The sequence below is a fragment of the Oncorhynchus masou genome, chromosome 24 (assembly GCF_036934945.1).
Source record: "Oncorhynchus masou masou isolate Uvic2021 chromosome 24, UVic_Omas_1.1, whole genome shotgun sequence".
Taxonomy (NCBI): domain Eukaryota; kingdom Metazoa; phylum Chordata; class Actinopteri; order Salmoniformes; family Salmonidae; genus Oncorhynchus; species Oncorhynchus masou.
The window spans coordinates 27,391,885-27,463,973 of record NC_088235.1 but is presented as its reverse complement, the minus strand read 5'-3'; the positions used below and the strand labels follow the sequence as shown (position 1 = coordinate 27,463,973).

General features: G+C 44.1%; 2 protein-coding genes and 1 pseudogene across 3 annotated transcripts; 1 reads left to right on the top strand and 2 right to left on the bottom strand.

The window, feature by feature from the left end:
• The first annotated feature begins 16,725 nt into the window (after positions 1 to 16,725).
• LOC135511362 (testis-expressed protein 2-like) lies at positions 16,726 to 37,500 on the top strand (annotated as a pseudogene).
• Positions 37,474 to 41,020, bottom strand: LOC135511972 (RING finger protein 151-like). The gene is made up of 5 exons (XM_064933518.1): positions 40,916 to 41,020; positions 40,255 to 40,400; positions 39,802 to 39,898; positions 39,270 to 39,499; positions 37,474 to 37,958 (listed from the first exon to the last, which is right to left on the bottom strand). Exons 1-5 carry the CDS (start codon positions 40,916 to 40,918, stop codon positions 37,700 to 37,702), a joined length of 735 nt encoding a protein of 244 aa, XP_064789590.1. The 5' UTR covers positions 40,919 to 41,020; the 3' UTR covers positions 37,474 to 37,699.
• A 13,699-nt stretch (positions 41,021 to 54,719) lies between these two features.
• LOC135511967 (NADPH oxidase organizer 1-like) lies at positions 54,720 to 63,642 on the bottom strand. Of its 2 annotated transcripts, none has more exons than XM_064933508.1 (8): positions 63,510 to 63,642; positions 63,285 to 63,365; positions 62,969 to 63,041; positions 62,559 to 62,742; positions 62,120 to 62,313; positions 61,816 to 61,929; positions 58,194 to 58,311; positions 54,720 to 56,054 (listed from the first exon to the last, which is right to left on the bottom strand). In XM_064933508.1, exons 1-8 carry the CDS (start codon positions 63,582 to 63,584, stop codon positions 55,298 to 55,300), a joined length of 1,596 nt encoding a protein of 531 aa, XP_064789580.1. In that variant the 5' UTR covers positions 63,585 to 63,642; the 3' UTR covers positions 54,720 to 55,297. The 2 variants fall into 2 exon arrangements, with proteins under 2 accessions (XP_064789580.1, XP_064789581.1); XM_064933509.1 differs by having other exon boundaries at positions 62,559 to 62,736.
• Between the last annotated feature and the right edge of the window lie 8,447 nt (positions 63,643 to 72,089).

Sequence of the window (72,089 nt, the reverse complement as noted above, 5' to 3'; positions counted from 1 at the left end):
GTTTCCAGGTATTTTTAATGGCAGTAAGCAGACAACAGAGTGCTGAACTCTCCCATGGGGACGGCATTGTCTGTGTGTGTGTCTGTGTGCGTGTTTGTGCGTGTGTGTGTGTGTATGGAGTATGCTGGTCCATAGGTCCCATGTACACTCATCTGCTGTCTCACTGCTAGCGTCGGTGACTTTGCATTTGTGTGTCCCTGTCCTGAATGACACCCATTGGACAAAATCAGCTGTGGTGTGTACTGTATAAGGTACAGTATAAACAATTCAAGTTCACTTTCCTGTTTTTATGGTGTGTAGCTCTAACTGATTAGGTTATTTCAACCTTCTCTGAAAATGTTACATCTGTATCAAACATTGACCTCATCCCCCACTTTACCCGAAGTGTTAGTTTCAAATACTCTTAGATACATCATCTATATGCAGTGTTAGATTTTCAAGGATTGTGGTTTCAGATGAGTGCATGACAAGTCTCTGCTCTCTGATCAAGCTCATTACCTCAGCTTCAGCAGTGTCCTCAAATCACCTTCTACTCATATCCTGTATAAACAACTCTGCTTTGAAAAAGACAGGGAGTTACATTCTAATGACTGGCCCAGAGAGTACAACGTAAACAACTGCACTTTATTCCCGTGCATACAGTATTTGGTGTATTTGACTACTAAGCAAAAATAGATTGACATAATGTCTTATAGAGTTTCAGTTAGTGTCAGGGTAATTTCCTATGGCTAAAATATCACTGATCTCAGTGTGAAGAGCTACATGTCAGGACACAGCATGGCACAACTGGTCGTCTATGTACGTATGCCTCAACAGAATACACTGTTCAAACCAGTTTGTGGCTTACCTAAGTATGTGGAGACACATACTTCTCTGAGGCAGCCAAAACACTGCTTTGGGTCGGGCTGGCCTGCACTGCCCAGGATTGTGAAGTGATGTCTGGTCTCTTCAGCTCTACCCTGATTACACGTTTCTGCTGCCCAGTCATCTATCGTTCAGATCGTCCCATATGTGTGTGTGTGTGTGTGTGTTTGCTATGGCCTGATAAAAGGACAAACTGCTGAGAAGATGTCTATGAGAGCCCTAACACAACAACATGTCATTAGAGTAAAGGTGCAGTCATGCTTTTGATCGATGGCTTCTGCTAGGAAACACGATAATGACAACTGCCAGGTCCGACTGTTTAACCCTAATGTAGGTGACATCATATGTTGGTTTTCAAAGGGCATTGTGAGGGATATATAGGCCAAATGTATGCCATTGTTATATGTCGTAGTCCAGAGTGTGTCTATATATATACTGTGTATATATATATATATATACACACTAGACATTATGGACAGTATGTGGATAAAATGTTTAGTATACTATATCTGTAGAATACGTAGGATAGAACAGTATATATTGAATACAGAAATAGTCGAATAGGGTGGCATTGACTAGAATTCATATAAATCTGTTATGTTTTAACCGTCTCCAGTAAACTCTCAAACATTGAGTTATGCAATGAATGCTCACTACAAGGAGCAATATTTAGAAAGAAAGAAAATGTTAAAACTTGTTTGTGGTGAAATCCACAAAAACACATCAGCTCCCTCAAGACACACAGTAGACTAGTAACTGGTTCAGACATGAGCGAGTATGTGACTCATGAGAGGGCGCTGTGTGTCTATGTATGTGTCAGTTGTGCTAGTAGAGTAATGATACCCCTCTCAGCCTAGCTGGGCTGCAGGGCCACTCCTCTCCCTCAAAGGGTCCGTGCCAACTGCTAAGGCCCACAGAATGACTTCCTGCTGGGGCAGAGAGAGAGACCAACCCTGGTCCTCTTGTACATCATGAAATACCTAACAATTATATTCTAGTCAGATCCATCCTAATCAACTATTGCTGTGCATACTATTCTATCCACGCATTCTTGAGATATATTATATATTCTATCCACATACTGTCCATAATGTCTATACATCCCGTCACGTACTGTACATATTTATTCTCTGGACTGTTGGAGCTAGGAACACAAGCATTTCACAACATCCGCAATAACATCTGCTAAGTATGTGTATGCAACCAATAAACTTTGATTTGACAAAGAAGCTCACTGTCAAAATGTTGATACAGCTACAGTCTTAGTTCCACCAGTCTACACCTTGCCAATTCAGGCCAGCATTTTCCTTGCTCTAAAAGACTCATGTCAACGACTGGGTATACCACCCCGATGCCCTGAGCCGGGGTGCTCTCAGTGGCTCATACACAGAGACATCGCCCCACCTGCTGGACATGAACTGCAAAAGTCTATAGTCTAAATTCTGACTGATTTTTCCAGTTCTGAGTAAATATGAAGGAGACAATGTAAGAGGGGCAATGGTTTCTAGTAAACTATAGTAATTTATTGTTTTATCAGTATAACAGAATCATGCCTGTGTAGTAGGTCTTTGGGTAAGTTAGATGTGACAGCAAGCCTGTGTAGGTCTTTGGGTAAGTTAGATGTGACAGCAAGCCTGCGTAAGTCTTTGGGTAAGTTAGATGTGACAGCAAGCCTGCGTAAGTCTTTGGGTAAGTCAGATGTGACAGCAAGCCTGTGTAGGTCTTTGGGTAAGTTAGATGTGACAGCAAGCCTGTGTAGGTCTTTGGGTAAGTTAGATGTGACAGCAAGCCTGCGTAAGTCTTTGGGTAAGTTAGATGTGACAGCAAGCCTGTGTAGGTCTTTGGGTAAGTTAGATGTGACAGCAAGCCTGCGTAAGTCTTTGGGTAAGTCAGATGTGACAGCAAGCCTGTGTAGGTCTTTGGGTAAGTTAGATGTGACAGCAAGCATGTGTAAGTCTTTGGGTAAGTTAGATGTGACAGCAAGCCTGTGTAGGTCTTTGGGTAAGTTAGATGTGACAGCAAGCCTGCGTAAGTCTTTGGGTAAGTTAGATGTGACAGCAAGCCTGTGTAGGTCTTTGGGTAAGTTAGATGTGACAGCAAGCCTGCGTAAGTCTTTGGGTAAGTTAGATGTGACAGCAAGCCTGCGTAAGTCTTTGGGTAAGTCAGATGTGACAGCAAGCCTGCGTAAGTCTTTGGGTAAGTCAGATGTGACAGCAAGCCTGTGTAAGTCTTTGGGTAAGTCAGATGTGACAGCAAGTCTGTGTAGTAGGTCTTTGGGTAAGTTAGATATGACAGCAAGCCTGTGTAGGTCTTTGGGTAAGGTAGATGTGACAGCAAGCCTGTGTAGGTCTTTGGGTAAGTTAGATGTGACGGCAAGCCTGTGTAGGTCTTTGGGTAAGTTAGATGTGACAGCAAGTCTGTGTAGTAGGTCTTTGGGTAAGTTAGATATGACAGCAAGCCTGTGTAGGTCTTTGGGTAAGGTAGATGTGACAGCAAGCCTGCGTAAGTCTTTGGGTAAGTCAGATGTGACAGCAAGCCTGTGTAGGTCTTTGGGTAAGTTAGATGTGACAGCAAGCCTGCGTAAGTCTTTGGGTAAGTCAGATGTGACAGCAAGCCTGTGTAGGTCTTTGGGTAAGTGAGATGTGACAGCAAGCCTGTGTACGTCTTTGGGTAAGTTAGATGTGACAGCAAGCCTGTGTAAGTCTTTGGGTAAGTTAGATGTGACAGCAAGCCTGTGTAAGTCTTTGGGTAAGTTAGATGTGACAGCAAGCCTGTGTAAGTCTTTGGGTAAGTTAGATGTGACAGCAAGCCTGTGTAGTAGGTCTTTGGGTAAGTTAGATATGACAGCAAGCCTGTGTAGTAGGTCTTTGGGTAAGTTAGATATGACAGCAAGCCTGTGTAGTAGGTCTTTGGGTAAGTTAGATGTGACAGTTAAAACATTACTTTTGATATCATGGATTGACAGTCCTTGCATCCGTAGGTCTGTCTATGAATCTGAGAGTGGTTACATTTCTCCAGGCCCATCCGTCAGCTTTTTACCAAAACAGAGGCAAGACGACCGTTTTGTTATTGTTTAATCTGGGATTTGCAGTATAAACAGCTGCATATTATCAATATATCAAAGTGTTACAAAGAAAAGTTAAACAATAGGCCTATAGAAAATTCAGCAAACACTCTAAAAAGAAAGGGTACCTGGAGTATCCTTTAGGGGTTCTTCGAATTGAAACTGTGGGGGGGAACCCCTATAAGGTCCTCGAAGAACCCCTTTTAATGGATCCTCAAAGAACCTTTTGAAGAACCCCTTTTCATGGATCCTCAAAGAACCTTTTGAAGAACCTTTTGGGGTACATTTTTGAACTACCCCCCTCCCCTGTTATTATTATCAATCATATACATAACAATAACAATACACTATTTTAGTTATCAGTGTTTTTAGTGGCGAAGCAGGTAGCCTAGTGGCTAGAGTGTTGGGCTAGTAACCGAAAGGTTGCTAGATCATATCCCCCAGCTGACAAAGTAAAAATCTGTTGTTTTGCCCCTGAACAAGGCAGTTAACCCACTGTTCCAAGGCCGCCACTGTAAATAAGAATTTGTTCTTAACTGACTTGCCAAGTGAAATGAAAAAATCTAAATATGAGGTTAACTCCCAGCAGAATCCCAAGTCCCATAACATATATAATATATTCTCTGGCATGTTGATGTTCTCTGGATCCATAGCCAGAATGATTTTGGGATGCATGGTGATCAAACAGGTTTCCAGTTATATTGATCTGAGGTGTAGGGAGGGTGAAAACTGTGAATCCCAAAAATAGTAATTATACAGATGTTTAACAAAACATGTACACCACCGTATTCATACCTTGGTGTCAGGACCCGGTTACGAACCTGGGTCTCCGGAGTGAGAAACAGTCACTTAACCAACTGAGCCACAAATAGTCAGCAGAACCCAGAAGATGAGGCAGACACAGCAGTACTTAAGACGGTGTATTTAATAAAGTAAAAAGGAGAAGTCCTTAAATACAAAAATGGCAAATCCAAAAGGTGGTAGGAATAGCACAAAAAAGCCTCAAGAGATACTCAAAAACAAAAACAGAATTCCACAAGAGCATCCACCGGAATCGACAAGAATACACAGAACACTAGGGCTGGGTGCTAACATACAAACACAGAGCACAGAACTGAGGGAAACTAAGGGTTTAAATACAATCAGGGGAAACGAGGCACAGGTGCAAATAATAATGGGGAACAAGGGAAAAAACATAAGGTCAAAAAGCACAATGGGGGCATCTAGTGACCAAAACCCGGAACAACCCTGGCCAAATCCTGACAGAATCCCCCCCCTAGGAACGGCTCCTGACGTTCCTACCAGCTCTCTCAGGGTGGAGGGCCCTGAACTGACAAATGAGGTCAGGGTCCAGGATGTCTTTGGCAGGAACCCAGGAGCGCTCCTCGGGACCGTAGCCTTCCCAGTCCACCAGATACTGCCAGGACCCTGCCAGGTCAAGCTTAGTGAAAACAACTGCTTCCTGGAGCAGCTCGAAGGCTGTGGCCATAAGGGGTAGCGGGTAACGGTTACGGACGGTTATGGCATTGAGTCCCCGGTAGTCGATGCAAGGACGTAATCCACCGTCTTTCTTGGCCACAAAGAAAAACCCTGCTCCCGCCGGGGAGGTGGATGGACGCATGAGGCCTGCTTCCAGAGCGTCCTTGATGTAGGTATCCATAGCAGCTCGTTCGGGTGGAGATAGGGAAAAGATCCGACCCCTGGGGGGGCAAGTGCCCGGAAACAGGTCGATGGGGCAATCGTAAGGTCTATGGGGTGGTAGCATGGTGGCCCTCTGTTTGCTAAACACCAGTTTGAGGTCATGGTAACACTCGGGAACTCGGGTCAGGTTGATGGATTCTAAAGACTCGGGAGTAGAACTCGGGGAATTCTGGAAAATACAAGTAGCTTGGCACGTAGGACCCCACTGCTTGATAGTGCCCACAGACCAGTCGATGTGAGGGTTATGGCTGTGAAGCCAGGGGTATCCAAGGACGAGAGGGAACTCGGAACAGGAGATCAAATGAAAGTTCATCAATTCCTGGTGTTGTGAAACTGAAAGTCACAAGGAGGTAGTGACATGAGTGACAAGTCCAGATCCCAAAGGGCTTCCATCCAATGTAGTGACCCTCATGGGTTCACTTAGAGGTTCAGAGGAACGCCATTCTCCTTCGCCCAGACACCATCCATGAAGTTACCTGCGGCTCCAGAGTCTACCAAGGCTTGAAGGTGAAGCTTGTGGTTGTCCCAGGAGAGGGTGACTGGAATGAGCAGACGCGAGTTGGACGGATGGGAGGAGGTTATGTTTCCCGTTACAGTTCCCCCAGTCTGTACGGGACAGAGCGTTTCCCTGGAGCCCGGGACACGTGGAACGGAAATGGCCCGGTTTGCCGCAATATAGACAGCGTCGCTCCTCATCCGGCGGTCTCTCTCAGCCTGGGAGATGCGTCCAATCTGCATGGGTTCCGATGGAGCCAGCGAGGATAAAGGTGGGGACTCGGAGCTGGGACTGATAGGGGCTAGAGGTCTACGGTTGAGTTCTCTCTCTCTCAGACGCTGGTCAATGCGTGAGGCCAACTTGATCAGGGACTCGAGATTGTCCGGTGGTTCCCGAGTGGCCAGTTCATCTTGGATAGTGTCGGAAAGGCCTTTCAGAAAGCACACCGTGAGCGCCTCGTTGTTCCAGCCACTTGCTGCTGCCACCGTGCGGAACTGGATGGCATAGTCCGTCACGCTGCGCCAACCTTGGTGGAGAGTCAGGAGCTGTTTGGCTGAGTCAGAACCACTGCTTGGGCCTTGAAACACTCGTTTGAATTCCTCAGCAAAGGCAGAGTAGCTGGCACAGCAGGAACTATGGGCATCCCACACAGCAGTAGCCCAGGCCAGGGCTTTTTCCGACAGCAGGGTGATGATATAAGCGATCTTAGACCGGTCGGTGGGAAACGACGAGGGTTGTAGCTCAAAGGAGAGAGAACATTGGGTGAGAAACCCTTTACAAGCACTTGGATCACCTGAGAACCGTTGGGGAGGTGGAAGACGAGGTTCAGCCAGGGGGTTAACTGCCATGGGTACGTGAATCTGAGGTACTGGGACGGGAACTGTTGCCGGGGTAAGACGATCAGATATTTGCTTAATGGAAGTCAGCATCTCCGACAGAAGATGACAATGTCTAGCCATTAAGGCCTCTTGCTGAACCAGGGCGGCTTCGTGGCGTTGGACAGTCTCCTGGTGGTGGGACAGCATGGCAAAAAGGTCCTGGGAACTGGCTGCCTCTGGGTTCATTTTTGGCTCTGTGTTTCTGTCAGGACCCGGTTACGAACCTGGGTCTCCGGAGTGAGAAACAGTCACTTAACCAACTGAGCCACGAATAGTCAGCAGAACCCAGAAGATGAGGCAGACACAGCAGTACTTAAGATGGTGTATTTAATAAAGTAAAAAGGAGAAGTCCTTAAATACAAAAATGGCAAATCCAAAAGGTGGTAGGAATAGCACAAAAAAGCCTCAAGAGATACTCAAAAACAAAAACAGAATTCCACAAGAGCATCCACCGGAATCGACAAGAATACACAGAACACTAGGGCTGGGTGCTAACATACAAACACAGAGCACAGAACTGAGGGAAACTAAGGGTTTAAATACAATCAGGGGAAACGAGGCACAGGTGCAAATAATAATGGGGAACAAGGGAAAAAACATAAGGTCAAAAAGCACAATGGGGGCATCTAGTGACCAAAACCCGGAACAACCCTGGCCAAATCCTGACACTTGGTTTTTGTAGTAAATGTGAATTTAATAAACTGTTTTGATAATGGATTTCGTACACATACCTTGTCCATAATGTAGAGGCCTATGGAATGTTCATTGAAGAGGTAAGGGAGGAGGACGCTAAATGTGATCTACAGTGCCTTGCGAAAGTATTCGGCCCCCTTAAACTTTGCGACCTTTTGCCACATTTCAGGCTTCAAACAAAAAAAATAAAAAACTGTATTTTTTGTGAAGAATCAACAACAAGTGGGACACAATCATGAAGTGGAACGACATTTATTGGTTATTTCAAACTTTTTTAACAAATCAAAAACTGAAAAATTGGGCGTGCAAAATTATTCAGCCCCCTTAAGTTAATAATTTGTAGCGCCACCTTTTGCTGCGATTACAGCTGTAAGTCGCTTGGGGTATGTCTATCAGTTTTGCACATCGAGAGACTGAAATTTTTTCCCCATTCCTCCTTGCAAAACAGCTCGAGCTCAGTGAGGTTGGATGGAGAGCATTTGTGAACAGTAGTTTTCAGTTCTTTCCACAGATTCTCGATTGGATTCAGGTCTGGACTTTGACTTGGCCATTCTAACACCTGGATATGTTTATTTTTGAACCATTCCATTGTAGATTTTGCTTTATGTTTTGGATCATTGTCTTGTTGGAAGACAAATCTCCGTCCCAGTCTCAGGTCTTTTGCAGACTCCATCAGGTTTTCTTCCAGAATGGTCCTGTATTTGGCTCCGTCCATCTTCCCATCAATTTTAACCATCTTCCCTGTCCCTGCTGAAGAAAAGCAGGCCCAAACCATGATGCTGCCACCACCATGTTTGACAGTGGGTATGGTGCGTTCAGGGTGATGAGCTGTGTTGCTTTTATGCCAAACATAATGTTTTGCATTGTTGCCAAAAAGTTCCATTTTGGTTTCATCTGACCAGAGCACCTTCTTCCACATGTTTGGTGTGTCTCCCAGGTGGCTTGTGGCAAACTTTAAACGACACTTTTTATGGATATCTTTAAGAAATGGCTTTCTTCTTGCCACTCTTCCATAAAGGCCAGATTTGTGCAATATACGACTGATTGTTGTCCTATGGACAGAGTCTCCCACCTCAGCTGTAGATCTCTGCAGTTCATCCAGAGTGATCATGGGCCTCTTGGCTGCATCTCTGATCAGTCTTCTCCTTGTATGAGCTGAAAGTTTAGAGGGACGGCCAGGTCTTGGTAGATTGCAGTGGTCTGATACTCCTTCCATTTCAATATTATCACTTGCACAGTGCTCCTTGGGATGTTTAAAGCTTGGGAAATATTTTTTTGTATCTAAATCCGGCTTTAAACTTCTTCACAACAGTATCTTGGACCTGCCTGGTGTGTTCCTTGTTCTTCATGATGCTCTCTGCGCTTTTAACTGACCTCTGAGACTATCACAGTGCAGGTGTATTTAAACGGAGACTTGATTACACACAGGTGGATTGTATTTATCATCATTAGTCATTTAGGTCAACATTAGATCATTCAGAGATCCTCACTGAACTTCTGGAGAGAGTTTGCTGCACTGAAAGTAAAGGGGCTGAATAATTTTGCACGCCCAATTTTTCAGTTTTTGATTTGTTAAAAAAGTTTGAAATATCCAATAAATGTCGTTCCACTTCATGATTGTGTCCCACTTGTTGTTGATTCTTCACAAAAAAATACAGTTTTATATCTTTATGTTTGAAGCCTGAAATGTGGCAAAAGGTCGCAAAGTTCAAGGGAGCCGAATACTTTCGCAAGGCACTGTACATAACATACCAATACCAATTGACATACCTTTGTATGCCTTCTCGTCTGTATACCTGCAGACACAGACACAAAATTGAGCAGTTCAGTCATCTGCACCCAATACAGCTAGCCTTCAACATATTCTCATAGCCTACAGTACATATTCTTACCTCTTTATTGATTGATATACATTGAATGGTGTCCATTTTCTCTTTTAGAAAGATTTGTACAAATATGAAAAGATAGATGGTATCATCATAAAACAACATCAATTTAGATCCTACAAGGGACAACCCTTACCTTACATTGAGGAGAACTTTACATTTTTCAGACTGCCCCTACTGTCCTTTCAAATCATTTACATTTTACATTTAAGTCATTTAGCAGACGCTCTTATCCAGAGCGACTTACAAATGGGTGAATTCACCTTCTGACATCCAGTGGAACAGCCACTTTACAATAGTGCATCTAAATCATTTAAGGGGGGGGGGGGGGGGGGGGTGAGAAGGATTACTTATCCTATCCTAGGTATTCCTTGAAGAGGTGGGGTTTCAGGTGTCTCCGGAAGGTGGTGATTGACTCCGCTGTCCTGGCGTCGTGAGGGAAATCCAAATGTTTCTCTTGGGCAGTTAAATGTTTCTCTTGGGCAGTTAGGTCTGTTGTTTTCTGTTGGGCAGTTAGGTTCCTGCAAGAACCCACACCTGCAAGAACCCACACCAAGGTTCCTCAACAACAACAAAAACACCTCTTTTCTGTTGGGCAGTTAGGTTCCTGCAAGAACCCACACCTGCAAGAACCCACACCAAGGTTCCTCAACAACAACAAAAACACCTCCTATAGGGTTATTGAAATAATCTTTTGGGGGCAATTTTCAGTGCCAAGAACCCTAAGGCTCTTCGAAGAACTTTGATGATCTTAGATGAACCCTTGTTAAACCCCTTATTTTTAGAGTGTATGGCATTCACATGTAAATAGCACTTTTCAGTAGTGCTCAAAGCATGACATTCCATGCAGCATTCCATGCAGCGTTTATTTCAGTCCTCCATGACAAAATCATAAGCACCAGAGTAGGGCTGACTAATAAGTCCTTCGTTTTGGGGCTATGCTCAGGTAAAACTATTGGCTAACCTGTGCTTCCATATTTCCAAGTCCTATTCTTGAAGATCAAGGGGTATAACATTTATTTATTGAAATTACTGGTATTCTGATAGATCTACAGTATTATATTATTATGTTATTATTATAAATATAGTCGCAATGTTGGCCTGGATACAGTAACAATCCGGGTGTCGTGGGTGTGGAGTCTAAGGCAGGAGACAGAGAGTACAATGCTGTGCTCTTTAATGCACTAAACGCACCACAGGGTGCTAACAATGATCACGGCCCCAAAACACAGGGAATGTCAAAATGACGATTCAAAAATGCACGACTAGGAACTAACACGTTCCTCTGATACAGAGCAGACGGTTACAAAGAATAATTACGCATAACAACCAGGCGGGCCGGCTGTCTAATAAAGACAAACTAATCATACACACAGGTGCTACCAATAAACATACAAGGAGGGGGAGAAAAGACAATCAGTGGCAGCTAATAGGCCGGTGACGACGACCGCCGAGCGCCACCCGACCGGGAAGGGAAACCACCCTCAGTCGGACTCGTGACAGATACAGTGTGTACAGTGACTTCGGAAAGTATTCATACCCCTTGACTTTTTCCACATTTTGTTACATTACAGCCATTTTCTGAAATGGATTACATTTTTTTAAATCCTCAGCAATCTACACACATAAACCCATAGTGACAAAGCGAAAACAGGTTTTTAAGTATTCAGAACCTTTGCTAGGAGACTCGATTTGAGCTCAGGTGCGTCCCCTTTTCATTGATCATCCTTGATGTTTCTATAACTTGATTCGAGTCTACCTGTGGTAAATTCAATTGATTGGACATGATTTGGAAAGGCACACACCTGTCTATATAAGGTCCCACAGTTAACAGTGCACGTCATGAGGTCGAAGGAATTGTCCATTAGTCCAGAGCCCCGAGACAGGATTGTGTCGAGTCACAGATCTGGGGAAGGGTAGCAGCATTTATTTTCCAACATGAAGGTCCCAAAGAACACAGTGGCCTCCATCAATCTTAAATGTAAGAAGTTTGGAACCACCAAGACTCTTCCTAGAGCTGCCCTTCCAGACTCCCTCCACCGACAAAAATCAGGAGGATCTAAATTTAACTTTGTAGAATACCCTAGATGCAGTCGCACCTCTAAAAACCAAAAACATTTCTGACAAGAAATTAGCTCCCTGTTATACAGAAAATACCCGAGCCCTGAAGAAGGCTTCCAGGAAATTGGAACAGAAATGGTGCTTCACCAAACTGGAAGTCTTCCGAATTGGTTTGAAAGACAGAACCGTGCAATATCGAAGAGCCCTCACTGCTGCTTAATCAGCCTACTGTTCCAACCTGATTGAGGGGAATAAAAACAATCAAACATTTATTTTTGATACTGTTGCAAAGCAAACTAAAAAGCAACATTCCCCAAGGGAGGATGGTATTCACTTCAGCAGTGACTAAGTCATTAACGTCTTTGACAAAAATATCATGATCACTAGAATGCAAATTACGGACTCCTCTTTGAATCTGTGTATTTATCCAAAACATATTTATCCTGAGTCTGCACAGAACTGTAAGGATCTAGGATCAATGGAGACACTCAAGTTTTCTAATCCTGTATCGCTCGAAACATTAAAGAAAGTAGTAATGGCCTCTAAACCTTCCAGCTGCCTACTAGACCATATTCCAACTCAACTACTGAAAGAGCTACTTCCTGTGCTTGGCCCTCCTATGTTGAACATAATAAACAACTCACTATCCTACGGATGTGTACTGTTGGAATCGGCTAAACTTTGAACGTTGAGATATTAAATAAATGAAGCCTTGAATAGAAAGTGTGGAAGAGAATGGGTTTTGTGTCAGAAGTTAAGGGTCCTCTGTAGAAAGCCAGAAGGCTTTGGAATGTGTTTGATGGAGGAGAGGAGAGCGACGTGTTGATATAGGGAAGACAGGTGGATATCTGTGGATTAGGTGAAGGAGGGGTTGAGGTCAGCAAATGAGGGGTGAGGTCAGTTCCCCTTAAGGGAGTAATCAGGGTTTATGTTGAAGTATCTGGTTACCTTCTTCCTGTTGGGCATAAACTGTAAGGATTGGAGACAGGGAGTGTCTTAAGTGGCATATAAATATCTGGATGGAACAAATGTTGGGTTGTCTGATTACAGCTGTACAGAATCTTTGGGCAGAATTAAACTTGGTTAAAACGTCTCTAGTGTCCGTAAGTTATTTACTCTGAAAAATTAGAACCTTAACAGTACCAAACTTACTTAAAGTGGCAGTAATAAAGCCTTTCTTAAAAAAGCCAAACCTTGACCCAGAAAAAAAGCATGGACCTATATCAAATCACCCATTCCTCTCCAAAAAAATGTAAAAGCTGTTGTGCAGAAACTCACTGCCTTCCTGAAGACAAATAATGTATATGAAATGCTCCAGTCTGGTTTTAGACTCCATCATGGTACTGAGACTGCACCTTTTGATGACGTCCGACCAAGGCTCTGCATCTGTCGTGCTCCTAGACCTTTGTGCCGCCTTTGACACCATCGATCACCACATTCTTTTGAGGAGATTGGAAACCCTATTTGGTCTACACAGACAAGTTCTTGCCTTGTTTAGATGTTATCTGCCGGAAAGCAGTTTGTCTTTGTGGATGGTTTGTCCTCTGACAAATCAATTGTAAGTTTTGGTGTTCCTCAAGGTTCCATTTAGAACCACTATTGTTTTCACAATATATTCTACTTCCTGGTGATGTCATTCGGAAACCCAATGTCTACTTTCACTGCTATGCGGACGACACACAGCCGTACATTTGCGATGAAACATGGTGAAAGCCCATTGCCTACCCTGGAAGCCTCTGGTTCAGACATAAGGAAGTGGATGGTGGCAAACGTTTTACTTTTAAACTCTGACAAAACAGAGATAATAGTTCTCGGTCCCAAGAAACAAAGATATCTGCTGTTTAATCTGACAATGGTTGTACAGTCATCTAAAATTGTAACAGCTTATAGGGAGGAGGTCAGAGACCTGGCAGTGTGGTGCCAGGACAGCAACCTCTCCATCAATGCGAGCAAGACAAAGGAGCTGATCGTAGACTACAGGACAAGGCGGGCTGAACAGGCCCCATTAACATTGACGGGGCTGTAGTGTAGCAGGTCGAGAGTTTCAAGTTCCTTTGTGTCCACATCACCAATGAACTATCATGGTCCAAACACACCAACAGTTCTGAAGATGGCACGCCAACACCTTTCCCCCCTCAGGATACTGAAGAGATTTGGCATTAGTCCCCAGATCCTCAAAAAGTTCTACAGCTGCAACATTAAAAGCATCGGTTGCATCACTGCCTGGTATGGCACTACAGAGGGTAGTGCGTATGGCCTAGTAGATCACTGGGGCCAAGCTTCCTGCCATCCAGGACCTATATACTAGGTGGTGTCAGAGGAAAGAACGAAAAATTGTCAAAAACTCAACTTCACCCAAGTCATAGACTGTTCTCTCTGCTACCGGAGCGCCAAGTCGAGGACCAAAAGGCTCTTTAACAGCTTCTACCCCAAGCCATAAAACTGCTGAAAAATGTATCAAATGGCCACCCGGACTATTTACATTGACCCCCCCCCCCCCATTTGTTTTTACACTGCTGCTACTCGCTGTTTATTATCTATGCATAGTCACTTTAATTTCTTTACTATCAAATGAGGAGAGACAAACATCACACAAGTCAGAGTTATACTTAAACTAAATCTTTATTCACTTATTAATAAGTGAGCAGGTGTCACGTTCGTCATAACGATGAATACATTCTTCTTTTAATGAGGAATAAACACTGAACAAACTATGCAAAACAACAAAACTAACATGACGCTATAAACACTAGTGCTGACATGCACCTACACATAGACAATAACCCACAATTAGCCACAATAACCCTCCTCTCCTTGTTCGGGCAGCGTTCCCGCGATCGACGTCACCAGCTTTCTAGCCATCGCCGCTCCATTTTTCACATTTCCATTTGTTTTGTCTTGTTCCATACACACCTGGTTTTCATTCCCTAATCACACTGCATGTATTTAGTCCTCTTTTCCCCTCCATGTCTTTGTGTGAAATTGTATTTATGTTATGTGGGTATTGTTACGCGCCATACTTTTTGTCTATGTTCTGTGTTTGGGCACATTTATGTACTTTTGTGGACCGGAATAAATAGTGCAACTGTTCACTACACTCTGCTCTCCTGCACCTGACCTTGCCTCCAGTACAAATCCTTTTTTTTACCTTTATTTTTTTTTACCTTCTGGTTGCTAGTCCAACGCTCTAACCACTAGGCTACCCTGCCACCCCCTTAACACAATGGCTGCTAATGTTAACAGTAGCACATACTGTCACGCCCTGACCTTAGAGATCCCTATTATTCTCTATGTGATGGGTGTGACTCGAGTGGGAAAGTCTATGTTTTCTATTTCTTTGTTTATGGCAGAGTGTGGTTCCCAATCAGAGGCAGCTGTCTATTGTTGTCTCTGATTGGGGATCATATATAAGTTGTCATTTTTCTTTTTGGTTTTGTGGGATCTTGTTTTCTGTTTAGTGTCTGTACCTGACAGAACTGTGCACTTTCACTTTGGTTATTTTGTTTGAGTGTTTAAAATAAATAAATGTAATGAACACTTTGCACGCTGCGCTTTGGTCCACTCTTCCTTCTACCAACGAGAGCCGTTACACATACAAACGTTTTGCAAAACTTCAGCCCATGGATCAATGCAATGAACCAGTCAGCCATTATGCAAATGCATCTGACCTGAGTCTTTATATTCAGATGATGGTACATGGCATGGAAGGTTGTTCAGACAGATGGAATCACAGTACAGTTGAGTTCAATGATATGATTGACAGTTGAGTTGACCATCTGTGAACCTGGCCTTGATTGGCTGAGGTTAGAATTGGCCAGCCGGTGGATAACTTAGTTTGTATGTACGTTTTTCTGCAGGAATACAGATAAACAGCAAATAATAACATGCAGTAATGATAGTATATGAATGTATATTTAGGTTATTGAATGCTACAATATTAATACATTGCAATATGAATGTACAATGATTAAACATATCAATAGCAATATGCAAAATGGAATTTAGCACAAACAGATTCTCCCTAGGCCCTATTCAGACTTAAGAGGTTTATTTAACATTGACTTAAGTCCATGTTTTCTTGAGTCCATGTTGAAGTGTACTTATCTACAGTCTGAATTGTGCCCCATGTGCACATTGTAACAATGGCAGCTCAGCACAACAGTTTAGTCCTGAACACTGGCGGAGTGGACTAAGGAAGTGTTTTGACAAGCAGGACACCCAAGTTCACATCCACTTTCTTACATGGGTACCAGTGATGAAAGGCCACTTTATACATGATACCACTGCTATGATTTACATAGCCCTAAACATTTTAATTGTACAATTATTTCTAATCTCACGATGGACCTGGCAACTGTAGCCTATAATTAGTTCCATTGTCTACCCATAAAAAAGTATTCAATTCCCAGTTTTCTTTAAAATGTTGATAAAAATATTGACTGAAAACCTTCATCAATCAATATTTATCCTATAAACCACTGGCATTTCGAAACCATTTGAGTGTATGAAGGACACAGTCTTACCAAACATTGTTTTGATAATGACTTTTACATGCACTGAAACACTTAAAAACACAAATATTCAGATTGAAGAACCAGTACTTCCATTCTGTGTATCCTAACACTTACATTGGGTTTACATTTAAACACCCTCCAAACACCAGATCTCAGTTTAGGCGCAAGAACTACTTTTCATGGTTTTACTACATAATGATGGTGTTTTGAGTATTTCAATTTAAAAGTTTAGACTGACTCGACATGTGATTGTAAACTTTGTATTGGCTTGCTTGGGTGAAGGAATGTCGTGGCCAGTTCCTATGTTGTTTCACATGGCCTTAGTGACTTCAGAATAAAGCTAAACCTCATCAAAAAAGCAGAGGTAGGCTACATAGAAGCAACACCAATTGATCATCGCCGTTTAAAGTGCACTGATTAATGTGCACTGCAGCCATGGTTTTATCATCAGATTGGTAAAATTCTGAGAGGAGCTCTAGACTCAATCTGCGAGGGGTAAGTGTGAGCGAGCGCAGCGCATAGTGGAACTGGAGTCACATGATCTCTTCTATTCTATGATCGGGTTGCAGCTGATGTATCTACGTTTATACCAGGCAGTGACTTCACTTCACTGAATACGAAAGACCGGCAATATTATTCGTGAAGAATTACAATTTGTAACACAAGTGCGCGAAGCTATAGCCAGGCTTTACGTGACAAGCGCACACTATGCGCATTTCACGGGACATCTCTTCAGGTCGCGTCCGAAAATCTTGACAAACCGTTATTTTCGAGAATAAAGAATATTGAATTTAACTGATTGAATTGCAAATCGTATAGTCAAGTTACTCGTGGAGAATGGATTCGCTTCTCAAAGTGTTTGTGAGGATTGAAGAATAGCCTACACGAGAAGAAGTTGTGTACGTCTGCAGCGATAACCAAGTGGTGTGGTGGGTGTCCATGCTGCAGCGATAACCAAGTGGTGTGGTGGGTGTCCATGCCTTGGCGATAACCAAGTGGTGTGGTGGGTGTCCATGCTGTGGCGATAACCAAGTGGTGTGGTGGGTGTCCATGCTGCAGCGATAACCAAGTGGTGTGGTGGGTGTCCATGCCTTGGCGATAACCAAGTGGTGTGGTGGGTGTCCATGCCTTGGCGATAACCAAGTGGTGTGGTGGGTGTCCATGCTGCGGCGATAACCAAGTGAGTTTAGGTCCGTTTTGATATTATTGATTTTGAATTCAATATGTTTTGACGCCTCACATGCTTTATAGACCTGTAAGAATATCCTATGGCTTGACATGTTTTATTTATAGCATTTAGTTAATTTATGTCATAGCATGTCAGGAACTTTTTTGTATTTTGTTTCTAGACAGGGCATCATTTATCACAATAACTGATCACCATTTATACCATACATGTATCAATGAGATCACTGTTTATTATTTTGTACCACTTCCAGTTCCAATTTATTTGGAAGATATTGTAACGCTCATCGAAATGGGTAGACAAGGCGTAGCGTGATTTCGGTTCCTCATTATTTATTTGAATTAGAACCAGCAACAAAAACAATAAATAGAAATGAACATACAGCCTTGTAGGGCTCAAAAGCAACAATACAAAAACAAGATCCTACAAACAACAGTTGGGGCGGAAGGGTAGCCTAGTGGTTAGAGCGTTGGACTAGTAATCCCCGAGCTGACAAGGTACAAATCTGTTGTTCTGCCCCTGAACAGGCAGTTAACCCACTGTTCCTAGGCTGTCATTGAAAATAATAATTTGTTCTTAACTGACTTGCCTAGTTTAATAAAGGTTAAAAAAAGGTGGAAAAAGGCTACCTAAATATGATCCCCAATCTGTCTGTGTCACTGCAGTAATGCTCACATGTAGGCACATTGATAATGGAGAACAGTGACTTGCCCTAGCAGGAGTAGCGTAACTCCTCCATAGAGGAGTAGAGTAACTCCTCCATAGAGGAGTAGAGTAACTCCTCCATAGACAGAATGACAGTGGCTATCTCAGATTATCAGGGCAAATACTTGCTGCTTCCTATAAAGTTTTCCTCTATAGCCTGTACAGTATACTACAGTACACATGACATTGGAAATTCATTTTAGGTAGAATTTTACTTAACCCTACAATAGAAAATCCATGTACCACTGCAACTGGTAAACTAGTTGATAGTTACCTTGTTCTATACTGCCAGTGTCACCAGCATGACGTCTCCCTTTGCATGCTCCACTGACTGATAGTCCTTCTTGCTCTTTACATTACATGCTGAGTTGGCACGCCAAATGTCCACCAGTCCATCATCGTGTGTCAAGCATTATATTAGCTAAGCCGTGGTTGAGCCTGTCTAGAATAATGCTGCCTGGTAGATAATGCTGGCTGATAGATAATGCTGCCTGATAGATAATACTACCTGATAGATGATACTGCCTGAGGCATTTAATAACCATGGATGCTTCCCAAAATGGCATCCTATTCCCTATATATTGGACACTACTTTTGATCAGAGTCCTATGGGCTTTGGACAAAAGTAGTGTACTATAAAGAGAATAGAGTGCCCTTTGGGATGCATTCTATGTCTGTCATAGCACAGCGCTGCCACTGGTTTAGGCCATGGAGACCAGATTAATACAGTTAGAGGTGAAGGCTTTAATCTCACTCAGAATACGTTTTGTGCAAATTTGTTTTTTAATATGTGTGGAGGAGTTCCCTGGAGAGAGACAGAGAGATAGAGAATTGTTTGTGTGTGTGTGTGTTTGTGTGCACCTGCATATACTGTTTGTGTGTGTGCACTCATGCACCTATGTGTGTATATTGCTACTATTTATGTGAATGCACGGTGCACCCAGGCTGGGAGGTCTGATGCTGTCTGGGACTCTGTGGGTGCTTTTCAAAATGCGTACTACAGTGCTCCGAGCACACAAATTGGGGCACAGGAGGGTCAGAGAATGAGTACAAATGAAAGTATGTGAAACGGAGCATGGAGGGCACTCCTCGAATGCATACTCCATTTAGACCTATTTCAAAGCATGCATCGATCCAAGCTTCAACCGAAAGTATGCAAAGAAATATGACGCAACCATGTAAAATATTACTCAAAATGTATTGAAATCAATAAGCTGAAGCGAGAGAAAATATTGTCCGACTTCGGAATGAAATGTTGCCTATTCATCTCATATGTTGCCTGACTTAAATATTTTATACAAAATATATACATGCTGTGTTTTTTAATATGTGTTAATTAAAAAAAAATGTTTTTATTGAATCCAAAACATATAATATACTTGCAGTGAAGCCGCTCAACAACTACACCATACCAGTCATCCAACAGACTCCCATTCAGAGAGACACACCGAAGCATCCAGGGTCAAGCCCTGCTCAAGGGGATGTCGACAGGCCAAAAAACGAGGATCTGAACCCTCCAAGATCCCCCACAGTTCCCCAATAGCTGCCTCTCAACCATCTGAGACCCCTCCCACAGCCCCCCCCAAGAAAATAAATAAAAAAGACATTTAATTCATTCCATTCCCCAACCCCAAGAACCCCCCAATGCACCAATAACCAAGAAAATTAACTAAAGAGAAAAAGAAAAACAGGAAACAACAATGCAAAAAAACACTAAAATCATAACAGCAAGGCCAACTGTATATGTTTAAGTGCATGTCTGGCACTATTTACATGTATGTGTGTCCGTGTACGTGTGTATTTGAATGAGAGTGTGTGTATATCATTTTGGCATTTTTACCTGCCAATGTACCGTAGATAGCAAGCACACACACACGCACACACACGCACACACACACACACAGACACACACACACACACACACACACACACACACACACACACACACACACACACACACACACACACACACACACACACACACACACACACACACACACACACACACACACACACACACACACACACACACACACACACACACAAATGTGAAGCCACAGCAGGGGGAGAGGGAAATGTTGCTATCAGGGCCTGATTCAGACGTAGGCAATACAGAGATTTAAATGTAAGTCATTTCCCCTCTCCTGCCAAGCTACGTTCACACTTCCTCTCATTAAAAGGAACATTTTGATGATTAAAATGACGCATAAACATGTCAAAAGAAGCTCTCTCTTTTTTCTCGCCCTCTCTCCTGGGTCTTAATAATGAACAGTAGCTGACTGGGTTCTTATTTCTTATGCTAACTCCTAGGTGCCTTGGTCTCCAATGTAAAGATAAGAAATGGCAGAGATAGGAGAACATGAGGCGAGTGAAAGAAAAGGAGCAGATGGAGGAGGTGGAATGGGAGGTGTAAGGCCACCCCATGACCCCCAGAGCCCGGCCCGCTGTCCGTCTCCTGCTCCCCCAGTCAGGGCCCACCATGGTGGGCTCAGGAGAGGGATCGTGATCCAGCTAACAGGCACAGAGGGTGACTGGGACAGTCTGGATGACAACGAGCTCATCTTCCCCCTGGAACCCGACTATGTCGACCAGACCCCTTACATCTCCCTCTCCAAGGAGAGACAGAACTCCACAGAGGAGAACCAACACTTCCTGTACTCCCCAGACTTCCACATACCCCTCTCCCCCTCTTCCCTTGGGTCCCTGGTGGACTCCTCCATCTTAGCCCCTGGCTTCCTCTCGCCCAGCCCAGTCACCCCCACCCACCAGCCCCTGGTCAGCCTGGTGAAATCCCTGTCCACGGAGCTGGAGCTCCCTCAGGGCTCATCCCTTAGACCCCGGCCCTTCCTCAGCCTGGTCAAGTCCATCTCTACTGAGATCTCCCGCTCAGAGCCAGAGGTGTCCCAGTCCAAGTCTGACTCCTGCTTCAACCTCCACCTGCAGTGGAAGAACCTAACTCAACCTAAGGGAAGGAGTAACGGAGATTCCCGTGCCGCCCCACCCTCGCCAGTCACTCTATCCCGTCCGAGGGCACCAAGACGGGCTTCTTCAAGATGGAGCTGGAGGACACGAAGCGGAAGGTCTCTGAGGCCATGCAGGAGTCTATGTTCAGTAAACCTATCAGTATGTTCAGTAAGATCATGGGGGATGAGAAGGAGAATGCAGCAGCAGGCAGCCCCAAGCACCAGAAAGCTACAGGGACTACCTCAGCCAACTCCCTCAGCTCCAGAGGGGTCTGTGTGGGGAGGATGGACAGCATGGAGGTGGGTAATACAGAGTCTCCTCTGCGGAGCACTAAGAGAGCGGACGGTGGCTCTCCGCCAGTGTTTGACTGGCCTTGTGCCAGACATCCCAGGAAGGTTCTGCCCATTAGATCATGTTCTGTCCACAATCACCACGATAGCAAACTAAATTACAAGACAGAGGAATTGGAGATCTGCACCAACGATGAAGTCATGCAGGTTGTGGCTGTCGAGAGACATCATCACAGTCTTCTGCGGAGATTGCCTGGTTCTCTGATCTAATCAGGACCCAATGGTGTGGTCAGTCAACCCACCTCTCTACCACCTCCACCACGCATGGGGTTGTTCTGTGTGGCTGTGTTGTCATACGCCTACTTCATCCTCCCCATGGGCCCCTACATGTCAGGCCTGGCTATGGGCATGGCCTTTGGTTTCCTGCTAGGGCTGCTGCTTCTTAGGCTGGGCTCAACAATACACACCGCTCAGCCACATCCACACAGCGACGTTCAGGCCCTGACTGAGGCTGTTCAGCACTCTGATGCCCTCAGCATCAAATCAGACGTCCTCAAGGTAAGTCAATGTTCAACCATATTTTTGTTGTTGTCAGCAAATGAAATGCGTGAACATAAAAACCTGAAGGTGAATGTCACGCCCTGACCTTAGATGTCTCTGTTTTCTATATATTTTGGTTAGGTTAGGGTGTGACTAGGGTGCGTACTCTAGGTTTTTGTATGTCTAAGATTTTTTGTATGTCTAGGGGTTTTGTATGTCTAAGGGTTTTGTATGTCTATGTTGGCCTGATGTGGTTCCCAATCAGAGACAGCTGTTAATCGTTGTCTCTGATTGGGGATCATATTTAGGCAGTCCTTTTTCCCACTTTCTGGTGTGGGATCTTGTCTATGTGTAGTTGCCTGTCAGCACTATATTGTTTAGTATCACGTTTCGGTTGTTATTTTGTTAGTTTGTTCGGTGTTCATTCTTTTAATAAAGAGAATGTACGCATACCACGCTGCGCCTTGGTCACCTTCATACGACGATCATGACAGTTAATTCCTTTTTGCACAGTTAATTTCTCTCAGCACAAAAGCCCAGCTAGGTCTGAATGGGGACTTGTAACATATGGAGTCAGAGTATGATCTTGGTCTTGACAGACATCAACACCCACACAAGAATTTGCTGAATAGAAAACCATCTTTTTAAATGGCACTTCTCCTCCTCCATACTGTGGCTTGAACTTTAGAAAGTTTGTTTTTAGAACCTCAGCACATCCACTCCCCCTCTCTCTCTCTCTCCCTCTGAGCATGAATAATTTCTATGTGGTCCCTGTGCGACAGCTAAAAGTGCCTGGAATGAAATTAATGTCTCCCAATAAAAAGTTCCTAAAAAAAGACACAGAGCCTCGTTAGTGATGTCTCACAGCAGAGCAGAGCATAGCCTTGCCAGGTGCAGGGTATTGCTCTGAGCCAGCGTTGTCAGTTCCAGTGGAAATTAGCTGAGCAAGAGAGGCTGGGGCTGTGTAGTTTGTTAGGTTCAGTGGCAGGTAGGCAGAACAGTGTTATCAGTGGTAAAGTGTAGCGCCAAAAAGGGGAAAGAGGGACAGACTGTCTTAGGGAGGAGGTATAATTCCCTTGTTGGTTAATTGGCGGGTTTGTTTTTAAGGTGGAGGTTAGACCGAGCCTCAGGGTAGAGTTAATCATGGTCATCAGTGTGAGAGAGTTCTGAGACTTTCACTCTCCATCTAACATTGGTACCATTGAATTACCTATGCTCCCCAAAGAGCAAAAGGGTTTAAGTCAAGTCCAACATTGATAGATATTTTGCTTTGTAGCTTTCTCTATGTGTCATGGTATATTTTCACTCTCTGACTAACTGACAGGTGTTTCACTCTCTGACTAACTGATAGGCGTTTCACTCTGACTAACTGACAGGCGTTTCACTCTGACTAACTGACAGGCGTTTCACTCTGACTAACTGATAGGCATTTCACTCTGACTAACTGACAGGCGTTTCACTCTGACTAACTGACAGGCGTTTCACTCTGACTAACTGATAGGCATTTCACTCTGACTAACTGATAGGCGTTTCACTCTGACTAACTGATAGGCGTTTCACTCTGACTAACTGATAGGTGTTTCACTCTGACTAACTGCCAGGTGTTTCACTCTGACTAACTGACAAGTGTTTCACTCTGACTAACTGACAAGTGTTTTGAAGAACAAGCTACTATTTTAGGACAAGATATTATCAATCGATGTAACAGCTCGTTGCACAACAGCTAGTGTTCGTCATTGAAGCATGCTTTTAGTGTATTCCCATGTGTCATTCAGGTATTCTCTCACAGTCTCACTATATAACTGGGTATGTTCCCATAGTCCCAGGGATGAACGAGATGTTTGAATACGACCCAGAGACTTACCACCCGTCCCTTACCCACTCTGTGTTCGCCACCCTGGAGGGGCACTGCCTCCGCCTGGACTACCCCAGGAACAACATCAGCCATAGGGCCACCTATGACGAAAAGCCCCCCAAGGCTGTGGTTGTCAGCTCACGCTGCTTCCAGCTACAAAACAGCAAGGTTTGTCTGCTTGGTCTGTAAACTTACACTCACCGTTCAAAGCTTACCGTTTCATTTGAGGAAATAAACAAAACATAGAGATGCTGTGAAAGAATGAATAATAATGAGCACACGTATTAATGCTGTAGAGCTTGCACACTCAAAAGCTCCACCACGTACCTTTATTTATAAACAAACAACATTTAGACTCTGCAATGACCTGACGGAGATCCTTGCAGGAAGGGAACATTTTTTGCTTGTGAATAAAGTTGAGTGGTGGAGCACGTGGAGTGTGCGGGCTCTATTTCTTTTTAACCTACTTGTTTCGGCCCTGAACTAAAGGACGTGCATTTGATCACACTTCACTTAATGTTGTGTTATAACAGGTTTCTAATAAGTCTTGCTGTCATTCCAGGTGTTCCTGCTGCCCTCTGTGCTAGCCCGCAAGAGGCTGTGGAACTGGAAGTACCCTATCTGCATCGAGCTGGCAGAGGGAGAGGTTGTCATGGAGGAGGAGAAGGGTAAAGAGGAGACCACAGGAGAGGAGCAGGGGGAGACCCCCAAACACGACCCACCACAACCCCCAAACCAGCAAAGAATCTCCCTACAACCCTATACCTCTTCGGACGGACAGGAAGAGAGAAGGAGGAGTGGTTTCATCACTTCCTGTCCTCGTCCATGGTAATGGAGAAGGAGAAGGAAAGGCCTGGTAGATGTGTGACCAGATCAGGTAGGAGAAACATTGTTTTTGTTTGTTTTTGTTTTTTGGTCTTTGTATTTGGTATGGTTGTCTTTTTAACTAACTTCACGCTAGTCTTTTATTTGTGATTGTTGCATAATGACAAATCTAAACACAGTGCATTGGCCATGGAAATATAATGCACTTGCAATACACGTGGAAAGGAAAGGAGAAATCAAGCAAATGTTACACTAGTGGATTATACGTTCTGGTGGTACTTGATAATAACACGTGATAAAGCATTTATAATGGATTAGTAAATAGTTTATTCATAATTTATTGTTAATCATTACTCAAATCATATGTTTAACATAGGTCCATATAATCAATTTACTAATCATTAGTTATAGTCTTTTTGTGTGACCTCATCTAGTGTGGGCTATTTATACACTATAAATACTTAATAAATGTTTTGAGTGACCAGTGTAATTTCTCACAAAAATATGGACTTGCCATTGGTAGACATTCAGTACAGTACATGATGCTCCTTACCATATAAAAATAGCCCCTAGAACATATACATTTTCAAATAATAAGCACACAACACATGTTAAAGGAAATACAGTTGAAGTCAGAAGTTTACCTTAGCCAAATACATTTAAACTCAGTTTTTCACAATTCCTGACATTTAATCCCAGTAAACGTTCCCTGTTTTATGTCAGTTAGGATCACCACTTTATTTTAAGAATGTGAAATGTCAGAATAATATTTGAGAGAATGATTTATTTCAGCTTTTATTTCTTTCATCACATTCCCAGTGGGTCAGAAGTTTACATACACTCAATTAGTATTTGTTAGCATTTCCTTTAAATTGTTTAACTTGGGTCAAACATTTCGGGTAGCCTTCCACAAGCTTCCCACAATAAGTTGGGTGAATTTTGGCTCATTCCTCCTGCTGGTGTAACTGAGTCAGGTTTGCAGGCCTCCTTGCTCACACACGCTTTTTCAGTTCTGCCCACAAATGTTTTATAGAATTGAGGTCAGGGCTTTGTGATGGCCACTTCAATACCTGGACTTTGTTGTCCTTAATAAGCCATTTTGCCACAAATTTGGAAGTATGCTTGGGGTCATTGTCCATTTGGAAGACCCATTTGCGACCAAGCTTTAACTTCCTGACTGATGTCTTGAGATGTTGCTTCAATATATCCACATAATTGTCTTACCTCATAATGCCATCTATTTTGTAAAGTGCACCAGTCCCTCCTGCAGAAAAGCACCCCCACAAAATGATGCTGCCTCCCCCTGTGCTTCACGGTTGGGATGGTGTTCTTCAGCTTGCAAGCCTTCCCCTTTTTCCTCCAAACATAACGATGGTCATTATGGCCAAACAGTTCTATTTTTGTTTCATCAGACCAGAGAACATTTCTCCAAAAAGTATGATCTTTGTCCCCATGTGCAGTTGCAAACCGTAGTCTGGCGGTTTTGGAGCAGTGGCTTCTTCCTTGTTGAGCGGCCTTTCAGGTTATGTCGATATAGCACTCGTTTTACTTTTGATATAGATACTTTTGTACCTGTTTCCTCCAGCATCTTCACAAGGTCCTTTGCTGTTGGTGAGGGTAGGTAACAACACCCCCAGGTGGTGAGGGTAGGTAACAACATCTCCATCCCGCTGATCCTCAACACTGGGGCCCCACAAGGGTGCGTTCTGAGCCCTCTCCTGTACTCCCTGTTCACCCACGACTGTGTGGCCATGCACGCCTCCAACTCAATCATCAAGTTTGCAGACGACACTACAGTGGTAGGCTTGATTACCAACAACGACGAAACGGCCTACAGGGAGGAGGTGAGGGCCCTCGAGGTGTGGTGTCAGGAAAATAACCTCACACTCAACGTCAACAAAACAAAGGAGATGATTGTGGACTTCAGGAAACAGCAGAGGGAGCAGCCCCCTATCCACATCGACGGGACAGTAGTGGAGAGGGTAGTAAGTTTTAAGTTCCTCGGCATACACATCACGGACAAACTGAATTGGTCCACCCACACAGACAGCGTTGTGAAGAAGGCGCAGTAGCGCCTCTTCAACCTCAGGAGGCTGAAGAAATTCGGCTTGTCACCAAAAGCACTCACAAACTTCTACAGATGCACAATCGAGAGCATCCTGTCGGGCCGTATCACCGCCTGATACGGCAACTGCTCAGCCCACAACCGCAAGGCTCTACAGAGGGTAGTGAGGTCTGCACAATGCATCACCGGGGGCAAACTACCGGCCCTCCAGGACACCTACACCACCCGATGTCACAGGAAGGCCATAAAGATCATCAAGGACAACAACCACCCGAGCCACTGCCTGTTCACCCCGCTATCATCCAGAAGGCGAGGTCAGTACATGTGCATCAAAGCAGGGACCGAGAGACTGAAAAACAGCTTCTATCGCAAGGCCATCGGACTGTTAAACAGCCACCACTAACATTGAGTGGCTGCTGCCAACATACTGACTCAACTCCAGCCACTTTAATAATGGAAATTGATGGAAATTGATGTAAAAAATGTATCACTAGCTACTTTAAACAATGCCACTTAATATAATGTTTACATACCCTACATTACTCATCTCATATGTATACAGTATGTATATACTGTACTCTATATCATCTACTGCATCTTGCCATCTTTATGTAATACATGTATCATTAGCCACTTTAAACTATGCCACTTTTATGTTTACATACCCTACATTACTCATCTCATATGTGTATACTGTACTCGATACCATCTACTGCATCTTGCCTATGCCGTTCTGTACCATCACTCATTCATTCTAATTCATCCCTTCTCTCTCTCTTTCTCTCTCTCGGAGGACCTGAGCCCTAGGACCATGCCCCAGGACTACCTGACATGATGACTCCTTGCTGTCCCCAGTCCACCTGGCCGTGCTGCTGCTCCAGTTTCAAATGTTCTGCCTTATTATTATTTGACCATGCTGGTCATTTATGAACATTTGAACATCTTGGTCATGTTCTGTTATAATCTCCACCCGGCACAGCCAGAAGAGGACTGGCCACCCCACATATGCTCTCTCTAATTCTCTTTCTTTCTGTCTCTCGGAGGACCTGAGCCCTAGGACCATGCCCCAGGACTACCTGACATGATGACTCCTTGCTGTCCCCAGTCCACCTGACCGTGCTGCTGCTCCTGTTATAACTGTTCTGCCTTATTATTATTCGACCATGCTGGTCATTTATGAACATTTGAACATCTTGGCCATGTTCTGTTATAATCTCCACCCGGCACAGCCAGAAGAGGACTGGCCACCCCACATAGCCTGGTTCCTCTCTAGGTTTCTTCCTAGGTTTTGGCCTTTCTAGGGAGTTTTTCCTAGCCACCGTGCTTCTACACCTGCATTGCTTGCTGTTTGGGGTTTTAGGCTGGGTTTCTGTACAGCACTTTGAGATATCAGCTGATGTACGAAGGGCTATATAAATACATTTGATTTGATTTGATTCATATATCTTTATGTACATATTCTTCATCCCTTTACACTTGTGTGTATTAGGTAGTTCTTGTGGAATTGTTAGATTACTTGTTAGATATTGTTGCACTGACACAACTAGAAGCTCAAGCATTTCACTACATTCGCAATAACATCTGCTAGCCATGTGTTTGTGACCAATACAATTGGATTTGATTTGTATATACTGACTCCGACATGTTCATTATTAGGGCACACAGTGGAGATTGAATTTCGATATTGCAACAATGTTGAAAATGTCAGAGATAATAATGTCTAGATGCTTTTTACAGTGGAGATGAGACACTGTCGTCACTCGTTACCTCAGCAACAAAGTCATAAACCCTGCCATTTCTACAATTTGTCTTCCTAAGATGGGATTTTACACCTAACCCTAACCTTAACCCTAACTTTCAACACGGGAGCCTGCTGATTATTTTCTCACTATCTACTTGTGAGCTACTCGTTGACATCCCATTAGCTACTGAACATGCATTTTTCTACTCAGATTTAGCCTTTGGTAGTCTGATGGAAGCAGTGGTGAGTATTTATGGATGCCAAGGGTAGCCAGCCTTCCCCAAAAAATACCAACAAAAAATGTAAAAACACATTAACTAATTTATCTTTCGTCTCTGTGTGTTTCCTTCAATTTGCAAGAGGCTGAATGTATCTCACGAGAGAAAGCATCCCTCAGTCTCTTTATGTGCAGGCTGTCTATCTGATGCTGTTTGGTCAAAAAGACTATGATATTGTTGCCGCACGTAGCATTGAATGCAAGGGAAGCCCGCGTGTATTTGGCCTCCCTTGATCGTTTTTTTATACAACAATTGCCAATCAGAATTGAGCTAAACTGAGCGAGTGCAGCTGTGAATGTACCAGTCGCATCAAAAAAAAGTGTCAGGGGAAGCCAGTTTGGTTTCGGCTTCACACCAATCACATTAAATCATAAGCCAAACGTCATTGACAGAGGAAAAAATGAATTGTTGCATCTCATTGGTTATTGTCCTCCAGTAACTAGCTAGCTAAAATTGTCCCTTTCCTAAAATGTCTTTTTTCGACTTGTGGCAACTCTCTGTGGTTCTAAATAAATAGTTGTTTAGTGGTCCGAAAACGTCTGCAACATTACTTGATTGACCATGTTGTAGGTAATGTAACTGTTTGTTACATGCAATATGCTTTGTGGTCTCCACCGGACAGATGTTGCTCTCCGGTTTTGTGATGAAACAAAGGTGTGGTTGAATTTATTCTGCCACTGTGTCTTCTAATTGTCTCGGCCTTTAGGACTATATATCACAGTGGCACGGCATATGACCTAACAGGATTTATTGAGCGAACAACACAATTATCACAACACAGGCTGTAATATGGCTTTTTCCCCCCAGGCTTCCCCAGTGTTTTTCCCCATGCACTGCCACTGAATGGAAGGCTACCCAGTCTGTGCTGCAGCGAGGCCTAATCACACATACTCATCATGGTTCTGACAGGCAAAGTGAAAGGATACAATTCATTTGCTCGTGGTGCACGCAGCTCAAATGATATGAAACAACACCATTGGACCAAAACGATGGGACATGAATTGACGATACAAATGTAACAATAGCAAAACAAAATAGAAGCCTTTCATTTTAAACACCAGTGGTGCAATTAGTGCTTTCTAACCGCACGCAAACCAATACAGTGGGCGGGACCAATGCAGCATTTCAGAGTCGTCAAAACCATTCATCTTGAGGCATGGAGTGCAAAATGCTATCCTTTAATTATTATTTCATATATCAAATGGACATATCTATTTTAATACAGCCTAGCTCAAAACACTACTAATCATTGAAAATAACAAATTACCCAATGGATCATGATCATTTTCTGTGGGGGTGCAAAAACATACGTTTACGCCCCTATTTTGCAGCTGCTCCGTTTCCTCCATTGTTCAGGCGCCTTTGCCCCAGGCTAGTCCCTTGTGTTCAGGTTCATTTCTAGATTACAGATGCGTGAACATGCAGGAGAATGTAGGACTGTAGTGATGCTCTCAAGCACTTAACCACAAATGTTTCTAAACTGAACGGTGTTGCCCTCCGTCTTTATTCCTAGACAGTCCACTAAGGCCCTTGAAGCTAAATCCACCGCTGACAATATTGCACGTTTCCTTACAGATGCACTCTCATGTAACACTCTTAAAAGAAAATGATCACAACAACATCATATCTGTGAAGCAACAACTGTCATCTCTGTATTTAGATGTGCCGATGGTGCAAGTGCCCTTCAAGACGGTTCCAGGCTCGTTTCCTGGCCTCAGAGCAGCCCAGCCCCTTGCCCAGCCCACCCCTCAACAGCACAGAGACAAGCCCCACCAACAAAGTCAGGGTGATTTCCTGTGACCACCTGAATGAAACATCTAGAAAGAGATAAATGGTCAATTGAGAAAGTGTGTTAATCTGTAGTGGTGTATCTATTTCCCTACAGTGCACCTGTGATTTCCCAGAGTTCCTGGGGGAGGGCCAGACTGACTGGGTCAATGCCCTCTCCAGTGCGGGTGCATAGCCCGGTGCGTTCTATTCCAGCTCCGCGTATCGGCCGGGCTAGATTGAGCGTCGAGCCAAATGCCATGAAGCCGGCTCTACACATCTGGTCCCCAGTGCGTCTCCTTGGGCCAGCTTACATGGCACCAGCCTTACGCTCGGTGTCCCCGGTTCGCCTGCATAGCACAGTGCGGGCTATTCCACCTTGCTGCACTGGCAAAGCGACCGGGAGTATTCAAAAAGGTAAGGTTGGGCAGGCTCGGTGCTCAAGAGCTCCAGTGGGCCTGCACGGTCCGGTCTACCCAGTACCACCTCCACACCCCAGCCCTCCGGTGGCAGCTCCCCGCACCAGGCTTCCTGTGCGTGTCCTCGGCCCAGTTTTGCCAGCACCACGCATCAGGCCTACAGTGCGCCTCGCCTCTCCAGCGCTGCCGGAGCCTTCCTCCTCTCCTGCGCTGCTGGAGTCTCCCGCCTGTTTAGCGCAGCCAGAGCTGCCAGTCTGCATGGAGCAGCCGGAGATGTCAGTCTGCAAGGAGCTGTCAGTCTGCATGGAGCCGTCAGTCTGCAAGGTGCTGTCAGTCTGCAAGGTGCTGTCAGTCTGCAAGGAGCTGTCAGTCTGCAAGGAGCTGCCAGTCTGCATGGAGCAGCCAGAGCTGTCAGTCTGCAAGAAGCCGCCAGAGCTGTCAATCTACATAGAGCAGCCAGAGCCGCCAGTCAGCATGGAGTAGCCAGATCCGTCAGTCAGCCAGACTCTTCCAGATCTGCCAGTCAGCCAGACTCTTCCAGATCCGTCAGTCAGCCAGACTCTTCCAGATCCGCCAGTCAGCCAGACTCTTCCAGATCTGCCAGTCAGCCAGACTCTTCCAGATCTGCCAGTCAGCCAGACTCTTCCAGATCTGCCAGTCAGCCAGACTCTTCCAGATCTGCCAGTCAGCCAGACTCTTCCAGATCTGCCAGTCAACCAGACTCTTCCAGATCTGCCAGTCAACCAGACTCTTCCAGATCTGCTCGTCAACCAGACTCTTCCAGATCTGCTAGTCAACCAGACTCTTCCAGATCCGCCAGTCAGCCAGGATCTGCCAGAACTGCCAGCCAGGATCTGAGTACAAGGAGTGGAATATTAGCACAAAACAAGTCTGGATTTCAAGCTGCAAAATAACCACAGCTTTGCGGCATCTATGCTGACATCTGCCATGCTCTGTCTGCCCCCTCTGTGAACTAAATAGTGAAATAATAATGAAGACACCAGCCTACTCCTCTAATAGTGAACCTTTGAACAGAGCCTGTGCATGCACATTATGTTGATTAGTTGGTCTGTTTCCAAATTAAAATGTATTCCAGTAGATCTTGTTTTTGTTCGGCATGTATGAGCTTGTCTTTACAGCTCTGCTGAATATGATTTATTTATCCAGCTGTACCTGATTTAAGTTTCACATCCTGATACACATCTCGGCAGGTAGCCTAGTGATTAGCGCGTTGGACTAGTAACCGAAAGGTTGCAAGATTGAATCCCGAGCTGACAAGGTAAAAATCTGTTGTTCTGCCCCTGAACAAGGCAGTTATCCCACTATTCTTAGGCCGTCATTGAAAATAATAATTTGTTCTTAACTGACTTGCCTAGTTAAAAATGAAGGTAAAATAAAAAGGCTAGGGCTAAGTTAGGGCTAGGGCTAAGTTAGGGCTAGGGCTCGGGCTAAGTTAGGGTTAGGGCTAGGGCTATGTTAGGGTTAGGGCTAAGTTAGGGTTAGGGTTACGGCTAGGGCTAAGTTAGGGTTAGGGTTAGGGCTAGGGCTAAGTTAGGGTTAGGGCTAAGTTAGGGTTAGGGTTACGGCTAGGGCTAAGTTAGGGTTAGGGTTACGGCTAGGGCTAAGTTAGGGTTAGGGCTAGGGCTAAGTTAGGGTTAGGGTTAGGGCTAGGGCTAAGTTAGGGTTAGGGTTATGGCTAGGGCTAAGTTAGGGTTAGGGTTACGGCTAGGGCTAAGTTAGGGTTAGGGCTAAGTTAGGGTTAGGGTTACGGCTAGGGCTAAGTTAGGGTTAGGGTTACGGCTAGGGCTAAGTTAGGGTTAGGGTTACGGCTAGGGCTAAGTTAGGGTTAGGGTTACGGCTAGGGCAAAGTTAGGGTTAGGGTTAGGGTTAGGGCTAAGTTAGGGTTAGGGTTACGGCTAGGGCTAAGTTAGGGTTAGGGCTAAGTATGAGTAAGTACCTTTTATTTTTGAGTATAATTCAAAATGTAATAAGAAATAGGCCTTTACATGTGGTCATTTTATATAAACTATTTATTCATTGAATTTACAGAAAATGTGCTATATCGTGATATGTGTCGTTATCGGGATATGAGATTTTGGCCATATCGCCCAGCCCTACTTGAAACATGTTGGTATTACAGACTCAGTCAGGGACAGGTTGAAAATGTCAGTGAAGACATTTACCAGTTGGTCAACACATGCTCAGAGTACACGTCCTGGTGATCAGTCTGGCCCTGTGGCCTTGTGAGTGTTGACCTTACATCGGCTACGGAGAGCGTGATCACACAGTCGTTCGGGACAGCTGATGCTCTTGTAACAGTATAGACTTTACGTCCGTCCCCTTGCCCCGAACCAGGGACGCTCTGCACAGTCATCCTCGAAGCATTGTTACCCATCGCTCCACAAAAGCCGCGGCCCTTGCAGAGCAAGGGGAACCACTACTTCAAGGTCTCAGAGCGAGTGACGTCACCGATAGAAACGCTACCAGTGCGCACCACCGCTAACTAGCTAGCCATTTCACATTGGCTACACTTTCATGCATACTTCAGCATTGCTTGCCTCGAAGTGAGCATAGAAGTAATTTAGATCGTCTGTATGTTTTGTGAAAACGGAAGAGTTGGGATTTGACAATTCCCCTAAAAGTATAATTGTCCTGAAGTCTTGTAGTCTTGTAGGTTGTGTTGCCACCCTCCGAAGATATTGTCCAGATAACATTTATAGAACAGGGGCAGCAATTGGCATTTGGCCAATGCTGTTGTCTACCAGTCCGCCATGTATATATTGACGTAAGCTGGGCAAACTTCTTGCCCATTGCTGTCCCATGAGTTTATAGGTTGTGTTTATAGTTGAATGTGAAGTCATTGTGTATGAGGCCCAGTTCAAGTAGTTGTAGGATATGTATGTCTGGTCTCTGTGGTTGAGGGTTATGGTTGTGGTTAAGGGTAAGAGTTGAACCGGGATGTGGACATAAATCTAAGTTTATGGTTAGGGTTGTGGTTCCAAGTATAGGTAGCTGTGTGCCGGACTGCTCTCAGAGTAGTGGGCATGTCGAAATAAGTGGGTGGGTCAAAATAAATTGGATGGTCTCTTGATTGGACAGGGTTGTTGCCAGGTAACACCACTCAGACAAGCCTATTTTATTCAGTCACATTCAGGAAGTGCATGGAAGATGCTAAAGCAGTTTTAAACACACACACACAACTCAAACTTTTATGAAAGCAAACATGTACAATTATTACCAGTTTTCTATGTGTCATGCATAGTATTGCTCAGTCGCATAATCATTTTGACATACACAATTCAAACTTTTATGAAAGCAATTGTGACGAGACATGAAGATCTGCCACCAGGGTAACCTCATTTGAATCTCCTGATATATGGCTCGACTCGATTCATAAATTGGTCGTCATCGGCATGTCAGCAAACTTTCAGCCGGGTATGCCACCCATTGGTCTGCCCTTGAGCAAACTTTCAGCCGGGTATGCCACCCATTGGTCTGCCCTTGAGCAAACTTTCAGCCGGGTATGCCACCCATTGGTCTGCCCTTGAGCAAACTTTCAGCCGGGTATGCCACCCATTGGTCTGCCCTTGAGCAAACTTTCAGCCGGGTATGCCACCCATTGGTCTGCCTTTGAGCAAACTTTCAGCCGGGTATGCCACCCATTGGTCTGCCCTTGAACAAACTTTCAGCCGGGTATGCCACCCATTGGTCTGCCCTTGAGCAAACTTTCAGCCGGGTATGCCACCCATTGGTCTGCCCTTGAGCAAACTTGCTACCGGTGTTTAGGAATGGGACATCGACAAGTTTGATAATGACATTGCGCACAGTAGCCTGCACAACTGCAATGAAATTTGATAAATGTAAAATGTTAAGATATTTGCATTTACATGCAGTGTTGTCTCAAAGTGATTTTACAACACCATCATTCTGAGTTTCCCAAACTTCCTCAAGTTCATTTCGATGCGCATTTCCACTAATCTCTGCACTCACGTGAAAGAACTGACAGATAGTCACATGAATTACATGTGTGCTTTCGATACCCCTACGTTCTTTCGACACCCCTATCTATTTATTTTCGACACACCCAATCAGCTAACCCTTTCTCTGTGGTTGAGGCTAGGGTTATGGTTGAACCAGGATGTGAAATGTGGACATGAAGCTAGGGTCACGGTTAAGGCTTAAATTTAGTCTCAGTGAGATTTTTAACCTGTGTTGTTGTGTCCAAGTACAGACCCGTCCTCAGTGTTCTGGCTGACAGTGATGAGGAGTCCTCCAGCGCCGGTTCTTCTGACGAGGAGGAAGTACTGCTCTCAGAGCCCCAAGGCATTGTGGGAGAAAAGGGGACTCTACCTGGTCCTGAAGGGTAATGGATGTTCCATTCTCTTACACGCCCAATATAGTCGGCCATGTGGAATGATATGATGGTTTTCCTGACTGTAACCTTCTGCTGTATTGCACACTAAGGGCTCGATTCAATCTGTAGCGCTGAAGCTCCTTGTTAAAGCCTGATTGATATTTAAAGGCAATGTTCCTGTGTTAGCGGAGACGGTATTCACGGTAAACATTATCCCTCTCTCTTCCTCTCTCCTCCTCTCCTCCCCTCTGCAGGGTTTCTGCTGGTTGCGGGAAGACAGGCAGGCGGATTTTGAGATTTGTCGACAAAATTGCAAAGTCTAAGTACTTCCAGAAGGCGACAGAGAATGAGTTCATCAAAAAGAAGATTGAGGAGATGTCCAACATGCCCCTGCTGCTGGCAGTGGAGGTTCAGGAGCTTTCTGGAACACTGGCTGTCAACATCCCTCCTCCCCCTACTGATAGAGTATGGTACGTCCCACACTCAACATCTCTCCTCTCCCTACTGATAAAATATGGTACGGCCTTAGAGATAGATAGAGGACTGATCTTTGTATCTGTGCCATTATAGCGTCTGTGACAGTGTAACGGATGTGAAACGGCGAGCTTAGTTAGCGGTGCGCGCTAAATAGCGGTTCAATCGGTGACGTCACTTGCTCTGAGACCTTGAAGTAGTGGTTCCCCTTGCTCTGCAAGGGCCGCGGCTTTTGTGGAGCGATGGGTAACGATGCTTCGTGGGTGACTGTTGTTGATGTGTGCAGAGGGTCCCGGGTATGGGCGAGGGGACGGTCTAAAGTTATACTGTTACAACAGCATAGGCAGCGCCAATCTTGAGGTAGTCAATTTTCTTCTTTACGATTGGCTGATCCCTGTTGATGATCCGGTGGGACATGACTCCAACAGGGCCACCAGTAGGGATAAGCCCTCAATGGCTCTGCCCATGCTAATATGACCTTTTGGCCACTAGAGACCTCTATCATCCTCTATGGGTATGGCTCTACATTCAATATCCCTCCTCCACCTAGTCATAGAATATGGTATGGCCCACACTCAATATCTCTCCTCCCCTTACTGATAGAATATGGCACAGCCCACATTCAACATCCCCCCTCCCCTTACTGATAGAATAGGGTACGGCCCACATTCAACATCCCTTCCCCCACCTTACTGATAGAATATGGTACAGCCCACACTCAATATCCCACCTCCCCCTATTCTTACAATATGGTATGGCCCACACTCAATATCCCTCCTCCCCCTGCTGATAGAATATGGTTTGGCCCACACTCAGATATACTCTATGGCCCTACCCTGAAACAACCTAGTCCGTATTCATTCAGCTTCACTCTATTTATTAATTTACGTACTTGCATCTTCGGGATGAAAGACAAGTATTTTGTTGTCAATTAGAGTAAAAGGCCGGCCAAATGATTACTGGCTCTATGTATTTATTGATGATCCTCTGTGTGTGTGTGTGTGTATTCCAGGTACAGTTTCTGTGTACCTCCCAAGCTGGACCTGCATGTCAGACCCAAGTTGGGGGAGAGGGAGGTCACCTTCTGTCAAGTGACTGAGTGGATTGAGAAGAGGCTGCAGGATGAGTTCCAGGTTAGACTTCTCTATCCTCTCTCACACCCCTCCCTCCCTCACCTTGTCTACCCTTGTATCTCTCACCTCTCGCCCTCCCTTGTCTTTTTTCATCTGTCTCTTCCTCTTTTCCTCTCCCCCTCATCTCCCTCCCCCTCCCTTCCTCCCTCCCTCCCTCACCTTCCCCACAAATCCAAAGTAAGACAATCTACCCCAAATAAAACAATGAACCTATCTTTCCTCCATTCCAGAATGTGTTTGTGCTGCCCAACATGGATGACATCTACCTGCCTCTGATGCATTCTGGGATGGACGGTCCTCCAGTGGCCCAGCAGACCCAGCAGTGTCGGTCCCAGTCATCAGACCACTCCTCCATGGAGTCGATTGAGAGGATCTCCCAAGACAATACTACTACAGAGTTGGACTAGTGCCTCCCTGTGGCCCAATGACGCTATAACACCCTTGAAGTTCTCATAGCAGATGTAGTGGGATACTTTATATTACAGAACTTCAACCAAAGTCATACCTTTGGTCAATGTTTACATGTGAGGAACAGTAATGAGGTGTGAGTTTCCTTGCGGTTTTAATTGTTTACAGTTCAATGTCCTTTTGAGCAGACAGTCCATATTTAATACATGAAAATGAAAACAATCATTGAATAAAACCATGACATGAGGAAGTGTTTTTGTCATGTTTTTAATCATTTGAGATTTGGTTTTGCCGAAATGCAATAATCAACCTAATAAAAATATTCTGAAAAAAAAACAATCCAGAAGAATACATTTGCAGTCTTTACAAAATACACCAAAATGAAATTAACAGTTTCATTAAAATCATTAAAATCCAAAACCTCTTTCATTTTCACATTTTCGCATAAACAGATTTTGTATAAAAACCATTATGTCACATAAAACTTAATTAATAATTTGTAAAAAAAAAAAAACACAAATAAAAACCTGTACCCATCTCAAGAGCTGCTGCTACTGCTGCTTGTATTACTCTCCCCTGTTGTCTCCCCCTCTCCATATCCCTCATACACCTCTCCACCCTCCTCCCCCTCCCCTTCTGCCTCCCCCTCTCCCATGACCTCTAGGCTCTCACAGATGAGCGCCACCTGCCTCCTGACGTGTGTCATGGCGGTCTGCATTCTCCCCATCTTTCTCCGGAGGGTGCTAGCGATGGCTCTGTGACTCTGCCTCTGGGCCTCCACATGCTGCCTCAGCTGCCTGGGGTAAGCATCATTATCATCATAGGGGATTCATGCATTTATACTGAGCTTTACTTAGAGAATTTGTATATACTCCCAATCGGTATTAGATAGAATGTTGTGGCTCCCCCTTGGGGGAAGACAACCTGTGATTTCCTAGGTTACCCCGTTGGCTCACGTTAAAAACGTGACCTTTTTCAAACACAATTTTCTTGTTGTCTGCTTGATTTAGGCAATTACAAAACTACATTTAAGAAAGTACAACATAGATAACTATTCAACATTACCTGCTCCAGAGCTCTCTCACTACTTAGAAAAACTTAATATAGTAGGGCTTCCCTCATGCCCCTTTTCATGACAGTGTAGGCAGCCACTTGTGAGTGAGTGCTAAGCTTGCAACCAACCAGCACATTAAGCTAGCCAAGACCAACTACACAAACAAACAGACTTGGAAGTAGTGAGTGGAGTTACAAACGGACTGTACTAAACAACTTAAATGTCTTACCGGTAATGAAATGTTTTCTACACACATACTGTAGCTACATGTACCCTACTAGGACACCGGTCCCCGCAATTCCCACTCTCCCACACCACACCACCTGAAGCCACAGGCTCTATTCCCCTATGTGGGAGCATTGGAACCACAGGTCTGGATTTTTGACCTGGTTACATGTACATTGAACAACAAAGCAGCTTTTCAACGTGTTTTGTTATTTTTGTATAACAAAAAATCTACGAAGTTGATTCTATTACAATGGGGGTCAATGGGAAATAATGTTTGTTTCCCCCAATTTGTGGCCGTGGTCGACGGGAATTCCTTCTTCTGACTTGACTGTCGACTCAGAGTATTATAAAGGGGAAATTCTAGCCTGGAATGCAAACTGAATATTGTTCCACTTCCTTTCCTTTTCAGTAATATTCAGTTAGGATTCTAGGATAGAAAACTCACCTAATCTACTACCAAATAAATAAAGTGAGGCATGCTTCTAAATACAAACGCTATATCCATTCTGTCTCACCTCATCCACCCACTCCCAATGTTTTAACACCCACCCACTCCTAGTGTTTTAACACCCACCCACTCCTAGTGTTTTAACACCCACCCACTCCCAGTGTTTTAACACCCACCCACTCCGTGTTTTAACACCCACCCACTCCTAGTGTTTTAACATCCACCCACTCCCAGTGTTTTAACACCCACCCACTCCTAGTGTTTTAACACCCACCCACTCCCAGTGTTTTAACACCCACCCACTCCCAGTGTTTTAACACCCACCCACTCCCAGTGTTTTAACACCCGCCCACTCCCAGTGTTTTAACACCCACCCACCTGAAGCAGTTGTGCTGGGGCTGGGTGGCCTGTGTGAGCAGAGTACCACAGCCCATGGGGCAGAGCTGGCTCCAGTGCTGGCAGTGTTGTGAGTGGACCTCCAGGGCTGAGCGGGGCACCAAGGAACCACAGCCCTGGTGGGGGCATGGGACCCTCTGGAACTGGCAGGAGGAACTATGGAGGAACTCCTCAGACAGAGGGAAAGTGGCTGAGCATCCCTCGTTGTTACACTACAGGGGAGAGTGAGAGGGGTAGAGCAGAGATGAGCGGAGAGGGAAGGAGAGAGATTAGAGGGGAAAAGTGAAGAGAGAGAAGAGTGAAGAGGAGAAGAATTGGAAGAGTGTGGGAAAGTCAAAGATTGCCGAAGGTTGTTTGAATGATCTGTGAAGAAATAATTTATTCAAGTTCCTCTATGCTTGAAACATCCAATTTCCTTGCCACTATGTGGCCCTCACACATTGCTTACAGAGAAAAATGAACTCCATTACTTTGTAATAGAAACACTTAGCAACATCAGGCTGTGATAACTCACCTTAATCCTCAGGCGGCTGATAGTTTTACTCAATTTGTACATGACGAACATAAAGCTGGGACTGATAGTGTTCCTACAGCAGGGACATGTCTCCTGTCTAGAGAAGAGAGCTGAATGAAATCAATAACATTCATTTTACACTTTGAAAGGATCATTTCTACAGTCGAAAACCTGAAGAAACTAGATGGTAATCATCTTTCAGCACTGTGAAAACGTACCAAAATCCCACTGGGCACAGATGTAAATTCAACGTCTATTCCATGTTGGTTCCATTTAATTGAAATTACGTGGAAACAGCGTTGATTCAACCGGTGTGTGTCCAGTGAGATGTTGCTTCCTACCTTTCATAATAATACAGCTACTGTCTTTTCTAATGAATAACCAGTTATGGTTACAATAGTCCTTCTATCTACAGTGTGTCCTAAACTGAGGACATGACCCAGTGTACTGTACCTCCTGAGCCACTGTAGGATGCAGGTCTTGCAGAAGACATGGTTACAGGCCACTCTGACAGGACACCTCAGGACAGCTCTACAGATGGTGCAGAGCAGGTCATAGTCTGGACCGTCCACAAACAGGTCCACGTCGTAACCCCCACTCTGAAACACACACACACACACACACACACACACACACACACACACACACACACACACACACACACACACACACACACACACACACACACACACACACACACACACACACACACACACACATGCACACGCACACAAGAGAAGTTAGTTAGGAACTAAGATAGTTGTACTTTAGGTAACTAAATCAAAGTAATGTCAAGAGCAGTTAGTTAGTAAAATCAAAACCACTCTGTTATAATAAAACATAAAACATAATACATTAAACAGGAACAATAAAATCTCCCCAAAATGTTTACGTGGTTGACAAATTGCCAGGTCCAGGCACTCCAGTGCACGAATTCTTCAACCACATACCTTATTTAAAAAATATATAATAATCTGTGTTCCTTTTCTACGACCTCTTCAGTTTTTTGGATACCTGTAGCTCTCCACATAAAGTTGTTCTGGAAAATCATAGTCCATATTTCATCCATAAAGTCACTCATCATTATAAATTATATTTATATATATTAACTCACCATGTTTCACTGCTCTGTTGTCAATTGTCATGAGGTCGCAGTTGCTTCAGTTTTCATTCCCACAGCTCAGCCCCTCACTCCCTTTAGTTAGGACTGGCCTACATGTCAACAACACAAACAAATATCCCTGTGTGCCAAGCCACAAAAATACACTGCTAAAACACCCTGGAAAAAAGACATCATTTGACCAATAATCATTCAGGTTTCCAGTGGTAAAGATCCATGTCATTCCTCTTCTCTGAAGTTCCACACTATAGTACTTACTGTTAGACTCAAAACTACGCCCAGAGCTAGTGACTAACCACCTGGGTCCTTTTTTTCTCTCTTTTTCTCGTTCTATCTTTTTTTCTCTCCCTCTTTTTTTGGTACCCTCCAGGTCTGACTGCTTTGACATGGGGAGTTGCTATGGAAATGAATGGCGGCTGGCTCTAGAGCTTCCAAACCCATCGGCATTCTCTAACTATTGCTCTGACTGATGGCCACAGTGAGTGGGCTACTATGAATAGGCCTCTTTCAGAACTCAGTGGAGGTTTCTATTCAATAAAAAGTACACTTTCGGTTTTAATGCCCTTTTAAATGCAATAACAGCCAACTTTATTCTGTAGTTTATTTTATATAACATTAATTTCAATATTTTTGTCTCTGACATTGGCTGAAGGTTTTTAAGAGAGCTTTTTAAAATGTTTTGAAAAGTGTGCTATTATTACACATATTTGTTATATTATTGTTGTTATTGTTATTATTATTGTTATTATTTGTGTTATTAATGTTATTATTATTATTATTGTTATTATTGTTGTTGTGATTATTATTATTGTTACTATTATTTTTATTATTATTTCGCAGCTTTGTTTTTTCAATAATATTTCATATCCCGCCAAGTGACCACAGCACCGAAGGAAATCTCTATCAACATGTTAAATGTGCAACCAGAGGGAAGAAAATTCTAGATCACCTGTACTCCACACACAGAGACAAAGCTCTCCCTCGCCCTCCATTTGGTAAATCTGACCACAACTCTATCCTCCAGATTCCTGCTTACAAGCAAAAATGAAAGCAGGAAGCACCAGTGACTCGGCCTATTAAAAAAATGGTCAGATGAAGCAGATACTAAACTACAGGACTGTTTTGCTATCACAGACTGGAACATGTTCCGGGATTCTTCCGATGACATTGAGGAGTACACCACATCAGTCACTGGCTTTATCAATAAGTGCATTGAGGACGTCGTCCCCACAGTGACTGTACGTACATACCCCAACCAGAAGCCATGGATTGCAGGCAACATATGCACTGAGCTAAAGGGTAGAGCTGCCGCTTTCAAGGTGCGGGACTCTAACCCGAAAGCTTACAAGAGATCCCGCTATGCCCTGCGATGAACCATCAAACAGGCAAAGCGTCAATACAGGGCTAAGATTGAATCATACTACACCAGTTTCGATGTTCGTCGGATGTGGCAGGGCTTGCAAACTACTACAAAGGGAAGCACAGCCGCGAGCTGCCCAGTGACACGAGCCTACCAGATGAGCTAAATTACTTCTATGCTCGCTTCGATGCAAGCAACACTGAGGCATGCATGAGAGCATCAGCTGTTCAGGACGACTGTGTGATCACGCTCTCCGTAGCCGACGTGAGTAAGACCTTTAAACAGGTCAACATATGCAAGGCTGTGGGGCCAGACGGATTACCAGGACGTGTGCTCCGGACATGTGCTGACCAACTGGCAGGTGTCTTCACTGACATTTTCAACATGTTCATGATTGAGTCTGTAATACCAACATGCTTCAAGCAGACCACCATAGTCCCTGTGCCCAAGAACACAAAGGCAACCTGCCTAAATGACTACAGACCCGTAGCACTCACGTCCGTAGCCATGAAGTGCTTTGATAGGCTGGTAATGGCTCACATCAACACCATTATCCCAGAAACCCTAGACCCACTCCAATTTCTGTACCGCCCAAACAGATCCACAGATGATACAATCTCTATTGCACTCCAAACTGCCCTTTCCCACCTGGACAAAAGGAACACCTATGTGAGAATGCTGTTCATTGACTACAGCTCATCATTCAACACCATAGCACCCTCAAAGCTCATCACCAAGCTCAGGAACCTGGGACTAAACACCTCCCTCTGCAACTGCATGGCCAGGCACGACTCCAAGACCATCATTAAATTAGCTGACGACACAACAGTGGTAGGCCTGATCACCGACAACGACGAGACATTACATTACATTTACATTTAAGTCATTTGGCAGACGCTCTTATCCAGAGCGACTTACAAATTGCTGAATTCACCTTATGACATCCAGTGGAACAGCCACTTTACAATAGTGCATCTAAATCATTTAAGGGGGGTGAGAAGGATTACTTTATCCTATCCTAGGTATTCCTTAAAGAGGTGGGGTTTCAGGTGTCTCCGGAAGGTGGTGATTGACTCCGCTGTCCTGGCGTCGTGAGGGAGTTTGTTCCACCATTGGGGGGCCAGAGCAGCGAACAGTTTTGACCGGGCTGAGCGGGAACTGTACTTCCTCAGTGGTAGGGAGGCGAGCAGGCCAGAGGTGGATGAACGTAGTGCCCTTGTTTGGGCGTAGGGCCTGATCAGAGCCTGGAGGTACTGTGGTGCCGTTCCCCTCACAGCTCCGTAGGCAAGCACCATGGTCTTGTAGCGGATGCGAGCTTCAACTGGAAGCCAGTGGAGGGAGCGGAGGAGCGGGGTGACGTGAGAGAACTTGGGAAGGTTGAACACCAGACGGGCTGCGGCGTTCTGGATGAGTTGTAGGGGTTTAATGGCACAGGCAGGGAGCCCAGCCAACAGCGAGTTGCAGTAATCCAGACGGGAGATGACAAGTGCCTGGATTAGGACCTGCGCCGCTTCCTGTGTGAGGCAGGGTCGTACTCTGCAGATGTTGTAGAGCATGAACCTACAGGAACGGGCCACCGCCTTGATGTTAGTTGAGAACGACAGGGTGTTGTCCAGGATCACGCCAAGGTTCTTAGCGCTCTGGGAGGAGGACACAATGGAGTTGTCAACCGTGATGGCGAGATCATGGAACGGGCAGTCCTTCCCCGGGAGGAAGAGCAGCTCCGTCTTGCCGAGGTTCAGCTTGAGGTGGTGATCCGTCATCCACACTGATATGTCTGCCAGACATGCAGAGATGCGATTCGCCACCTGGTCATCAGAAGGGGGAAAGGAGAAGATTAATTGTGTGTCGTCTGCATAGCAATGATAGGAGAGACCATGTGAGGTTATGACAGAGCCAAGTGACTTGGTGTATAGCGAGAATAGGAGAGGGCCTAGAACAGAGCCCTGGGGGACACCAGTGGTGAGAGCGCGTGGCGAGGAGACAGATTCTCGCCACGCCACCTGGTAGGAGCGACCTGTCAGGTAGGACGCAATCCAAGCGTGGGCCGCGCCGGAGATGCCCAACCCGGAGAGGGTGGAGAGGAGGATCTGATGGTTCACAGTATCGAAGGCAGCCGATAGGTCTAGAAGGATGAGAGCAGAGGAGAGAGAGTTAGCTTTAGCAGTGCGGAGCGCCTCCGTGATACAGAGAAGAGCAGTCTCAGTTGAATGACTAGTCTTGAAACCTGACTGATTTGGATCAAGAAGGTCATTCTGAGAGAGATAGCGGGAGAGCTGGCCAAGGACGGCACGTTCAAGAGTTTTGGAGAGAAAAGAAAGAAGGGATACTGGTCTGTAGTTGTTGACATCGGAGGGATCGAGTGTAGGTTTTTTCAGAAGGGGTGCAACTCTCGCTCTCTTGAAGACGGAAGGGACGTAGCCAGCGGTCAGGGATGAGTTGATGAGCGAGGTGAGGTAAGGGAGAAGGTCTCCGGAAATGGTCTGGAGAAGAGAGGAGGGGATAGGGTCAAGCGGGCAGGTTGTTGGGCGGCCGGCCGTCACAAGAAGCGAGATTTCATCTGGAGAGAGAGGGGAGAAAGAGGTCAGAGCACAGGGTAGGGCAGTGTGAGCAGAACCAGCGGTGTCGTTTGACTTAGCAAACGAGGATCGGATGTCGTCGTCCTTCTTTTCAAAATGGTTGACGAAGTCATCTGCAGAGAGGGAGGAGGGGGGGAGGGGGAGGAGGATTCAAGAGGGAGGAGAAGGTGGCAAAGAGCTTCCTAGGGTTAGAGGCAGATGCTTGGAATTTAGAGTGGTAGAAAGTGGCTTTAGCAGCAGAGACAGAGGAGGAAAATGTAGAGAGGAGGGAGTGAAAGGATGCCAGGTCCGCAGGGAGGCGAGTTTTCCTCCATTTCCGCTCGGCTGCCCGGAGCCCTGTTCTGTGAGCTCGCAATGAGTCGTCGAGCCACGGAGCGGGAGGGGAGGACCGAGCCGGCCTGGAGGATAGGGGACATAGAGAGTCAAAGGATGCAGAAAGGGAAGAGAGGAGGGTTGAGGAGGCAGAATCAGGAGATAGGTTGGAGAAGGTTTGAGCAGAGGGAAGAGATGATAGGATGGAAGAGGAGAGAGTAGCAGGGGAGAGAGAGCAAAGGTTGGGACGGCGCGATACCATCCGAGTAGGGGCAGTGTGGGAAGTGTTGGATGAGAGCGAGAGGGAAAAGGATACAAGGTAGTGGTCGGAGACTTGGAGGGAGTTGCAATGAGGTTAGTGGAAGAACAGCATCTAGTAAAGATGAGGTCGAGCGTATTGCCTGCCTTGTGAGTAGGGGGAAGGTGAGAGGGTGAGGTCAAAAGAGGAGAGGCGTGGAAAGAAGGAGGCAGAGAGGAATGAGTCAAAGGTAGACGTGGGGAGGTTAAAGTTGCCCAGGACTGTGAGAGGTGAGCCGTCCTCAGGAAAGGAGCTTATCAAGGCATCAAGCTCATTGATGAACTCTCCGAGGGAACCTGGAGGGCGATAAATGATAAGGATGTTAAGCTTGAAAGGGCTGGTAACTGTGACAGCATGGAATTCAAAGGAGGCGATAGACAGATGGGTAAGGGGAGAAAGAGAGAATGACCACTTGGGAGAGATGAGGATCCCGGTGCCACCACCCCGCTGACCAGAAGCTCTCGGGGTGTGCGAGAACACGTGGGCGGACGAAGAGAGAGCAGTAGGAGTAGCAGTGTTATCTGTGGTGATCCATGTTTCCGTCAGTGCCAAGAAGTCGAGGGACTGGAGGGAGGCATAGGCTGAGATGAACTCTGCCTTGTTGGCCGCAGATCGGCAGTTCCAGAGGCTACCGGAGACCTGGAACTCCACGTGGGTCGTGCGCGCTGGGACCACCAGATTAGGGTGGCCGCGGCCACGCGGTGTGGAGCGTTTGTATGGTCTGTGCAGAGAGGAGAGAACAGGGATAGATAGACACATAGTTGACAGGCTACAGAAGAGGCTACGCTAATGCAAAGGAGATTGGAATGACAAGTGGACTACACGTCTCGAATGTTCAGAAAGTTAAGCTTACGTAGCAAGAATCATATTGACTAAAATGATTGAAATGATACAGTACTGCTGGAGTAGGCTAGCTGGCAGTGGCTGCGTTGTTGACTTTGTAGGCTAGCTGGCAGTGGCTGCGTTGTTGACACTACACTAATCAAGTCGTTCCGTCGAGTGTAATAGTTTCTACAGTGCTACAGTGCTGCTATTCGTTACGTTAAAAGAACGACAATAGCTGGCTAGCTAACCTAGAAAATCGCTCTAGACTACACAATTGTCTTAGATACAAAGACGGCTATGTAGCTAGCTAGCTACGATCAAACAAATCAAACCGTTGTACTGTAATGAAGTGAAATGAAAATGTGATACTACCTGTGGAGCGAAGCGGAATGTTGACCGGGTTGTTGAAGTTCTTATTCGGTAGACATTGGCTAGCTGTTAGCTAGCTAGCTAGCAGTATCTCCTACGTTAAGGACGACAAATAGCTGGCTAGCTAACCTCGGTAAATTAAGATAATCACTCTAAGTCTACACACTCTAAACTACACAATTATCTTGGATACGAAGACAGCAAAGACAACTATGTAGCTAGCTAACACTACACTAATCGAGTCGTTCAGTTGAGTGTAATAGTTTCTACAGTGCTGGTAGACGGTGGACGATTAGCTAGCTGCTGGGCAGATAGCAGTGTAGACTACGTTAGGACGACGAAATACGATAATTACGCAATTATCTTTGATACAAAGACGGCTATGTAGCTAGCTAAGAAGGAATTGCTAAGATTAGACAAATCAAACCGTTGTACTATAATGAAATGTAATGAAAATGTAATGAAAAGTTATACTACCTGCGGACCGAAGTGTAGATGCGACCGCTCAGCCTATAGAGAGGAGGTCAGAGACCTGGCCACGTGGTGCCAGAATAACAACCTATCCCTTAAAGTAACCAAGACTAAGGAAATGATTGTGGACAACAGGAACAACAGGAAAAGGAGCACAGAACACGTTCCCATTCTCACCGATGGGCTGTAGTGGATCAGGTTGAGAGCTTCAAATTCCTTGGTGTCCACATCAACAACAAACTAGATTGGTCCGAACACACCAAGACAATCGTGAAGAGGGCATGACAAAGACTATTCCCCCTCAGGAAACTAAAAAGATTTGGCATGGGTCCTGAGATCCTCAAAAGGTTCTACAGCTGCAACATCGAGAGCATCCTGACCGGTTGCATCACTGCCTGGTACGGCAATTGCTCGGCCTCCGACCACAAGGCACTTCAGAGGGTAGTGCGTACGGCCCAGTACATCACTGGGGCAAAGCTGCCTGCCATCCAGGACCTCTACACCAGCCGGTGTCAGAGGAAGGCCCTAAAAATTGTCAAAGACCCCAGCCATAGACTGTTCTCTCTACTACCGCATGGCAAGCGGTACCGGAGTGCCAAGTCTAGGACAATAAGGCTTCTCAACAGTTTTTATCCCCAAGCCATAAGACTCCTGAACAGGTAACCAAATGGTTACCCGGACTATTTGCATTGTGTGCCCCCTCCCCCCAATCCCTCTTTTACACTGCTGCTACTCTGTTTATCTTATATGCATAGTCACTTTAACTATACATTCATGTACTGTACATACTACCTAAATTGGCCCGACCAACCAGTGCTCCCACACATTGGCTGACCAGGCTATCTGCATTGTGTCCCACCACCCGCCAACCCCTCTTTTTACACTTCTGCTACTCTTTGTTCATCATATATGTGTAACAGTAGAGACTTTATGTCCCTCCCCTCGCCCCGACCTGGGTGCGAACCAGGGACGCTCTGCACACGTCAACAGTCACCCTCGAAGCATCGTAACCCTTCGCTCCACAAATCCACAGCCCTTGCAGAGCAAGGGGAACCACTACTTCAAGGTCTCAAAGCGAGTGACGTCACCGATTGAATTGCTAGTAGTGCGCACCACCGCTAACTAGCTAGCCATTTCACATCGTTACATATGCATAGTCACTTTAACGATACCTACATGTACATACTACCTCAATAAGCCTGACTAACAGGTGTCTGTATATAGCTTTGCTCCTCTTTTTTCAAATGTCTTTTTACTGTTGTTTTATTTCTTTACGCACACACGCACACACGCACACACACACACACACACACACACACACACACACACACACACACACACACACACACACACACACACACACACACACACACACACACACACACACACACATTGGGTAATTGGGTCTTTTTTTACATAAAACATGTTTAACCTTTATTAAACTTGGCAAGTCAGAATAAATTCTTATTTACAATGACTGCCTACCCCGGCCAAACCTGGACGACGGTGGGCCAATTGTGCACCGCCCTATGGTACTCCCAATTACAGCCAGATCTGATACAGCCTGGATTCAAACCAGGTTCTGCAGTGACGTCTCTTGCAATGAGATGCCGTGCCTTAGACCACTGCGCCACTCGGGAGCCCATGGTAAGTGTATGGTAAGCCCCTCCCACCAATGTCAGTTGATTGAATACAGGTGTATATGTGTTTGGGGGGGAGAGGCAGTTAGGAGTGGAAGGCGAGCATGTTGGCTATATTTTATTATTTGTACATTTTTAATCCTTGTTTTAGCCTATTAGTTCACATCCTGATTTCAACCGTTGTTGTATTTATCTAATAATTCAAATACATTCTAAATGTTTATGTGCATGAGATAACAGCCAACTTTGTCTTGCTGTAAAGGAAAGCATTTCCTTCAAGGAAGCATCACACCTTGGTCTGCCAAATGACTCAATTGTAAAAGTAGTGCTATGTACATTATGTATTTTATTTGTTCTGTTTTGATTACTGTTTGGACACCAGGTAGATTAGCCTCTGCAGAAGCTAATTGAGGATACTACTAATACTGATAAATACTACTAATACTACTAAATACTGCTTCTCAAGCCTAACAGTAAACAACTCCCCTTCAGGGTTAATATTAACTCTCTGCTTTATCATACAGCTCCATCCATTCCCATTAAGTAATTATCTTTATCTTAACAATGCATAGATACGATTTACTGCATGCAATGCGGATGCATGCAATGCGGGTTATATCCTTCCTGTTTGGCCCTGTCCGGGGGTGTCCTCGGGTGGGGCCACAGTGTCTCCTGACCCCTCCTGTCTCAGCCTCCAGTATTTATGCTGCAGTAGTTTATGTGTCGGGGGGCTGGGGTCAGTTTGTTATATCTGGAGTACTTCTCCTGTCCAATTCGGTGTCCTGTGTGAATCTAAGTGTGCGTTCTCTAATTCTCTCCTTCTCTCTCTCGGAGGACCTGAGCCCTAGGACCATGCCCCAGGACTACCTGACATGATGACTCCTTGCTTTCCCTGTCCACCTGGCCGTGCTGCTGCTCCAGTTTCAACTGTTCTGCCTTATTATTATTCGACCATGCTGGTCATTTATGAACATTTGAACATCTTGGCCATGTTCTGTTATAATCTCTACCCGGCACAGCCAGAAGAGGACTGGCCACCCCACATAGCCTGGTTCCTCTCTAGGTTTCTTCCTAGGTTTTGGCCTTTCTAGGGAGTTTTTCCTAACCACCGTGCTTCTACACCTGCATTGCTTGCTGTTTGGGGTTTTAGGCTGGGTTTCTGTACAGCACTTTGAGATATCAGCTGATGTACGAAGGGCTATATAAATACATTTGATTTGATTTGATTTGACTATGTGTTTCGTTTCGAGAAACTAGTTATAAACGTCAGAGATGAGAATCTTGAAAACGTGCCAACTTTATGTGCTTGGAAAGACAGTGCACTGATCTGGGTGGAGAGAGGGGGAAGTTGCTACTCAGCAGTGTTGGTAGTGTGGGAAGTACTGACGCTAATTATTACTGTCTGACGAGCATCTACAGATACCTGACCTGTTGAGTGAGATGATTGAGATGATTGACTTGTTTTATGATCAAATCAAATGTATTGGTCACATACACATGTCTAGTAGATGTTATTGCGGGTGTATTGATATGCTTGTGCTTCTAGTTCCGACAGTGCAGCAGTATCTAAAAAGTAATATCTAACAATTTCACAACACACACCTAATACCCACAAATCTAAGCAATGTCAGAGCGGCATAGACTAAGATACAGTAGATACTATAGAATACAGAATACAGTATATGAGATGAGATGAGTAATGCAAGATGTGTAAACTTATTAAAGTGACTAGTGATTTCAAGTCTGTGTATGTCAGCAGCAGCCTCTCTGTGCTAGTGATGGCTGTTTAACAGTCTGATGTCCTTGAGATAGAAGCTGTTTTTTAGCCTCTCGGTCCAAACTTTGATGCACCTGTACTGACCTTACCTTCTGGATGATTTTTTAATTTTTGATTTATTTAACTATAAGAACAGATTCTTATTTTCATTGATGGACAAGGCAGTGGGTTTGAGGGGTAGAACAACAGATTTTTACCTTGTCAGCTCGGGGATTTGTTCTTGCAACCTTTCGGTTATTAGTCCAAAGCTCTAACCACTCGTCTACCTGCCACCCTAATGATAGAAGGGTGAACAGGCAGTGGCTCGGGTGGTTGTTGTCCTTGATTATATTTTTGGCCTTCCTGTGACATTGGTGCTCTAGGTGTCCTGGAGGGCAGGTAGCTTGTCCCCGGGGATGCGTTGTGCAGACCGCACCACACTCTGGAGAGCCCTGCGGTTGTGGGCAGTGCAGTTGCCGTACCAGGCGGTGATACATCCTGATGCTCTCAATTGAGCATCTGTAAAGGTTTGTGAGGGTTTTAGGTAACAAGCCAAATTTCTCAAGCCTCCTGAGGTTGACGAAGCGCTGTTGCGCCTTCTTCACCAGTCTGTCTGTGTGTTTGGACCATTTCAGTTTGTCAGTGATATGTTTGCAGAGGAACTTAAAACTTTCCACCTCCACTGCTGTCCCATTGTTATGGATAGGGGGGTGCTTGCTCTGCTGTTTCCTGAAGTCCACAATCATCTCCTTTGTTATGTTGACATTGAGTGAGAGGTTATTTTTCTGACCCCACACTCCCAGAGCCCGCACCTCCTCCCTGTAGTCTGTCTTGTCATTGTTGGTAATCAAGCCTACTACTGTTGTGTCATCTGCAGACTTGATGACTGAGTCGGAGGCGTGCATTGCCACGCGGTCATGGGTGAACAGCGAGTACAGGACAGGGCTGAACACGCACCCTTATGGGGCCCCAGTGCTGAGGATCAGTGAAGTGGAGGTGTTGTTTCCTTCCTTCACCACCTGGGGGGTGGCCCGTCAAGAAGTCCAGGACCCAATTGCACAGTGCGGGGTTGAGACCCAGGGCTTCAAGCTTAATGATGAGCTTGGAGGGTACTATGGTGTTTATTGCTGAGTTGTAGTCAATGAACAGCAGTCTTACATAGGTATTCCTCTTGTCCAGGTGGGATAGGGCCGGGTACAGTGTGATGGCGATTGCATCGTCTGTGGACCTATTGGGGCGGTATGCAAATTGAAGTGGGTCTAGGGTGACAGGTACGGTGGAGGTGTTATGATCCTTAACTAGTCTCTCAAAGCACTTCATGATGACAGAAGTGAGTGCTACGGGGTGATAGTCATTTAGTTCAGTTACCTTTGCATGCTTGGGTACAGGAACAATGGTGGCCATCTTGAAGCATGTGGGGACAGCAGACTGGGATAGGGAGAGACTGAATATGTCTGTAAACACACCAGCCAGCTGGTCTGCACATGCTCTGAGGACGCGGCTAGAGATTCCGTCTGGGCCGGCAGCCTTGCGAGGATTTACACTTTTAAATGTCTTACTCACGTCGGCCACGGAGAAGGAGAGCCCACAGTCCTTGGTAGCTGGCCACATCGGTGGCACTGGGTTATCTTCAAAGTGTGGAAAAAACTTGGTTAGCTTGTCCCGAAGCAAGACGTCGGTGTCCGGTTTGGCTGGTTTTCCTTTTGTAGTCTGTGATTGTCTTTAGACCCTGCCACATACTTCTCGTGTCTGAGCCGTTAAATTGCGATTCCACTTGTCTCTATGCTGACGTTTTGCCTTTTGGAGGGAATGACTATTCTGTTTGTATTCTTCCATATTCCCAGTCACCTTGCCATGGTTAAATGCGGTGGTTCGCCCTTCAGTTTTGCGCAAATGTACCATCTATCCACAGTTTCTGGTTAGGGTAGGTTTTAATAGTCACAGTGGGTACAACACCTCCCTTCTCGATGAAATCAGTAACCGTCTCAGTGCACACGTCAATATTATTCTCGGAAGCTACATATCCCAGTCCGCGTGATCAAAACAATCTTGAAGTGTGGATTCCGATTGGTCAGACCAGCGTTGAATAGTCCTTAGCACGGGTAATTCCAGTTTGAGTTTCTGCTTATAGGAAAGGAGGAGCAAAATGGAGTCATGGTCAGATTTGCCTATAGGAGGGCTGGGGAGGGCCTTGTATGCATTCATTAAGTTGGAATAACAATGATCAAGTTTTTGTCCAGCGCGAGTACTACAGTCAATATGCTGATAGAATTTAGGTAGCCTTTTCCTCAAATTTGTTTTGTAAAAAATCCCCAGCTACAATAACTGCAGCCTCAGGATATATGGTTTCTAGTTTGCATAAAGTCCAGTGAAGTTCCTTGATGGCTGTCATGGGTTCGGCTTGAGGGGGGACAAATGGTGCTGTGACAATAACTGAATAAATTTAATTTTGGAGTTAACACTGTCGGCATTTCATTGTGAGTTATTCTAGGTCAGGTGAACAAAACGTCTTGAGTTCCTGTATGTTATTACAATTACACCATGAGTCATTAATCATGAAACATACGTTTGTGATTCACATTTCTGAAGCTTCCCTCCTTTTGTTTTAATTGAATTGGTGCCAACTTGTGGCATGCTTTGACTACATTACACTGATCTGACTTACTGGCACAATGTCCTGTAAATTGGAGACATGGGAACTTTTTTTAAATATCAGCTATGTCTGTATTTTCAGTGATTTAAAGGTCAATTGAATAATCTACCAATGTTTTTTTTGTGTAAACAAAAGTCTTTAATACCTTTCTTACAGTATTAACCTTCTCTTAAAAGCATTCCCACCAGTAAATCATTGATCCCTAAGCAACTCCCATTACGCACATTCCCTTGTCTTTGCTTTGACTTTTCATGAATATTAATTCATTTTCCCAATAAGCCGTCACTCTTTTAGCAACACTTGTGTGTAATAAGCAAGAATGTCACTGTGTCAGTTCAGCTACTCTACCCAGCAGTTACATGTTTAATCAGTGTCCTTCCCGCTTGTGTTGGGATAAAAGTCATAATGTCAACACAATTAACACTTTGTTCCTGACTGTAAATGCCACTCCTAAAAGTACACGGTTGGTTTGCTTTAGTTTCACTTGCACCTGATTAAACACGTAACCGCTGGGTAGTCCAAGTCCAGAAGTAATAGTGGAAGTTATAGATGAAATCAGAGAACCTCAATTCATGTAATGATTTGGAAACTCCACATTCTTCTCTTTTATATATTTCCTTTTCGTTTGATTGACAGATTTAATCTAGATGCATTAGGCTAGTTTCATCTTGTTGTGATAAGGAATGGATTGCTACTGTGAGTCCACTATTCCTTTTCTCAGAAGGAAACTATCAGAATACCTTGTTTATTTAAATAATAAATGGGACATAAAGTGCTGTCTTCTTTTTGTTGTCATGAAAAGCAAAACATACATTGTCCATAAAGATTGATATGGAATATGATACAGTTAAGTTATTTTTAAGATGTGATAAGAAGTGAATCCCTTTGTCCGTAGCATGAGTCATGTTTACAAAAGTCTTTTCTCGACATACACATAGAGAAATTGCTGCCAACAGCAACAACTTGAGAAACACCTTTGTCATCTAACAGTGTCCATGGCAAGGCGATGACAGAGTGACGAGCTTTATTTTTCAATGTTTGTTCATCTGTCTTTCTAACTGACTGTTAGAGAACAGAAGAAACCAAGTTACATAAACATGCTGTTATTCTCAACTCAATCAGAAGCAAATCGACAATCTCAGATTGCAACGTCTAATAGTGTCAAGGCAATCCACACGAATGCTTTCACACAATGCTTGTTCTTCACTTCATTCATTTTGCAGTTTAAGTCACCTCGCCTTTGAAATGAATGCATTGAACTCATTTAGAAAGATAAAAGTAACAAGAAAAACAGTGTAATGAACCATTTGAATCTTAATCTCAGCTCCTCAATCACTTCTAGTGTTTTCTTAAATACCACGGGTATTTGTTCACCTGATGTCTTCGCAGGCAACTGGTGGATTGTGTGTGTGTTGGAGGGATGTCTTTAATAAGATGTTCAGTTTCCTTGCGAGGTAGTGGATTCTGAGCTGACAATATAAACGGAAAGAAACACGTGACCACCGTAGAAAATACGACTTGGAAAGATGCATACATTGAATTCAGTGTATAGGATATTGTTTAATGCACACTATATTAGTTAGACATGCATATAAGGCATACAGACAGTAATGGTAAACAGTTACAGTAAAATTCCAGTATGGAATAACAGTGACTTCAGACACCAATAGAAGTATGAAATATAGGCTACAACAAACAAACCAGTCATTGGTCAACTACAAACAAACCAGTCATTGGTGAACTACAAGGGGGTAGATCTAAAGTGTATGAGACTTTACACATCTGAAAAAGTACTTTGTCACATAACTTTTAAGTTATTGAATAAAGAACAGAAGTACAATGTGTTTTCTTCCCATCTTAACTCTGATTATGGATAAAAGGCCTGTCAAGAGTTTTTTTATTTAACAGGTATATTACTCACGTAAAATTGTTGGATGGAGTCATAGTTAGTGTAGCATACAGCATAGGCATTCTTATGCTAATTTACCATAGTCTCATGAGCCATTCTCAAAGTATTGTGATACATGTAAAGTCGATCACGAGAGACGAGTTTAAACCTAACCCCAAAACCAGCACTCCCCACGGCTCCCCATGACCCTATCTCCCACTTCCCCTACCACTGCTGCCAACCTTTCTTGTGGGTCTGGATGGGGTCCTGCAGGGAGAACTCCCCCCTGGAGGCCAGGGCAGCCTTGCGGGTCATGGTGGTACACCGACTCAGGATCTCATGGGCTCTGGGTCGCGTGGGCACCCTGGGGGCAGCGGTGGGCATCTTACAGGACCCAGCCTCAGGCCTGGAGCTGGAGGAGAGGCTCTCATCTGGGCGGCTGCGGCCACTATTCCTCTCCCTTGGCTCGGGTGAGGACTTGGGGCTGTGTGGGGGGCTTAGGGGGTCCTCCTCGCTGGAGGAATATGCCCTGACACTCCGGCCCAGAGACTCAATGCCTGACGAGCTGAAGTCAGAGATGGAGGACTCTGCCCCGCTGATGGTGCTCTTGCGGACTGCCGGTTTTGGCTTTGATTCCAGGTCTTTTCTCTCTCTTTGGGATGGAGGGACGGCCATGCCGAGACGGGTCTCAGACAGGAGCTCCAGAGAGCGGGTCTTTTGGAGATGGGGAGCCCGGTACGGATTACCCCTGGGCTGGGTAGTATGCTCCTTGAGCTCTGTCTCCTCATACAGGGTGGCTGGGTAGAGGTTGCTGGATTGGCTTCCACCACTTGATGCCAGGTTGAGAGTAGAGCTGTTAATGTGGGTTGCCAGATTGAGAGAGGAGCTGTGCAGCTTCCTCTGCAGGGTGTGGAGGCCAGCACGTGGGTTGTTGTAGGGCTGCAGGTACATGGAGGGAACATAGCCCATCCTTCCATTATACCTGGAGAGAAAAGAGCTGCATCACTCAGAGTTGGAATAGTTTTTTATTTTACAGGACATCTTGAGGTCATGACTTTCATGTCTTTGCTTAACAGAATATTGAAGTGGTGCAGTTCGTCACCATCAATCATCATTTATCAAAAGTAACTACTAACAGGTGATTGGTCATCCCTACTCTCTTCACTGTTGTTCGTTACCAAATAACACTGTAAGAACCATGGGATGTCACTATGACATTTTATTTCAGGTATTAACTGTTGGTGGCCAGCCAAGTACAGTGCCTTGCGAAAGTATTCGGCCCCCTTGAACTTTGCGACCTTTTGCCACATTTCAGGCTTCAAACATAATGATATAAAACTGTATTTTTTTGTGAAGAATCAACAACAAGTGGGACACAATCATGAAGTGGAACGACATTTATTGGATATTTCAAACTTTTTTAACAAATCAAAAACTGAAAAATTGGGCGTGCAAAATTATTCAGCCCCCTTAAATTAATACTTTGTAGCGCCACCTTTTGCTGCGATTACAGCTGTAAGTCGCTTGGGGTATGTCTCTATCAGTTTTGCACATCGAGAGACTGAAATGTTTTCCCATTCCTCCTTGCAAAACAGCTCGAGCTCAGTGAGGTTGGATGGGGAGCATTTGTGAACAGCAGTTTTCAGTTCTTTCCACAGAATCTTGATTGGATTCAGGTCTGGACTTTGACTTGGCCATTCTAACACCTGGATATGTTTATTTTTGAACCATTCCATTGTAGATATTGCTTATGATTTGGATCATTGTCTTGTTGGAAGGCAAATCTCCGTCCCAGTCTCAGGTCTTTTGCAGACTCCATCAGGTTTTCTTCCAGAATGGTCCTGTATTTGGCTCCATCCATCTTCCCATCAATTTTAACCATCTTCCCTGTCCCTGCTGAAGAAAAGCAGGCCCAAACCATGATGCTGCCACCACCATGTTTGACAGTGGGTATGGTGTATTCAGGGTGATGAGCTGTGTTGCTTTTACGCCAAACATAACATTTTGCATTGTTGCCAAAAAGTAAAATTTTGGTTTCATCTGACCAGAGCACCTTCTTCCACATGTATCGTGTGTCTCCCAGGTGGCTTGTGGCAAACTTTAAACGACACTTTTTATGGATATCTTTAAGAAATGGCTTTCTTCTTGCCACTATTCCATAAAGGCCAGATTTGTGCAATATACGACTGATTGTTGTCCTATGGACAGAGTCTCCCACCTCAGTTGTAGATCTCTGCAGTTCATCCAGAGTGATCATGGGCTTCTTGGCTGCATCTCTGATCAGTCTTCTCCTTGTATGAGCTGAAAGTTTAGAGGGACGGCCAGGTCTTGGTAGATTTGCAGTGGTCTGATACTCCTTCCATTTCAATATTATCGCTTGCACAGTGCTCCTTGGGATGTTTAAAGCTTGGGAAATCTTTTTGTATCCAAATCCGGCTTTAAACTTCTTCACAACAGTATCTCGGACCTGCCTGGTGTGTTCCTTGTTCTTCATGATGCTCTCTGCGCTTTTAACGGACCTCTGAGACTATCACAGTGCAGGTGCATTTATACGGAGACTTGATTACACACAGGTGGATTGTATTTATCATCATTAGTCATTTAGGTCAACATTGGATCATTCAGAGATCCTCACTGAACTTCTGGAGAGAGTTTGCTGCAACTGAAATTAAAGGGGCTGAATAATTCTGCACGCCCAATTTTTCAGTTTTTGATTTGTTAAAAAAGTTTGAAATATCCAATAAATGTCGTTCCACTTCATGATTGTGTCCCACTTGTTGTTGATTCTTCACAAAAAAATACAGTTTTATATCTTTATGTTTGAAGCCTGAAATGTGGCAAAAGGTCGCAAAGTTCAAGGGGGCCGAATACTTTCGCAAGGCACTGTAGGTGCTCCCTGTTCACATAAACTATAATTACTTTTGGAGTGACAATGCATTCAAACGTTCCTCCCACATACTTGCTGTCACACTATTGTAGCCAAGAAAATGAGAGGTTGTACATTGGTTGTGTTGTCTTGTATCATAGACCAGACAAGTAAATGCAGTTTTGGTTGCTTTGTCTGTGTTGCATTCTGAGAGGCAGACAAGCAGACTGATAGTCAGGTTACATGTTGACATACCCGATGAACCACCATCCGTTATCTGATTTCCTCAGCACCTCTACCACAGAGCCAATAGGAACAGGCACCTCATCACTATTGTTAGTGGAGTAACTCCTCACAGCACAGTAGAGAGTTCCTGAGGGATAAACCAGGAAGCTTGTTAAAACAACAAAAGAGATTCTGTTCTACAACACCATCAGTAGTACTAGTAGTAGCAGTAGTCCTTCTAGGAATTTATACAGTGCCTTTAGAAGTATTCACAACCCTTTACTTTTTTCACATAAGTTTTTCAGAATAAAAGTGGAAAGCTCTTTAAGACTTAACAAGAAAGACTCGCAGCTGTAATCGCCACAAAAGGTGCTTCAACAAAGTACTGTTTCAGGGGTGTGAATAATCATGTAAATTAGATATTTCTATATTTCATTTTCAAGCAAAAAATATATATATACAGTGCCAGTCAAAGTTTTTTTAAACTATTTTGTACATTGTAGAATAATAGTGAAGACATCAAAACTGTGAAATAACACATATGGCATCATGTAGTAACCAAAAAAGTGTTTATATTTTAGTCTTCAAAGTAGCCACCCTTTGCATTGATGACAGCTTTGCACATTCTTGGCATTCTCTCAACCAGCTTCACCTGGAATGCTTTTCAACAGTCTTGAAGGAGTTCCCACATATGCTGAGCACTTGTTGGCTGTTTTTCCTTCTCTCTGCAGTCCAACTCATCCCAAAACATCTCAATTGAGTTAAGGTCGGGGGATTGTGAAGGCCAGGCCATCTGGATGCAACACTCCATTACTCTCCTTCTTGGTCAAATAGTCCTTACACAGCCTGGAGGTGTGTTGGATCATTGTCCTGTTGAAAAATGAATGATAGTCCCACTAAGCGCAAACCAGATGGGATGGCGTATCGCTGCAGAATGCGGTGGTAGCAATGCTCATTAAGTGTGTCTTGAATTCTAAATAAATCACTGACAGTGTCACCAGCATAGCACCTCCACACCATCACATCTCCTCCTCCATGCTTCACAGTAGGAGCCACACATGCAGAGATCATCCGTTCACCTACTCTGTGTCTCAGAAGACACGGCAGTTGGAACCAAAAATCTCATATTTTGACTCATCAGACCAAAGGACAGATTTCCATCGGTCTAATGTCTATTGCTCAAGTTTCTTGGCCCAAGCAATTCTCTTCTTCCTATTGGGGTTGAAGGGGTTAAACCAAGGCCTCATACCTTTTAAAGGGTTAATAAATTGTGTTATGATAAACTGTAAACTATCTCTTAGGAGACCTCTGTGTGTGTTAACACCTGTTTGGAGTGTTGTGCCCTTCCGACACTATCAGAAGGCAGAAACCACCTACGGTCCTACTCCTCCTGTCTGGGCCCCACCGTGGCTGTCTGAGGTTCTGAGAAATACGACTGGTTTTCTGAGAACACAAGGCTGCCGCAGGGATGATGAAAACAGCCACCTGTCAGAAGATGCTTGGACTCGTTCACCTTGTTATGACTCTATACTTGCGATGAAAGGTCAGGTTTCGATCAAACCCACTTCTGAGCTTTCAATTGCTGACAAGATGGTTGCTGCTGTCAGGGGGAGGATAGATGAATTAAAATGTTGTTGCCAGAGAAAGTCACAGAAGGGGAACAGGGGAGGCTTTATGAGTTACAGGATGTCTTAGACACTTTGCAGAACCTGGGGAGTGTCACGACTCCCACCGAAGATGGCTCCTCTTCCTGTTCGGGCGGCACTCGGCGTCACCGGTCGGCGTCACCGGTCTACTAGCTGCCACCGATCCCTTTTCCCTTTTCTGTTGGTTTTGTCTTATTGGTTACACCTGTTTCTTGTTTAGGTTTTAAGTTGGGCTAGTTAAGCCGGTAAGGCCCGCCTGCTCTTTGTATGGGCTTATGTTTGTATTTGTGTGTGGTAGTGCGTTTCAGTTTTGTTTTACCTCCGGACTGGTTAGGTCCTGGTTTTGGGCCGGTCGTTTATGTGTGCCCTGTATTGGCCTGCACTATTTTCTCTGTGCCGGAGATTAAAGCATTGTTCTGTACCTTCTGCCTCCTGCTCCTGACTCCGCACCCACTATGCCAAAGTGCGCCCCAGGGAGAGCTATCATATACTGTACTCGGTAACGACTTCCACCTACAATTGTATTACTAAAGGAGAATTTTAATACTTGAACAAATAGTCTGTGTTTCCTTTCTACTACCAATATATATACTTTTGATAACTATATAGACCTGATCATCTTTTGAAGAAATTGATCAATGGTGTCCTTTAGTGGTGGTTTCTTTGCAATCATTTTACCACGGAGGCCTGATTTACGCACTCTCCTCTGAACAGTTGAGATGTGTCTGTTACTTGACCTCTGTGAAGCATTTATTTGGGCTGCAATCTGAGGTGCAGTTAACTCTAATGAATGTATCCTCTGCAGCAGAGGTAACTCTGGGTCTTCCTTTTCTGTGGCAGTCATCATGAGAGACAGTTTCATCATAGCTCTCGATGGTTTTTGCGACTGCAATTGAATAAACTTTAAAAGTTCTTTAAGTTTTCCAGATTGACTGACCTTCATGTCTTAAAGTAATGCCGGACTGTTGTTTCTCTTTGCTTATTTGAGCTGTTCCTGCCATAATATGGACTTGGGCTTTTACCAAATAGGACTATCTTCTGTATACCAAACCTACATTGTCACAACGCAACTGATTGGCTCAAATGTATTAACGAGGAAAAAAATGCCACAAATGAACTTTTAATAAGGCACACCTGTCAATTGAAATGCATTCCAGGTTATTAAGCTGGTTGAGATAATGCCAAAAGTGTGCAAAGCTGTCATCGAAGGGTGTTTTCTTTGAAGAATCTCAAATGTAAAATATATTTGGATTTGTTTCAATATTTTTTGGTTACTACATGACTGTGTTATTTCATAGTTTTGATGTCTTCACTATTATTCTACAATGTAGAAAATAGTAAAAATAAAGAAAAACCCTTGAATGACTAGGTGTGTCCAAACTTTAGACTGGTACTGTATATGTTTTCACTTTGTCAGTATATGTCAGGGGTACTGTGTGTAAATGGGTGAGAAAAATCTATTTAATCCACATTGTATTATTTTTTATTTATCTAGGCAGGTCAGTTAAGAACAAATTCTTATTTACAATGACAGCCTACAGTGGGTTAACTAACTTGTTCAGGGTCAGAAGGACATACTTTCACCTTGTCAGCTCAGGGACTTGATCCAGTGACCTTTCTGTTACTGGCCAAACACTAACCACGAGGATACCTACCACCCCAAACAGAACAAAATGTGAAATAAGACAAAGGTGTGAAAATATTCCGATGGCACTGTAGATAGTGGATTCTGACAAATCTCAAAACCATGACAGAACATCTTGTAATGCCATATTGTAATCTGTCATACATTCTCAGTCTGTCATTCTCTACTTTGTTGGGATGAGGGTGTTTTATCTAGCTCAGGACTGCCCCCTGGTGTTTGGCTGGCTGTGGAATGTTCAAACTACTATGGTTTCACCATGCGCCAACTGCAATCCATAGTAGGCCTAGTATATTAAACAAACTGTGATCAAGTTTGGACTGTGGAAAGGATATGCATTAATATACCGTATGAAGTATCTCACCCCCCAAGGGAATTCCATTCATTTCATCTTCATCCTCCTCTGCCTCACACATCTCCAGGTAGGGAGCAGGGAACCAGGCCAACTGTTTATCCTCGTTCTCCACCAGCCACCAGCCTGAATGAACACACACAGATTGAGTCAGAGGAAGTCTTAATTAGACTAGTCTTCATTTCCATGTTTCTCCACACAAAGCTTGAAAGTGGAGCCTATCCCAGGTTAACAGTGTAAGGAGAAATTAAATGTGGGCTAACCTACGTTTAAATACAGGTAAATAAAAGTAAACTATATTAAGGAGGACTCTAACCTGCCGGGTCTTTGATGAGCACGTCCAGCCTCTCATCCAAGGCCACTTTAAAGGGCCTGTTCTTAGTGTCCTTGGTGTTGTAGGGCCCCACACAGCGGTAAGACTTGCTAACAAAGGCGTGTGTCCTATTGCCCACGCTCAGACACTGCCCGCTCATGTTCCCCACCCCCTCCTTCGATGGCAGCATCATGATGCTGTGGAGAGGAGACAAATGCTGACGATAACATACAGTACCTGCTGGACGTTTTCTTTAAATTTACATGAGAAGACCAGAGTGCTAGGCTCATAAAAGATTGTTGCCATGTAGTAAGTAGATGCTCTCATCCAGTACGTTAATATACGATTGAATTATTAGTGTAGTGAAATAAGAATGCTGAAACAATAAAAAAAATTATTTTTTAAAAAGAGGCTGAAGCGAGGAATATTTGTATGTGTTTACCTGTTCTTGGTGAAGTCTGCTTGCAGGTCGTGGTCTTTGGGCATGAAGAACCGAGTGACCTCTGAACTGTGGGTCACGGAGGGGTCACACCTGAGCAAGTCGCTGCAGTAGTTCTCCAGTAAATTCATCCGACGCATCAACCAACAAGGACCCTTCTCCTGGATCTTTCTCCTCATAGCTGTGGCTGAGAGAAGACAACAATTAGTAAGGTTCGAACTCAGTATTCGCAGTGAAAGAAAGAAAAATGTATTCCCTCTTTTTGAATTGTTGAGGTTTCACTTTTTCATTGAGGTAGGAAGAAGAACAACATGAATGTGATGAGGAAGTGAGATAGCAAAGTGACGAAGCAGTGTTTAAATAGTTTGGGAGTAGATTGTGAGGCAAAGATGAGACTGAGGTTGTTGACTTACCTCTGAATTTGGGAATCACTCTGTCTCTCTTGCGGAAAGGATTCTCAAGGAAAAACCTCTTCTTCAATTGTCTCTGTTGAAATAAGAGGAGGGATATCACATATCCTCTGATAAAGATGTATCAATCACTTTTAATTGTTACATTTATTTTGTCATTTCGCAGACATTCTTATCCAGAGCAACTTACAGGAACAATTAGGGTTGAGTGCCTGCTCAAGGGCATGTCTACATATTTTTCACCTACTGGCCCAATGCCCTTAACCGGTAGGCTAATTGACGCTCCTTTATTCATGTACAGGTTCAATTTAAAACTTACATGAAACTCCTTCAAATCTAGAAATGATCTGTAGACAATTACTTCACTCTCATCAGACCACAGTATGGAGATCATAAACATCTGTAGAAAACATTAAATTATATTATTTTAGAAAACAAAAAATTTAACAGATTCAAATTAGGAAACATTTTTAAATTGACCAATTTATATACACAAAAATGGAATACACACACTCTACGCTTATTCATTTCTATAGTGGTTTACCTTGACTTGAAATGCCTCTCTATATATCACTCCAATAATCTGGGCACGAGTGGCATAGCGCATCTGGTCTCCCATGTCTGAGTTTATTCTAATCTAATTTTGAGTTGATGATCTACTCTTTCTCTCAAGCCTCTTGCTTTCATCTCTATCTGCTCGACTAGTTTAGTACAATTTATACTTTAGGAGAAGAGGCGGAGTCGGTAGGCACTTATGCAACTATATCGTCATGTGGTGCTTTTTACCTGGCTGTGGGCTGTGGGCTGTGGGCTGTGGGCTGTGGGCTGTGGGCTGTGGGCTGTGGGCTGTGGGCTGTGGGCTGTGGGCTAAAGCCAATAAATGTCTTGTCGCTTTCAATTGATTGTTTTTTTATTGGCCAATTCATTCATCCAGTCCACCAACCACAACAATCAATTACAAAAGAAACAGTGGATAGTAACTTATCAAGTGAAATGGTTTGGTCATTATGGGTTGGCACCAGGCTTACATTTACATATCCATTGGTTGTAGGCATACCAAGTAGCCTACTACGGACTTGCAAAATGTGAATTAATTTTACCTTACACCTAGCTGGCAAGATACCTTCAGAGAGTGTTAGTTAATACCTGCTAGGTGTTTGTGGCACTGAAGAAGCACAGTAGGTAGCAACATAGACAGTGTCGAGAACCTGTTGTGTGAATAGGATGGGATGATGAATCACGTTGTTGACATTAAACCTGTTTTTCGCTGCTATTACCTCTGTGTGTGCATGCAATTACACAAACACACACACACACACACACACACACACACACACACACACACACACACACACACACACACACACACACACACACACACACACACACACACACACACACACACACACACACACACACACACACACACACACACAGTTGTTATTGTCCAATGTGAGTTTGTTTTAAATGACTCAACGGCTCATCAGAGGTTAATAATCTACTAGTACCAGCCTTCTCCATGAGTAGGCCTAATGCCTGATGCACAAAATAGTAGTGATATTGATGCTATTATACACTGTTTTATTTTAGGCATTTCATTTAGAAGCACAATGTAAATGTGCCGATCCATCGCAAAACAGTACTGGCGACCTAAAGCCTATTGCCATTTGTGTGCGGATTTTTGTCCACAAACTATAGATTATGTATTTAGATGTGGTGCAGTTGTAGTGAGCTCCTCTCTATGCAACCTGGCCTCAGCGCCATTCATTGCATTTGAAATGTTACATTACATTGTGAATTGAATAGTAGTTGTAGGCTACAATATCATAAGAATTAGAGGAAGTATCATACCTCTTACCCAGTCTTACAATATTGTATGAGTTGAATGACATACCCTAAATTATAATTATAATTATAAATTATAATATCGTATCATATGAGTTGGATGACATCCTGTAATTTATCATAATATCATATCATATGAGTTTGATGACATACCGTAACTTGTCATAACTGTGAGAGACGGAATCTAAAACAAAAATCCAGAAAATGACATTGTATGATTTTTAAGTAATTAATTAGCATTTTATTGCATGACATAAGTATTTGATCACCTACCAACAATTAAGAATTCCGGCTCTCACAGTCCTGTTAGTTTTTCTTTAAGAAGTCCTCCTGTTCTCCACTCATTACCTGTATTAACTGCACCTGTTTGAACTCGTTACCTGTATAAAAGACACCTGTCCACACACTCAATCAAACAGACTCCAACCTCTCCACAATTGCCAAGACCAGAGAGCTGTGTAAGGACATCAGGGATAAAATTGTAGACCTGCACAAGGCTGGGATGGGCTACAGAAGAATAGGCAAGCAGCTTGGTGAGAAGGCAACAGCTGTTGTCGCAATTATTAGAAAATGGAAGAAGTTCAAGATGATGGTCAATCACCCTCGGTCTGGGGCTCCATGCAAGATCTCACCTCGTGGGGCATCAATGATCATGAGGAAGGTGAGGGATCAGCCCAGAACTACTTGGCAGGACCTGGTCAATGATCTGAAGAGAGTTGGGACCACAGTCTCAAAGAAAACCATTAGTAACACACTACGCCGTCATGGATTAAAATCCTGCAGAGCACGCAAGGTCCCCCTGCTCAAGCCAGCGCATGTCCAGGTCCGTCTGAAGTTTGCCAATGACCATCTGGATGAGCCAGAGGAGGAATGGGAGAAGGTCATGTGGTCTGATGACACAAAAATAGAGCTTTTTGGTCTAAACATTCGCTGTGTTTGGAGGAAGAAGAAGGATGAGTACAACCCCAAGAACACCATCCCAACCGTGAAGCATGGAGGTGGAAACATCATTCTTTAGTGCTGCTTTTTTGCAAAAGGGACTGGACGACTGCACTGTATTGAGGGGAGGATGGATGGGTCCATGTATTGCGAGATCTTGGCCAACAACCTCCTTCCCTCAGTAAGAGCATTGAAGATGGGTCATGGCTGGGCCTTCCAGCATGACAACGACCCGAAACACACAGCCAGGGCAACTAAGGAGTGGCTTCGTAAGAAGCATCTCAAGGTCCTGGAGTGGCCTAGCCAGTCTCCAGACCTGAACCCAATAGAAAATCTTTGGAGGGAGCTGAAAGTCCGTATTGCCCAGCGACAGCCCGAAACCTGAAGGATCTGGAGAAGGTCTGTATGGAGGAGTGGCCCAAAATCCCTGCTGCAGTGTGTGCAAACCTGGTCAAGAACTACAGGAAACGTATGATCTCTGTAATTGCAAACACAGGTTTCTGTACCAAATATTATGTTCTGCTTTTCTGATGTATCAAATACTTATGTCATGCAAATTAATTACTTAATCATACAATGTGATTTTCTGGATCATACACAGTTGAAGTGTAACTATGATAAAAATTACAGACATGCTTTGTAAGTAGGAAAACCTGCAAAATCGACAATGTATCAAATACTTGTTCTCCCCACTGTACATACATTTTTTTAAATAGACTAAAGCTATTCCTGGTTTATGTAGTTAAGTAAATCATGTATAAGCTTGTTATATATTGAATGTGAATAATACATTGAATAATGTATTTGCCCAGTTCCAACCAGACAGGTTATCTATGCAAGCATCAGCATCTCTGCTCAACAATAGACAATAGCTTAGGAGGAAGCAGAGCATGGCATAACACTTGGACTGTTACGTTTTACCAGCAACTTGTCAGAAAGGCTGATGCATGGCACGTGGAATATCATTCCACTCTCGAACACCAGTAACACATCGGTGAAGCACCTATCCTTTCATTCAGTCAGTTCCAGGAACCTTACCTTTCATTTGGGGATGAGTCACTGGAATCTCACTTCCCTTTCCTTGTTGTCTCCTAGAAAAAAAGATGCAATAGCCTATGTATCCATGGCCATACAGAATATTAGAGAATATTACAGTTGTATGGTCTTTACTTTAAAAAATAGAAATAATTGCCTATGCCAGCATTGTTGTTATCTTATTTTTAGAACATCATAATGAGGCCGGTAGTACTAAAGAGGTAAACTGTGTGTGCAGGCCTTTGGTTTTGTCTGCAACAGGCAAGTGGTTGGCGCTTGCAACACCACGATAGTGGGTTCGATTCCCGGGACCACACATACATCAAATGTATGCGCACATGACTGTAAGTCACTTTGAATAAACACGTCTGATAAATGGAATATATTATTATATATTATGTGCATTTTGACTCTTGATTAAAGAAATTGGCATTGGATACTTCGTCACCCACTTTTGCTGTAAACTGTATAGTGTTGTAACATAATAAATATTGTATTTTACTGTAAGTAAATCTATTCAATCTTATTGTATTGGGAACCAAATTTGAAATACCGCTACTTGTTTATAGCCACTTTGTGACTCCTTCGTCTCCAGTGAATGTGTTGATATGTGTCACGTTCGTCGTAAAGAGGAGACCAAGGCGCAGCGTGACATGAATATATGTTCTATATTTAATGAATAAAGAACACTGAAACAAACTCACAAAACAACAAACAAACGTGACGCTACATGATCTAAATGTGCAGACACAGGCAACTAGACATAGAAATAGATGATAACCCACGAAATACCCAAAGAAGATGGCTGCCTGAAAGATGGTTCCCAATTAGAGACAACGATAAACAGCTGCCTCTAATTGAGAACCAATCTAGGCAACCATAGACATACATAAACACCTAGATAGTAAACGACCCCATAAACCTACAAAACCCCTAGACAGTACCAAAACACATACATCACTCATCTCACACCCTGACCTAACCAAAACAAGAAAACAAAGAATACTCAGGTCAGGGCGTGACAATATGTAACGTGTTAACTAAGACAAAATAACAATAAAACGATGTCTATAAAATATATGTCTGTGTGCGTTTGTGTATGTGTGCGTGAATTGTCGTGGAATATTTCTGATTCAAAGGAGAGACACTTTTAGATTTCATCAAATCAATCAAACGTTATTATCGATTAAGAATTGCAATAATGAAGCTGGTCAATGACCAGCATTGCTGAGAGCCCAAATAAGCAGGGTTGGGTTACAGCTCTTTATAGAAAAGTACATCCTCCTGAATGTTCATGACAAACCACAGATTTTTGAATGATACAGTGCCTTGCGAAAGTATTCGGCCCCCTTGAACTTTGCGACCTTTTGCCACATTTCAGGCTTCAAACATAAATATAAAATTTTATTTTTTTTGAAGAATCAAAAACAAGTGGGACACAATCATTAAGTGGAACGACATTTATTGGATATTTCAAACTTTTTTAACAAATCAAAAACTGAAAAATTGGGCGTGCAAAATTATTCAGCCCCCTTAAGTTAATACTTTGTAGCGCCACCTTTTGCTGCGATTACAGCTGTAAGTCGCTTGGGGTATGTCTCTATCAGTTTTGCACATCGAGAGACTGAAATTTTTTCCCATTCCTCCTTGCAAAACAGCTCGAGCTCAGTGAGGTTGGATGGAGAGCATTTGTGAACAGCAGTTTTCAGTTCTTTCCACAGATTCTCGATTGGATTCAGGTCTGGACTTTGACTTGGCCATTCTAACACCTGGATATGTTTATTTTTGAAGCATTCCATTGTAGATTTTGCTTTATGTTTTGGATCATTGTCTTGTTGGAAGACAAATCTCCGTCCCAGTCTCAGGTCTTTTGCAGACTCCATCAGGTTTTCTTCCAGAATGGTCCTGTATTTGGCTCCATCCATCTTCCCATCAATTTTAACCATCTTCCCTGTCCCTGCTGAAGAAAAGCAGGCCCAAACCATGATGCTGCCACCACCATGTTTGACAGTGGGTATGGTGTGTTCAGGGTGATGAGCTGTGTTGCTTTTACGCCAAACATAACGTTTTGAATTGTTGCCAAAAAGTTACATTTTGGTTTCATCTGACCAGAGCACCTTCTTCCACATGTTTGGTGTGTCTCCCAGGTGGCTTGTGGCAAACTTTAAACGACACTTTTTATGGATATCTTTAAGAAATGGCTTTCTTCTTGCCACTCTTCCATAAAGGCCAGATTTGTGCAATATACGACTGATTGTTGTCCTATGGACAGAGTCTCCCACCTCAGCTGTAGATCTCTGCAGTTCATCCAGAGTGATCATGGGCCTCTTGGCTGCATCTCTGATCAGTCTTCTCCTTGTATGAGCTGAAAGTTTAGAGGGACGGCCAGGTCTTGGTAGATTTGCAGTGGTCTGATACTCCTTCCATTTCAATATTATCGCTTGCACAGTGCTCCTTGGGATGTTTAAAGCTTGGGAAATCTTTTTGTATCCAAATCCGGCTTTAAACTTCTTCACAACAGTATCTCGGACCTTCCTGGTGTGTTCCTTGTTCTTCATGATGCTCTCTGCGCTTTTAACGGACCTCTGAGACTATCACAGTGCAGGTGCATTTATACGGAGACTTGATTACACACAGGTGGATTGTATTTATCATCATTAGTCATTTAGGTCAACATTGGATCATTCAGAGATCCTCACTGAACTTCTGGAGAGAGTTTGCTGCACTGAAAATAAAGGGGCTGAATAATTTTGCACGCCCAATTTTTCAGTTTTTGATTTGTTAAAAAAGTTTGAAATATCCAATAAATGTCGTTCCACTTCATGATTGTGTCCCACTTGTTGTTTATTCTTCACAAAAAAATACAGTTTTATATCTTTATGTTTGAAGCCTGAAATGTGGCAAAAGGTCGCAAAGTTCAAGGGGGCTGAATACTTTCGCAAGGCACTGTACATTGTGGTATCAAGCAACAGACAGCAAGATTTACATTGCGGCAGGTTTCTGTCACTAGCTCATTTACGCCTTGTTATACAGGGTTAGTGTCTCAGTTTTGAAATCCTTACCACACAGATACTAATCATTCAATGGAATGCAGGCTGTATGTTCTATCACCAAGCCATCATAAATCAATTGTTAGCACCAAGCCCCAGAGGTCGATGATGATGCAATACGTGGTGTATACTACACATACGCTACATTCCTTGTCAATCATAAATTATGCAGCCTTAAAAGTCAAGATAATTTTGTCACTTGCTGTCACGCCCTGACTTTAGAGATCCTTATTATTCTCTATGTTTGGTTCGGTCAGGGTGTGACTTGGGTGGGAATGTCTATGTTTTCTATTTCTTTGTGTTTTTGGTTGAGTATGGTTGAATATGGTTCCCAATCAGAGGCAGCTGTCTATCGTTGTCTCTGATTGGGGATTGTCTCTGATTGGGGATCATATATAAGTTGTCATTTTCCTTTTGGGTTGTGTGGGATCTTGTTTTCTGTATAGTTTATTTTTGCCTTACAGAACTGTGAGCGTTCATTTTTGTCATTTTGGTGTCATCAATAAAAGGAACGATGTATGCCTACCACGCTGCAACTTGGTCCGGTCATTCCACAAAAGAGAGCCGTAACACTTGCAAGACGAGGTAAAATGCATGAGCACTAGTGTCGGGGTCAATTGCATTTAAATTTGGTTTACTTTTTAAAGCCTTTTTTAACCTCAATATAAAATAATTTCTGGGTAAAAATTTAGTACCTGAAGCTTTCTACCTTCCCCACTGCGGTCCCGTCAATGTGGATAGGAGTGTGCTTCCCTCTGCTGTTTCCTGAAGTCCACAATCAGCTCCTTCATTTTGTTGACGTTGAGAGAAAGGTTATTTTCCTGGTCCCACTCTGCCAGGGTCCTCACATACTCCCTGTAGGCTGTCTCGTCATTGTTGGTAATCAGGCCTACTACTGTTGTGTCGTCAGCAAACTTGATGGTTGAGTTGGAGTTGAGTGGCCACGCAGTTATGGGTGAACAGGGAGTACAGGAGGGGGCTGAGTACACACACTTGTGGGGCCCCTGTGTTGAGTATCAGCGAAGTGGAGGTGATGTTTCCAACCTTCACCACCTGGGGGGCGGCCCGTCAGGAAGTCCAGGACTCAGTTAAACAGGGTGGGGTTCAGACCCAGGGCCCCGAGCTTAATGATGAGCTTGGAGGGTACTATGGTGTTGAAGGCTGAACTATAGTCAATGAACAGCATTCTGATGTAGATATTCCTCTTGTCAAGAAGGGATAGGGCAGTGCGCTCTAGGAAGAGTCTTGGTGTTTCAAAACTTCTTCCATTTAAGAATGATGGAAGCCACTGTTCTTGGGGAGCGTCAATGCTGCAGACATTTTTTGGTACCCTTTCCCAGATCTACAGTGAGGGAAAAAAGTATTTAGTCAGCCTCCAATTGTGCAAGTTCGCTTGTAATTTATCATAGGTACACTTCAACTATGACAGACAAAATGAGAAAATAATCCAGAAAATCACATTGTATGATTTTCTTTTTAATGAATTTATTTGCAAATTATGGTGAAACTTTTGTTATTGACCAAATACTTATTTATCTCAATACTTTGTTATATACCCTTTGTTGGCAATGACAGAGGTCAAATGTTTTCTGTATGTCTTCACAAGGTTTTCACACACTGTTGCTGGTATTTTGGTCCATTCCTCCATGCAGATCTCCTCTAGAGCAGTGATGTTTTGGGGCTGTTGCTGGGCAACACAGACTTTCAACTCCCTCCAAAAATGTTCTATGGGGTTGAGATCTGGAGACTGGCTAGGCCACTCCAGCACCTTGAAATGCTTCTTACGAAGCCACTCCTTCATTGCCCAGGCGGTGTGTTTGGGATCATTGTCATGCTGAAAGACCCAGCCACGTTTCATCTTCAATGCCCTTGCTGATGGAAGGAGGTTTTCACTCAATCTCACGATACATGGCCCCATTCATTATTTCCTTTACACGGATCAGTCGTCCTGGTCCCTTTGTAGAAAAACAGCCGCAAAGCATGATGTTTCCACCCCCATGCTTCACAGTAGGTATGGTGTTCTTTGGATGCAACTCAGCATTCTTTGTCCTCCAAACACGACGAGTTGAGTTTTTATCAAAAAGTTATATTTTTGGTTTCATCTGACCATATGACATTCTCCCAATCTTCTTCTGGTTCATCCAAATGCTCTCTAGCAAACTCAGATGGGCCTGGACATTGTACTGGCTTAAGCAGGGGGACACGCCTGGCACTGCAGGATTTGAGTCCCTGGCAGCGTAGTGTGTTACTGATGG

What these genes read in the sequence shown, in the direction of transcription:
- LOC135511972 (XM_064933518.1), bottom strand. An exon ending in ATCCTACAGTGGCTCAGGAG is followed by an intron (nt 39,899 to 40,254) that starts GTACAGTACACT and finishes TCTCTTCTCTAG; the next exon opens with ACAGGAGACATGTCCCTGCT. An exon ending in TCAGCCGCCTGAGGATTAAG is followed by an intron (nt 39,500 to 39,801) that starts GTGAGTTATCAC and finishes TCTCCCCTGTAG; the next exon opens with TGTAACAACGAGGGATGCTC.
- LOC135511967 (XM_064933508.1), bottom strand. Translation starts at nt 63,584, where the DNA reads ATGGGAGACCAGATGCGCTATGCCACTCGTGCCCAGATTATTGGAGTG. An exon ending in TAGATTTGAAGGAGTTTCAT is followed by an intron (nt 63,042 to 63,284) that starts GTAAGTTTTAAA and finishes TTATTTCAACAG; the next exon opens with AGACAATTGAAGAAGAGGTT. An exon ending in AACGGATGGTGGTTCATCGG is followed by an intron (nt 56,055 to 58,193) that starts GTATGTCAACAT and finishes TTTTCTCTCCAG; the next exon opens with GTATAATGGAAGGATGGGCT.